General features: G+C 35.7%; 2 protein-coding genes, 1 non-coding gene and 1 pseudogene across 3 annotated transcripts; all 4 read left to right on the plus strand.

Moving 5' to 3' along the window:
• Positions 1 to 12,366: 12,366 nt before the first annotated feature.
• Positions 12,367 to 13,265, plus strand: LOC145119090 (auxin-responsive protein SAUR36 pseudogene; annotated as a pseudogene).
• Positions 13,266 to 38,282: 25,017 nt separating this feature from the next.
• On the plus strand, positions 38,283 to 38,389 carry LOC145123180 (small nucleolar RNA R71). Its single transcript, XR_013715051.1, has one exon. It is a non-coding gene; the product is annotated as a small nucleolar RNA R71 (small nucleolar RNA).
• A 10,287-nt stretch (positions 38,390 to 48,676) lies between these two features.
• On the plus strand, positions 48,677 to 50,516 carry LOC145122612 (non-specific lipid transfer protein GPI-anchored 3-like). The gene is made up of 3 exons (XM_079058180.1): positions 48,677 to 49,061; positions 49,322 to 49,360; positions 50,275 to 50,516. The coding sequence occupies exons 1-3, from the start codon at positions 48,749 to 48,751 to the stop codon at positions 50,373 to 50,375; spliced, it is 453 nt and encodes a 150-aa protein (XP_078914306.1). The 5' UTR covers positions 48,677 to 48,748; the 3' UTR covers positions 50,376 to 50,516.
• A 2,851-nt stretch (positions 50,517 to 53,367) lies between these two features.
• Positions 53,368 to 56,774, plus strand: LOC145120565 (FAM10 family protein At4g22670-like). Its single transcript, XM_079056372.1, has 11 exons — positions 53,368 to 53,597; positions 53,699 to 53,747; positions 54,039 to 54,167; positions 54,267 to 54,354; positions 54,453 to 54,533; positions 54,632 to 54,696; positions 54,811 to 54,951; positions 55,027 to 55,143; positions 55,902 to 56,210; positions 56,300 to 56,357; positions 56,465 to 56,774. Exons 1-11 carry the CDS (start codon positions 53,488 to 53,490, stop codon positions 56,560 to 56,562), a joined length of 1,245 nt encoding a protein of 414 aa, XP_078912498.1. The 5' UTR covers positions 53,368 to 53,487; the 3' UTR covers positions 56,563 to 56,774.
• The last annotated feature ends 15,315 nt before the right edge of the window (positions 56,775 to 72,089 follow it).

A 72,089-nucleotide genomic window follows, 5' to 3' on the forward strand; every position in this document is an offset into this window, starting at 1 on the left:
TGAAATATTAATTATATATTATGTATATGTGTATAGATATAAAGGCTTTTACTTCAATTCCATGTCTTTGGGGTAGCAAAGGTATGCAAACACGTTAAAACGTACAAACAACATTCCAAGTAAACTATAATAGGTATAGTTTAGGAGATTACTACATACTATTACAAGAACGTAAACATATACAAGTACAGCGGAAAGAACATATACATATACATATACTTTTATAAGTGAACAAAAGGCATATACACGAATATAACATTTAGAGTATGTGATACATCCTCATGACGCGGATTTCACCGTTGTCACGTTGGTAACCAGAGTCTCCTGGAGGGAGAGCGGGCATTGTGTGTATAGATCTATACGGGAGAGACCATCCCACATCCTGACTGCTAGCTACAGTCCCGGCCGACCAAGCCAAGGGGTGACAAATGTCACATTTATTTCGACGCCAGCAGTTCGTCGTGTTTACATACGTCAATCAGTATGGTTACGAGTATCTTCACATTTACCTTATAATTCATGGCCTTAAGGTAATTAATACAACGGTAGTTAATACATACAAAACTACGGTACTATAATATTTTCCCTAATACATTAAACTTGAAACGTTTTTTTTTATATTAAACGATAATGTACAAGCTATATTTTGATAATGATAGTTAAACTTGGGAAAATACTCACTTTTGCGCGGAACAAAAATACAGAACATTGGTGCCTTGGTAGAAGGCCACTTTTAGTAGAAAATATAAGATTTTCTAGGAGATACTATTACTCACTGCAAACATTTACATTGAGAACTTACAAACATTTTCTTCAAACTTACAAGTGTTTCCATATAAACAATGACACTAAACACTTATGAACTCACCAGCATTTTATGCTGATACTCTCTTTCAAAATAACTTGTATTCTCAGGGAACCAGTAAGACAGGTATGCCCATGCAGCTTTTGAAGGACGAAGTGGATCCAAGACTCGTCTTTATTTTGATTGTACATTTTTGGTGTCATTTAAACTTACAAAAGAACACACTTGTACTTAACTATTATATTAATGCAATGGATGTTGTTGCTTGTCCTTACTATTATGCATTGTTATGATACTGTACATGACGTCCTCCACCCCTGAACGTTTCCGCCATTCCGGTTTTGGGGTGTGACAGATTGGTATCAGAGCATTGTTTATAGTGAATCAAGTATATCAACCCATAAAAGATATACAAACTATAAACGCATCGGGATTAAAACACTCTGACCAAGAATTTATACTTTTAAATAATAAAGTATTTAACTAAGTATACATACATCTATTCATGCTAAGATCAGTGTCATACTAGAACGTAACAAAAGTATTACGATTGTTGAACAACACGATTAGGCTTAGAGACATATATTCAAACCTGGGAGGATATAGCCTGATCAACTATATTTTCCGAGGAGTGACTAGCATGTGCCTAAGAATGATTGTGGTGTTGCAACAAGTCTATAAACTTACCAATACCACTACCACGAGAACATTAGAACAGAGCATAAACCTAAAATACTATAGGAGTGTTTTGTGTTACTATAATTACTTATTTGAGAACTAAAAAGGTCTTTACTAGTAGGTCAATAGTCGCTAAGTGGATACACTAAAGTTATATGTGACTAAGGCGTCATAGACTTAGAATATGTGACCTTTGTTGTACTTCTTGTTCCTTGTTTGGTTGTGGACTTAGAGTTAGGTTCACTTATTTGAAGGTCTATCATGCCTTGGTTACATATAACCGGTATGCACTACGCGAATGTTGAAATAACTAGTAAGGACCATCTTATAATTATCTTAGATTAGTACGCCTATTATTATTATAAGATTCTTATACCCCCTTTCTCATGTAGATAGCATGGATGGCTTCCATCTCCCCGGCGATCCGTATTTCCCCAACCAAGGCAATGGTGGGTGGCTCGATGATGAGCCAGAAGAGAATCATCCAATCCCTTTGGACGACCACCTCGCAGAAGGTTTTTCGGATGGATCTGACTCTGAGCCAGAAGTCAACAACTTACCCCAAGAGGTTCCAATCCCAACCCTCAACCCCCGTCCAGCTTTTCAAGGTCTCACACCTATGTGGGCAGTGAGCTTGAACAGATGGAGCCACGAACAGGGTCAGCCCTTACCCTTCAACGGAGACCGAAGCTTTTACAACATAAGCGAGGGAGGCTCAGCTGACCGAGTCCTGCCCATTATGGTCCACAGGATTGCTCGGAATGTAGAGCAAGGTCGAGCAGCTATCGACCGAGTGATGGAAGTAGATGTCAACTCTAGAATTAACACGGTCCGCATTCGCCAACTCGAAGAGGCTATGGAAAGGGCTAGGAGAACCAATGAGGCTCTGCAGCAACAGCTAACTGCATCTCAGGCTGAAGTCATAGAACTCCGAGTACGTCAGAGGGCGCATGAGAGACAGCTTCAAGAAGTTGTACGACAGCTGGCAGGGCTGAGGGTTCGCCCGAGGGATACCCGTCGCCGGTAGAAGATGTCGACTCGTCTTTTCTTTTGGGTTAAGGAATAACCTTTCTTTTCTATGCCCATGTAGCACTAGTCTGTAAAATATTCCTATCTTTCAAGTACTTTAACTAGGATTTCTAAGCTGTCAACATTTTCCCTTATGGTTTGATGTAAGACCTACTGATAGGTCATTTTTCCCGAACTCATTTACATCATTAATACCAGTAATATTGACAGTTATCTAATCTATTGGAAGGTCTTTACCTTTGTGTTCTCCCTACCCTATTGTTATGTCTCTATCTGGTGGTCGGACTATGGCGGTTTAGTCCATGAAACACTCTCATCATACTTGCAATCGATTCTTACTATTATCATTATTTCTGTAAATTTCCAGTAAAAGATGCCGCCTCGCAAGCGTCCGACCAGAGGCAGACCTGTAAATCAAACTCCACCACCACCACCCCCTCCGCAGTTCGTTGCGGTTATGTTTCAGGAAGCTGTGACCGCAGCCATGGCTCAAGTAAATTCTGGTGGTGTTGGTGAAGCTGGAACTGGCACCAACTCTAGCCATGGTGAAATCCAACCACGTACACGGGAGTGTACCTATAAAGACTTCATCAGTTGCAAACCAACGTACTTCAACGGAACCGGAGGGATAATTGCGTTGTCCCAATGGATCGAAAGAACAGAAGCAATCTTTGAGATGTGCTCTTGCCCTGAAGGAAGCAAGATTAAGTTCGTTGCTTGCACCTTCACCGAAAGGGCCCTGACATGGTGGAATGGCCATGTCAAATCACTCTTACTAGTAGCAGCTAACGCTATGGGCTGGGAGACACTGAAGGACCTGATGACAAACGAATACTGCCCGAGGGGCGAAGTTCAGAAACTCGAAGAAGAACTGTGGAACCTCAAAATGAAGGGTTCTGACATAGTGGCTTATACGGCCAGATTCAGCAACCTGGTGACTTTATATCCTAATATGGTCCCCACCGAAAGCAAGAAAGTCGAGAGATACATATGGGGTTTGGTGCCCCCGTATTGAGGGAACGTTCTAGCATCGAACCCTACGACCTTTGATAGTGCCAAGGAATTGGCCCAAAGGCTCATCGATCACGAGGTTCCTTCTACTCCAACAACAACTACAAAGGCTGCCTCCGCGCCAACCAAAGCGGCCGACAACAAGAGAAAGCGTTGGGACCGAAAGAAAGGCAAATCAGCTCAACCCTCTTCTAAGAACCAACAGACCATGGTTGTCCATGCTGCCACAACTCCTGTTGCCCCTGTACCAGCCAAGCCATATGCAGGGACCCTACCCAAGTGCACCAAGTGCAATTTCCATCATAACGGCCCCTGCCGGGAAATGCACTGCACCAACTGTAATCTGAAGGGCCATACTGTCCAGTTTTGCAGAACACCGCCCAAACCCATCACCCAGGTCCCCGGTATAGGAGTAAGCCAGGCCTGCTACGGGTGTGGCGAGACAGGGCACTTCAAAAGAAACTGTCCGAAAGTTGGGAATGAGGGAGGAGCAGGAAGACTACTTGCTATTGGCCACAATGAAGCCGTGGCAGACCCCACAGTAGTCACGGGTACGTTTCTCCTCGACAACTCTTATGCATGTGTCTTATTTGATTGTGGGGCAGAGAGGAGCTTCGTAAACCAAAAATTTAAACACTTACTTAATCAAGCACCGCAAGCGCTAAAAGAAACCTTCGTCGTAGAAATGGCTAACGGAAAGACAGAGAATTCTAACGAAATTTACATAGGTTGTACCCTCACACTAGATAATCACTCATTCCCAATCGACCTCATACCCGTGGCTATCAAGAGTTTCGACGTCATTGTAGGCATGGACTGGTTGAGTCTTTATCGCGCTGACATCCTGTGTTTCGAGAAAGCAGTCCGCCTAAACCTACCGAATAACAAAACCTTGTTGATCTACGGAGACAAACCCAACACGAGCCTTCGTATCATCTCAAGTATTCAAGCCCAGAAGTACTTGCGTAAGGAATATCGCGCATTCCTTGCACACGTGGTCGATGTGAACCAGAAAACAAAAGACCTAAAAGACCTCCCCGTAGTACGCGACTTCCCCGACGTCTTTCCAGAAGAACTACCGGGTTTACCTCCCCAACGTCAAGTCGAATTGAGGATCGACTTAGTTCCAGGGGCTACCCCCGTAGCCAAATCGCCCTATCGTCTAGCACCTGCAGAGATGCAAGAATTGTCCGGTCAACTTAACGAACTGCTCAGCAAGAGCTTTATAATACCAAGCTTCTCACCCTGGGGAGCTCCGGTCTTGTTCGTCAAGAAGAAAGATGGATCGTTCCGTATGTGCATCGACTATAGGGAACTCAACAAGCTTACAGTCAAAAATCGTTACCCTCTACCTCGCGTAGACGATCTATTCGACTAGCTGCAAGGGGCGAGTTACTTTTCCAAGATTGATCTGAGATCCGGGTATCACCAGTTACGAGTTCTTGAGGAGGATGTTCCAAAGACAGCTTTCCGAACTCGTTACGGACACTACGAGTTCGTGGTGATGCCATTCGGATTGACTAATGCGCCCGCAGTTTTCATGGACTTAATGAATAGGGTATGTCGTCCTTACTTGGATCAGTTCGTCATCGTTTTCATCGATGACATACTTATCTACTCTCGAAGTAAGGAGGAACATAGCGATCATCTACGACAAGTCCTAGGAACCTTACGATCGGAGAAGCTCTATGCGAAGTTCTCTAAATGCGAATTTTGGATCTGCATAGTCGAATTCTTAGGTCACGTGGTTAGTGAAGAAGGAATCCACGTGGACCCTTCCAAAATTAAAGCCATAGAGAACTGGTCAGCACCGAAGACGCCTACAGAAATTCGTAAATTTCTAGGCCTCGCTGGCTACTACCGCAGATTCATACAAAACTTCTCGCGAATTGCAAAACCCCTTACGACACTGACCCAGAAAGGTGTGGCCTTTGACTGGGAGGAGAAACGGGAGAAGGCATTTCAAATGCTGAAGCGAGCCTTATGCACCGCACCGATACTATCCCTCCCCGAAGGGATAGAAGACTTCGTAGTATACTGCGATGCATCCAACCAAGGGCTCAGCTGTGTTCTGATGCAACGAGGTAAAGTCATCGCCTATGCCTCAAGGTAGCTGAAGACACACGAGGTCAACTACACCACACACGATCTCGAATTAGGAGCAGTTGTGTTTGCCCTGAAGATCTGGAGACACTACCTGTACGGTACGAAAAGCATTGTCTTTACAGACCACAAGAGCCTACAACACATAGTCAACCAGAAGGAGCTCAATATGAGACAACAACGGTGGATCGAACTACTCAATGACTACGAATGCGAAATTCGTTATCATCCGGGTAAAGCCAACGTAGTAGCAGATGCCCTAAGTCGGAAAGAATATTCTGGTCGAAGAGTCAAGTCGTTAACCGTGACTATCCAATCGCATCTGTCCACACAAATTAAGGAAGCTCAGCTTGAAGCCTTAAAACCTGAAAATGTGGCAGGTGAATCTTTGCGAGGAATGGATAAGAACTCGGAAGTCAAGGGTGGCGGAGCTTTGTATCTCATGGACCGGATCTGGACACCGAAGCACGGTGGCTTCATAGACTTAGTCATGAAAGAAGCGCACAACACTCGATATTCCGTCCACCCGGGTTCAGATAAGATGTATCTGGATCTTAAGAAGTTATACCGGTGGCCTAACATGAAAGCAGAAATTGCTACCTTCGTGAGTAAATGCCTTACTTGCGCCAAGGTCAAGGTCGAATACCAGAAACCCTCTGGTCTACTACAGCAACCAGAGATACCAGAATGGAAGTGGGAGCGGATTACAATGGACTTCATAACCAAGTTACCCAAGACAACGGGTGGACTAGATACCATTTGGGTCATCGTCGACAGATTGACCAAGTCCGCGCACTTCCTACCCATCAAAGAGACGGACAAGATGGAGAAGCTCACAAAGACGTACATTCGGGAGATAGTACGACTGCATGGTGTTCCTATATCAATTATCTCCGATAGAGATAGTAGATTCACCTCGAGGTTCTGGCAGTCGCTACAAAACTTCTTAGGAACGAGACTGGATATGAGTACAGCCTACCATCCACAGACCGACGGACAAAGTGAGAAAACTATCCAAACATTGGAGGATATGTTACGAGCCTATGTGATAGATTTTGGGAAGGCATGGGATACTCATTTACCCCTTGTCGAGTTTTCCTACAACAACAGTTATCACACAAGCATAAAGGCTGCTCCATTTGAAGCCCTCTATGGATGGAAGTGCAGATCCCCTCTGTGTTGGGCTGAGGTGGGTGACACCCAGTTAGCTAAAGGACGAGTTCCTGACAGCACTCTCACGGGTCCGGAGATCATTCGAGAAACGACAGAAAAGATCGTTCAGATTTGGGAACGACTGAAAGCCTCCAGAGACCGACAGAAAAGCTACGCAGACAAACGAAGGAAACCTTTGGAATTCCAGGTGGGAGACCGAGTCCTTTTGAAAGTCTCACCCTGGAAGGGCTTGATACGCTTCGGAAAGCATGGAAAGCTAAATCCAAGATACATAGGGCCTTTCGAGATTCTCGCTAGAATCGGCCCTGTAGCTTACAAACTCAACCTACCCCACGAGCTTAGTAATGTACATCCTATTTTCCACGTCTCGAACTTGAAAAAGTGCCTATCCGATGAGACTCTTGTAATTCCACTCGACGAAATCGAGATCAACGAGAGCCTCAACTTCGTGGAAGAACCTGTAGAGTCATGGACCGAGAGGTCAAGCGAACTAAGCAAAGCCGTATCCCGATCGTGAAGGTTCGCTGGAACGCCAAGCGAGGACCCGAATTCACTTGGGAGCGCGAGGATAAAATGAAACTTAAATATCCTCATCTTTTTACTTAGTTATTCGTATTAACTTAGCTGCTTGAACTCTAATTTCGGGACGAAATTCCCTCTAACGGGGGGATGATGTGACAACTCGAAATTTCTAACTTATGCATTTTTCATTTTATTAAAGTTAGCCTCATTTTTGCTATTTTGTAATGAAGTTTTGGGTCTATATAAGTGCATTAGGCTTAGTATAATCAAGATATGAGTCTTAGGAAGGGTTAGAATGTGTGTAGCATCACAAAATTGGGCCAAACACACCAAGCAAGGTGTGTGCGGCCGCACACCCGAGTGTGCGGCCAGCCAGCCGCACATAGCCGACCGCACACCCTCCTAGCCTCACACTCCAGCCTATATAAAGGACCCTAAGTCAACCTTACACCCTTTTCCCACTCCTTCAAAGCTGGAACATTTTCTCTCAAGAGTCCTTCAAGTTTTCTTCTCCAATCGACAATACAAGTAAGTAAACATCCTTAGATCGTTACTACAACACATTAGAAAGCATTTTCCTCGAGTTTGATCCATGAAATCATCATTCTAGATGATCTTCATGTGTGTACGGCCGCACACACATCATGTGTGACCGCACACACATCTTTTGGTCCTAAAATGGACTTAAACACTCATCCAAGCATAGCATCGGCCAAAACACCTTCTTAGGATCATCACAAAGCCTTGGAAAATCGATTTGGACACATTTGTATGGGAGTGTACGGCCGCACACAGGCCTGGCCGCACACACCTGGCCGCACACGCCATGTGCAACCGCACACAGCCTTTTAAGGGTCCAAAATAACAACAAACTCTCATTCCAGCTAAGAAATGGTCAAAACACCTTCACTAGAACATTCCTAAGGCTTAGAAACACGTTTTTGACACACTTCATAGTGAGTTTACGGCCGCACACAGGCTTGGCCGCACACTCTGGCCGCACACACACAAAACCCATGCTTTTGTGGCCTTGCACTCCAAATATAGGGCCATACACCCCTTATGTGCAACCATATGAGTTGGTAACACTTAATTCTAAGTGTTTTTATGTCCTTAAGTCATGTCCCTATCACCATTAGTGGTTATATACATTAATGTATTCATATATGTGTAAGTATATGTTAAATAGGATTCGTTTGTGATCGAGACTCCATTTGACACCCAACAATCCTATATCGATCTTCCATTGGAGTTGCTCACTACAGGTGAGTTCATACCCCTTAATCAACCTTTTAAATGATTTTAAATGCTTTTTATAGGGGGGGGGAATACAAGTTGAATTATTAAGTTATTATATCAATCACATGTGATTAATAACTGTCAAGTTAACAGACTTTATACTTTTCAAACAGTTTTATCAAACAAATGTTTTCTAAATTCTTTTCAAACTCTTTTAAGTTACTAAACCTTTACAAAAACTCATTTAAACTTATATTATTATTAAAATCATGTCTGTGCGGATATAGTTATATAAGTAGGGTTTGAAGGACTCAGGACTGATAGCCCACTTTATTTCCTGTTCCTTGTTTGGTTGTGGATTTAGAGTATCCAGTTATTTGTCCGAAGGTCGTTGAAATATTAATTATATATTATGTATATGTGTATAGATATAAAGGCTTTTACTTCAATTCCATGTCTTTGGGGTAGCAAAGGTATGCAAACACGTTAAAACGTACAAACAACATTCCAAGTAAACTATAATAGGTATAGTTTAGGAGATTACTACATACTATTACAAGAACGTAAACATATACAAGTACAGCGGAAAGAACATATACATATACATATACTTTTATAAGTGAACAAAAGGAATATACACGAATATAACATTTAGAGTATGCGATACATCCTCATGACGCGGATTTCACCGTTGTCACGTTGGTAACCAGAGTCTCCTGGAGGGAGAGCGGGCATTGTGTGTATAGATCTATACGGGAGAGACCATCCCACATCCTGACTGCTAGCTACAGTCCCGGCCGACCAAGCCAAGGGGTGACAAATGTCACATTTATTTCGACGCCAACAGTTCGTCGTGTTTACATACGTCAATCAGTATGGTTACGAGTATCTTCACATTTACCTTATAATTCATGGCCTTAAGGTAATTAATACAACGGTAGTTAATACATACAAAACTGCGGTACTATAATATTTTCCCTAATACATTAAACTTGAAACGTTTTTTTTTTTTTGGATATTAAACGATGATGTACAAGCTATATTTTGATAATGATAGTTAAACTTGGGAAAATACTCACTTTTGCGCGGAACAAAAATACAGAACATTGGTGCCTTGGTAGAAGGCCACTTTTAGTAGAAAATATAGGATTTTCTAGGAGATACTATTACTCACTGCAAACATTTACATTGAGAACTTACAAACATTTTCTTCAAACTTACAAGTGTTTCCATATAAACAATGACACTAAACACTTATGAACTCACCAGCATTTTATGCTGATACTCTCTTTCAAAATAACTTGTATTCTCAGGGAACCAGTAAGACAGGTATGCCCATGCAGCTTTTGAAGGACGAAGTGGATCCAAGACTCGTCTTTATTTTGATTGTACATTTTTGGTGTCATTTAAACTTACAAAAGAACACACTTGTACTTAACTATTATATTAATGCAATGGATGTTGTTGCTTGTCCTTACTATTATGCATTGTTATGATACTGTACATGACGTCCTCCACTCCAGAACGTTTCCGCCGTTCCGGTTTTGGGGTGTGACAAATACCCCAAATATGTTTACCCTTTAGGAATTTTTTCATAACATAACTCTAATAGACATAATTTTTGCATATAGTTTGGTGCTAATGGACTGTAAAGAGTCATCGTTGGGTGTCATATCGACATTAATCAATCCAAACGAATTCCAATATCAAATACAAAAGCGGAAGAGAACGAACAAACAACAATCAACAAACTTTAATAATAATGAAAACGAACCAACACTAATTTGTCCGTGCAACTGATGACCGTTACACTCTTCTTCACTATTGACATTTCAAAAGGCAAGGATCGAATAGCTCTCTGATACTATGTTGAATGATAATAGAGATAAAAAAATGACTAGGATTTTATTACCAAAGAAAAGATAATTAAAATACAAAAGAAATAACAACTATATATAAGAAAGTTGTACATAGATTAACCAAGCTAAAAAGTTAAATAAAGACCAACATAAAATTAGCTAAATATTTTATTATGCTAAAATAAACAACTTGCAATGAGTGGATAAAATAAGCTTAATATTTTATTATGCTAAAATAAACAACCTGATATGAGTAGGGGTGTTCATGGGACGATTCGGATCGGATATTAATAAAATTGTTAACCGTGACAGTGGGGCGGGTACCTTGCATGCACTAACCGAACTCAAACTGAATTGCTAAAAAAACCCGAACCGTATGAAGGGGGTAACTACGGTTGGGTTCACAAGTATCCATTAAATATAAAAAAATAAGAATCAATCAAAACTACAAACTCCGGTTCAACCATTTTTTTTTTCAAAAAATCAACAACTCACAAAAGTCAAGAAAAAAAATCAATTCTTGTTGATAAAAACATACATTTTATTTATTTGATAGAACATACATTCTATGAACAAATTCAATTACCTAAAACATACAAAGACATAAAATATACTCATAAGTTGATAAACATACATCATTACATTGCGATCCTATTTAGCATAATTGTTTAATTGTTTATTTAACATTTCATTTTAAAACTGGACAAAATTCACACACACACACACACATATATATATATATATATATATATATATATATATATATATATATATATATATATATATAGTTCAACAAATGACCATTTTAAATCTTAGAACCAAGGAACCAATCTTTTCTCAACTTTTAGAGTAAATTTTTCATCAAAAAAACTAATAATATAGATATTCATAACGTTTTATCCTCCATCCATTGATATCAAATTTGATAAAAAAAAATTGATCTGTTCAGATTCACACTCTGAATTTGTTCAGATTCACATTGTGAATCTGTGCAGATTTACACTATAAATTTGTGCAGATTCATATAATGAATTTATACAAAATTAATGATTTATAGTGCAGATTCACAGTGTGATTCTGAACAGATAAAAAAAGTAAAAAAAAATTATCAAATTTGATATAAATGGAAAGAAGATAAAAAGTTATGAATTTCTATATTTTTAGAATTTTTTTTGATAAATAATAAGATCTCAAACTTGAAAAAATAATGGTTCCTTGATTCTATGGTTTAAAATAGTTCCTTGTTGAATTTTTGCATATATATATATATATATATATATATATATATATATATATATATATATATATATATATATATATATATATATATATATATATATATATGACAGTTCAGTTCGGATATCCGCGAATATCTAAATATCTAAACCGAAACCGACTCGTAGGTATCCGGTTTTTGGGTTTCGGTTTCAGGTTAACTGAATCGGCTCGCTTTTCGATTTTGCGGTTTTTTCTCATTTCTTCTTTCATGTACGTTGCCATCATAAAATAGAAATAATGAAACGTCATTGATCATTGTTTCCATCATTTTGTTAATTCTCACACGATTACGTTCCTGATACACTTCCGAACAACAAATACAGATAAAGATACAAGTGGCAGTTCGTGTCGAGTTTAGGTTGGAGGCTCGAGGTGATTGTTCAAAACACGGAAGAATATGAGACGAACGTGTCAAAAACATATACCGATATCACCGAAACCGATTAAAATCCAATCTAAAATCGTTTATGTTGTGTTTGTTTAGTTTTATAAGGAATAACACTCCTAAGATAACGAGTAAAGAGCAAAGGGCCACATTATCTATTTGGTAACCTTTTTATTAAATAAATTGCATGCCACATGACCCATCGGAACCGTGTACCGACAACCACCTTCTTCAAACGTACACTTCCCACCTTTATATAAATCCGTCATCATCACTGACCTGTAAGTTCATCTTTCTGACTCACACTCAAACCTTTTTCAACTCACTTTCAAGTTTCAAATTCTAAAGGCAAGTAGGCAACCCTTTTAATCTCATCTAACTTCCAAGTTATTCCTCAACCAACAACATTATCGATTCCCAAATTCTAAACACTCCCACAAACTCTTTATAAGTCTTTCGATCTTATCAAGTTTCAAGGCGATGAAACAGATTCAAGGGTTCAGAATTCGACTGAAGCTCGTTAAAGCCTTCAAATGGGTAACTCACGAAAGAAAAACGCATTCTAGATACAGTAAACTAAAACCAACAAACTGTAGAGATAAAGCAATAGCAAGGCTCTGCAAATTAGGCCGGAGTTTGAAGAGGAGTCTGAAGGAGCTTTGCTGTTCGAAACCCGGTTCATATTATGCTCGGATCGGAGTGGGAATCTCCGGTGAGAAAAAACCGGTGCCGAGAGGGCATTTGGCGGTGTACTTTGGTGAAGAAGAAGACGATGCGCATAGGGTTTTGGTGCCGGTGATATATTTTAATCACCCGTTTTTTGGCGAACTGTTGAGAGAAACTGAGAAGGTTTACGGGTTTGATCATCGTGGTGGCATTCATGTACCCTGCCGGATATCGGAGTTCGAGAATGTACAAATGAGGATTTGTTCCGCCGGTGGTTGTGGTGGAAGAAGCGGCCGTTCATGGCGGAGGTGGTTGTAGCTCATGGGCTACTACTACCTTTACCTTTTTTTCTTTGCTGCCAACTTTTTACGGCAATCTTGTATCCTCTTAAACTTATCTAAAAAAGAAAAGAATAAGTTTTTGGGATTTTGTTGATCTTTTTTTTCTTCCTTCTTTTTATGATTTTATCCTTGGTTCTCACTTTGTAAATAGAATTTCAATTTTATACTTTCTTTAAGTAATTGTGTTTTTAATTCCGCATGAAATATATAGTTATAATTATTAAAAAATGTCCGCTAAAATCTAAATCATGGTAAGTATAATTTTAATTCAAAAGATCATTAAAAGTTACCCAAACTCATTCCTTCTAAAATGAGATTTCGTATAATTGTTTCTAAAATGTTTAACAAAGGTTTGAATTATAATAATGATGTAGAAAATGAATACAATATTTTGAATACCATATAAGTTGAATCTGAGTTTATAGATAATTTTTCTTGTCATCTTGTGGTTTTAATTTGATATTGCAGAGGTAATTAGACAACTAAACTATTAATTTATAAATTAAAATGTTAAAAGTAACATCAAAACAATATTAGTAATCTTGTGATGCGGAGTGAGATGGACTCATTCACACATGGATGGTAATGAGAGTTATAAACAATTGATTACTCATATATCCTCTAATAAATCAAAATCTTTTTGCCACACGTTTTTTTCTCTTTCATTTAAACACATGATATTTTCTAAAATTTTTGAATTTTCTATTTTCCACTTGTCATTTTATTGTATTTTTTATTTTATTAAATTAAAATTCCACATTAAATATGCTAGGTAATATATATGTAATGTATTTATTAGAAAGGGTTTATATATGTAATGTATTCAATATATTAAAACATCATTAATTTTAATAATTCAAAATTTTTCTCATTTTTCTTATAAATTTAAACCCCTCAAATTGTTAAAATTTCATATTTAATTTTTTTTTAATAAACTCATTTAATACATGGGTCTCACACCTAATAGATACCATTAAATTGTATTAGGATGGATTCGAGGTTATGAGGCCCTTGACGGGTTTTCATGGGCTAATATCTTTTGGTCAAAACTTTATATTTTTATGAGTAGGCCTTGAATGGCCGAAATCCATTGGACAACAAAAAAAAAGAGTAAATTACATGAATGGTCCTTATGGTTTGGGATAATTTTTACGTTTGGTCCCTAACTTATTTTTTTTAACTCGGAAGGTCACTGCAGTTTGTTTTTGTTGCGCGCTTGGTCCCTGTCTTATCTAAAAAGACTATTTTGTCCTTAATTTTTTAATTTATTTAAATAAAGTGGGATAGGTAAGGTAAGGTAAGGTGGGGTGGAAGTGGAGTTGGGATGTGTTTATTTAAATAAATTAAAAAAATCAAGGGATAAATAGTCTTTTTAGGTAAGCCAATGACTAAACGCGTAACAAAAACAAACAATATGGAACTTCCGAGTTAAAAAAAAAATAAGTTACGGACCAAACGTGCAAATTTCCCCAAACCATAGGGACCATTCGTGTATTTTACTCTTTTTTTAAATATATTTAATCTTTAGAATTCCACCAAGTATTGTACTTTCGATTTTTTTTTCTTATTTAAAACGTTACATTTTGAAAACATCTACACAGTTATTTCAGTTAAAACTGCTTCCTATTGGGATGATATTGGTGTACCCACTTTCCTGTGTAACCATTTATTCCAGAAAGATCTTGATAAAAAAATCTTTTAATTTTTTTTAAACAAATAAATAACGTGAATAAGCAGCTAATACATACTAATTTTTTTATATTGTGTTCAATACGATACAATGATACATGCATCTTAATTCCATAAATACTTATATTTTTTGGTTTGTGTGCCACAGCCACTAGATCCTGATGATAGTTGGTACAAATGTCGACTCAACATTCAAAATTCTGCTCTCGAACATATTCAAATACTATAAGGTATTAGTGATATTTTAGAAAAAAAAAATATTGTCACCTAAAATACATACTTCCTCTTCCTCTGTCCTATATTTATTGTTCACTTTTGACTTTTGAAATCTTTATTATTTAACTTTGACCTTAAATATTTTTGTTTTTGATATATAATACTTGATGCAAAGTATATGAATGAATGTATTTTAATTTTTTTATATTGTTATAAGTTTCATCAAGTAATTTATAACATAAATAAAAATATTTACCAACTCACCAAACAAAATGTTGAAACAACGAAACAACATAAACAAAATCTGACACGTGCTTTTTTTACTTGTTATTATTCATTTGACGATATTAATAATTAGGACCTTTTAATTGTATAACATATATATATATATATATATATATATATATATATATATATATATATATATATATATATATAACTCTTTAGCTATGCATAAAACTTAAACAAATATATAAAATATAAATCGATTATAAAAATATACAAAAATAACTTTTTATGTTAAAAGGCTATAAATGAAATAGTATTACGTTTGATTGTATATAACTATAAATAGTTTGAACGTATGGTGGAATTGTGGGGCCACCACCTTATTTTTTACATATTCAATGTTAAAACTGCAATAGCCTTTTTATTAAGGATGATTAGATGAAGCACAAGAAAGAAGAAGAAACAGGTGGCTGTCTTCAATTTTAATTTAGAAATGAATAAAATAAATAAAATATTTAAAAATGTAATAGTCTTTTTATTATGGATTTTTGTCACGCGTCAAAACGTTATCGAGAAGCTTTTGGATAGATACTTCAAGACTCAAGAGGAAGACCGGTTCAAGTGAATGAGACCGCGTTTCCATTGACTTCGGCCGGTGTGAGCATTAACTTATACACTTAAACCAACCTACCCTACTCCGGTTTCATACTTATTGTCGACCGGCCCAATAGATGTTTTTCTTCTTTCTATGTTCATTGTACTCCATTTGGTTTTTACTACTTTAAACTAAATAAATTATTTCAGTTTTTTGTTTAGTTACTACACTTGCACTTGAGTAATTTTTATTTAATATTAGATTTTTTTATTTTTTAAATATTTTTTATTTTGTCAATGATTATCGACATTTAAATGTTTGAATAACTAACCAAATATTTTATTAGATTAATACGAAACTAGAGTGATGTTACTGAGGGTGTAATTCGATGCGGAGCTAATACTCACACAACATGTAAAACATACGTGCCTTTACAAAATATCAATATAAAATGACACACATACCAATCGACAATAATATTTATAAAAAAAAAAAAAAAAAAAAAACAGTACCATTATGCAGAGGAACCAAACATATTAATACACAAAAGTCTTGGTCAAAATCTTAAACCCAAAAAAAATACCTCTATGTACAGAGAGCAAACCTGCCAACATAAAAAATATTGTAGCCAAACTATAAAATTCAAAAACTATTGTGGCAAAAATCTCAGATCTAAAACTATAATTTTGCTAAAGTCATTTGATTTTTATTTAATATAATAACATGGATAACGAATTTTAAAAACAAACTCAAAAGGTTACATAAGAATATAAAAGTTTAGCAAACGTGATGTATTTTTAAAAAATTATATAAATAAAATATGTGAAATATATTTTGGCAACCTAAAATATTTTTATAATACATGATTTTAAATAAATGTGTAATCATAAACCAAAGAATTGACGGATATGTGTCTTCAGGCAAATATTCAGATTTCAAGTTAGGTTGTAGAAGAAATATGTAGATTTATTAATATAATAGTTTTTGTATATATAAACCGTTCTAAAAATATATAATCAATTTCAGTTATCCGTTAGCAGTGGCGGATGCAGCCCCGTTAAGTGGGTGCATGGACCCCACTTAGAAGTGGGTCCCACCATTTTTGTTACTAATAAGCCCTTTAAAAATCATATTTTTACTAAAAACACACTCCTTAACACCCCCTTGTACATAAAATTGTCCCGATTGATATTTCTTTTTACCGAAAAACTCAATAAAAAAATTGAATTTTATGCTTTTATATATTTTTATGAAAATGGACCCCACTTATATTTAGTTTTGGATCCACCACTGTCTGTTAGGGAGGTTGGAGTAGGGATCAAAGTAGGTCCAAACCCGGACCGGATGGACCCGGACGTAGAAAACCCGGAACCAGTTAACGAAATTTTGTAGAACCGGAAACCAGACTGGTATATAGGAACCCGTTCCGGTTCGGTTCTGGCTACGGTACAGGGTAAAGTGGGTCTAGAACCGGAAAACCCGGAAACATCAAAGTGGGTAAGTTGGAAACGGCTAAAGTGGGTTTAGAACCACAAAACCCGAAAAAACCGAATTTTTTTGCATTTACTTACTACTTAGTGAGTTGAACTTTGAAAATTTTCATATTGATATCCCGACTTCGGGGGACTGTAAGTCCAAATTGAATATGAAACCAAAATTGATAAAATTATCGTCTAAGATAATGTAAAAACTCTAAACTACACTCCGAAAAAAAACCGCATGTCAATCCAACTTTAAACGAATGAGATATGCATGTGTTAACGTTTTCACAAAATACAAAGTACAAAAACAAATAGCTGAAAAGTTGAAAATTTTCAGCTTTGATATCCCGACTTCAGGGGCCTGTAAGTCATTGAATATTAAACAAAAAATGAAAAAATTATAGTTTAAAATCATGTAAAAACTCTAAACTATAAGTTGGAAAATACCGAATGTCAATCCGACTTCAAACGAATTCGATATGCATGTTTTAAAACTTTCAAAAAATACAAAAAAACTGAAAAACTTAAAACTTATAGCTTTGATATCTTAACTTTAGAGGACTGTAAATCAATGAATATAAAACTAAAAATGACAAATACACGTTGGAAAAAACCGTATGTCAATCCGACTTAAAACGAATGAGATTTGCATGTTTTAAACGTTTCACAGCAAAACCGGTTCCAGCCCCTAAAAGTGGTTATGGTTCTTAGACCCGGTTTACCCGGACCCGATGGACCCAAACCTGGATTAGCCGGAACCCGAATAAAGCCAATTTTTAAACCTGGAATCGGGACCGGTTCTATATATTTCGGTTCTAACGGTTCCAGTTCCGCTCCGATTCCGGTTCCGGTCTGGTTTTCCGGTTTTATATCTCATCCTTAGGTTGGAGTGGATCGGACAATAAGAGTTTGGGATGGCGGTACTATTGAGTCTTCCATAATTTGGAGCTTTTTTCATGATATTTCTTGATATTCATAGTTTTGTAGACTCTTATTCAATCAAACTGAAACGTCCCAAAAATACAACCCAAAAATTTTTGTTTGAAAACATTACTAAAACCATAATATCAAATATCATATAATAAAACCATGAGTCGTGTATCTCAAATGACATAATAAATGTATCAAATCAAAACCGATGTCAATATCATGTCAAAAATATCAGAGTCTAACTCCCAGGCTAAAACTGTGGTGTGTGTCATGCCATCATTCCGAGCCCTTCCCCTTGCTAGCTGAAGTACCTGAAACCAAAACTGAAACTATAAGCACGAAGCTTAGTGAGCTCCCCCAACTACCACATACCATACAATAACATATAAAGCAACTACTGGGCCTTGCCCACTGCATCGGACCGAAGTCCGGAAACTGCATCGGACCGAAGTCTGGAACTAACCAGGGTCTTGCCCTCTACATCGGACCAAATTCCGGAAACTACATCGGACCGAAGTCCGGAACTAACCAGGGCCTTGCCCTCTGCATCGGACCGAAGTCCGGAAACTGCATCGGACCGAAGTCCGGAACTAACTAGGGCCTTGCCCTCCGCATCGGACCGAAGTCCGGAAACTGCATCGGACCGAAGTCCGGAACTAACTGAACATAGCATAGCATAATCATAACTACTAGCATAAACACATATACCGCATATTGCATCGGACAGAAGTCCGGAACACATAACACACGTACATGCTTGAGTCACGAAGACATCAAGCACACCGAACTACTGCATCGGACCGAAATCCGGAACTACTGCTAACTAAACGGGCCAGCATTGTGGCCGTAGACCCGTTCCTACTGGAAGGAAAACTCACCTCGTAACGATGGCTGCTGAGATGCTAAATCTGAAACTAGCTGACTGCTGCTCCGGAACTCCCCGGCTACAAATTCCATAGACACTAAATCACATACTGATAACTGTTCTCAGGGTAAAATGACTAATTTACCCCTGGTCAAAGTCAACTTTCAGTTGACCGGACTCGCCGAGTTGGGCCGCCAACTCGCCGAGTCCCTAACACCTTTTCTAATCCTCTACTCGCTTCAACTCGTCGAGTTTGGCAACAACTCGACGAGTTCTTCTTCCGTACTAACGTCGAATCTAACTTCATCCGACTCGCCGAGTTGTATGAACAACTCGTCGAGTTCTCCTTCATCATATGAACACGTCCAGACTGTGACTCGCCGAGTTGTATGAACAACTCGTTGAGTCTGTTCTTGAGGCAAGAAGATTGCCTTGGACTCGCCGAGTTGGGCCGCCAACTCGCCGAGTCTCCTGCATGCCATTACTATACAGTCGATTCTTGCCGATTTCAGTGCATCCAATTCTTAGATCTGGGATTCTAGGGCTGGTTTTGCACGTAAAGTTTCCAACTTTACGTCCATGCACACGACAATGGGCCTAAAATACCAAAATCATCCAACACTAAGCACTTAGGGTTTGGAACAAGGCTATATTTGCATAAAGGTAGCTATATTGGGTTCCTAGAGCTCAATAACATCCAGATCTATGGTCTCCATCCCAAGGAGAGCTCAAATCTCGAGTTTGAATCAAATAAAGCTCCAAAAGAGACATAAACAAGCATAAAAGAGGGTTTAATGGAAGAATAAGCAAGGTAATAACTTTATTACCAGAATATGAGACAGATGGAAGCTAGCTCTTGGATCTCCTTTCTCTTCTATTGATCTTCTTTCCTTCCTTCTCTTCTACGACTCCCAAGCTATCACAACACACTCAAGCTCAACAATGGGCACTAGGGTTTTACAGAGAAATGCTCTAAAGGTGCTGGAGGCTGGGGTGGGAGGCTATAATGACGTTTAAATAGGGTACAAACCCTGGGATTTAGGGTTTCATCCAGACTAGCAGACTCACCGAGTTCGGGATACAGACTCGTCGAGTCGCCTGCTAAAGACGCGTGCAAAAACCCGTCTCTACTCGACGAGTCGGGCTACTGACTCGTCGAGTTTCTCTTAAGGAAGGAAAATACTATATTTAAATTACATACCAGAAATGGGGCGTTACAATTCTCCCCCACTTATCTTAGACTTCGTCCTCGAAGTCTGCTGCTACTGGTCCTGAAAATAACTCTGGATAGTGCTCCCTCATCTCTTCCTCAGTCTCCCACGTCCACTCTGAACCCTTCCGGTGTTGCCACTGCACCTTCACTAACTGAACCACCTTGTTCCTCAAGGTCTTCGTCTTCCGATCTAAGATCGCAACTGGCCTCTCAATATAATTCAGGCTGCTATCAACCTGAATATCCTCCAATGGTACTACTGCTGACTCATCCACCAAACACTTCCGTAACTAAGAAACGTGGAAAGTGTTGTGGATCTGGCTAAGCTCTACTGGAAGATCCAAACGGTAAGCAACCCGACCCACCCGGGCCAAAACCCTAAAGGGACCAATGAACCTGGGGCCCAACTTTCCCCTCTTCCAGAACCTGATGACACCCTTCCAAGGTGACACTTTCAGGAGGACCATGTCGCCCCACCTGAAACTCCAAGTCCGAACGCCTCCTGTCGGCGTAACTCTTATGCCGACTCTGCGCAGTCTGCAGTCTGCTACGGACCTGCTGGATCAACTCTGTGGTCTTGAGCACCACCTCAGTGCTCCCTCTGACCCTCTGACCGACCTCGCCCCAACAAATCGGGGTCCTACACTTCCTCCCGTAAAGCATCTCGAAAGGAGGGTGGTCAATATTGGCGTGGTAACTGTTGTTATATGAAAATTCCGCTAATGGAAGATACGTATCCCAACTGCCACCAAAATCTAGAACACATGCCCGCAGCATGTCCTCGAGAGTCTGAATCGTCCTCTCGCTCTGCCCGTCCGTCTGAGGGTGGAAAGCGGTGATGAAGTGAATACGAGTCCCCATCTCGTCATGAAACCGCTTCCAAAACTTGGAAGTGAACCGGACGTCTCGATCTGATACTACTGATACAGGCACTCCATGTCGTGCCACTACCTCGCGCACATAAATATCGGCTAACTTTTCGCCCGATATGCTCTCCTGAATCGGTATGAAATGCGCGCTTTTGGTCAGCCGATCCACTATGACCCAAATCGAATCAACTCCACGTGCGGTCCTGGGAAGCTTAGTGATGAAATCCATAGTGATATCCTCCCATTTCCACATGGGAATGTCTAACGGCTGCATCTTGCCGTGGGGCCTCTGATGTTCCGTCTTGACCTTTCTGCAGGTCAGGCATCTCTCCACATACCATGCTACGTCCCGCTTCATGCAGGGCCACCAATAATCGGGTCGAAGATCTCTGTACATCTTTGTCGCCCCTGGGTGGATGGAGAACCGAGACTTGTGAGCCTCGTCCATCAATACCTGTCGTACTCCACCCCAGTACGGTACCCAAACTATCCCATGAAGGGTCAACAATCCTCGACTATCATAGTCAAAGGAAGCTACTCGGCCCACAATCCTCTCACATTTCTGCCTCTCCTCCTTCATGCCCTCAACCTGTGCCTCCCTAATCTGCTCCAACAATGGAGTAATCACTTTCATCCTCAGACAAATATCCCTGATCGGGGCAGCTACCGCCTTGCGGCTCAGGGCGTCGGCCACTACGTTGGCCTTGCCCGGATGATAAAGGATCTCACAGTCATAATCCTTTACCACGTCTAACCATCGGCGCTGCCTCATGTTCAGATTCGGCTGATCCATGAGGTACCTCAAACTCTTGTGATCCGTGTAAATGGTACAACGGACCCCATAGAGGTAATGTCGCCAAATCTTGAGGGCAAACACTACTGCCCCCAACTCTAAGTCATGTGTCGGATAGTTAGCCTCGTGAGGCTTCAACTGTCTAGAGGCGTAAGCTATCACATGGCCTCGCTGCATCAAAACCGCTCCCATACCTGTGATCGAAGCGTCACAGTAGACTACAAAATCCTCTACTCCCTCTGGCAGGGTAAGAATCGGCGCCTCGCACAATCTCTGTCTGAGGGTCTCAAATGCTGCTTGCTGCTCAGGCCCCCAGCGAAACACCACCGACTTCTTGGTCAGTCGGGTGAGCGGAACTGCTATCTTGGAGAAATCCTGGATGAATCTCCTGTAGTACCCTGCCAGTCCTAGGAAGCTCCGAATCTCAGTTGGAGACCTCGGGACCTCCCACTGCATCACGACCTCTATCTTGGCCGGATCTACTAGTATACCCTTCTGGTTGATGAAGTGTCCAAGGAACTGCACCTCGCGCAACCAGAACTCGCACTTGGAGAACTTCGCGAAAAGTCTCTCCCTCCTCAGCGTCTCTAGCACCTCTCTCAGGTGCTCCTCGTGCTGCTCCTGAGTCTTGGAATAAACCAAGATGTCATCAATGAACACTATCACAGACCGATCCAACATCGGTCTGCATACGCGGTTCATGAGATCCATGAACGCGGATGGAGTGTTGGTGAGCCCGAACGACATCACCACAAACTCATAATGACCATAGCAGGTCCTAAAAGCGGTCTTCTGCACATCCTCATTCTGACCCGCATCTGGTGATATCCTGACCGTAGATCAATCTTGGAGAACCAAGATGCTCCCTGAAGCTGGTCAAACAAGTCGTTTATCCTCGGGAGTGGGTAACGGTTCTTCACCGTTACCTTGTTCAGCTCCCAGTAATCTATGCATATACGGTGCGACCCATCCTTCTTCCTCACGAACAGGATCGGGGCTCCCCATGGTGAACTACTCGGTCTGATGAAACCCTTGTCTAGCAGCTCCTGCAGCTGCGTAGACAACTCCTGCATCTCTGGAGGAGCCAGCCGATATGGTGCCTTGGCTATCGGAGCCGCACCCGGAACCACGTCAATCCGAAACTCGACCTGTCTTTCCGGAGGTATCCCAGGTAAGTCCTCCGAGAATACGTCCGGATACTCTCGCACTACTGGTACATCGTCAACTGTCGCCTTACCCTTCTCCCGGGCATCTATAACATAGGCGACGTACCCTGCGCAACCCCGCTGAACGTAGCGTCTCGCTCTCGCTGCTGAACAAAGGACTGGTCCGCGCTGTGGCCTCTCACCCTGAATCACTAACTCTCCCCCACTGGGAGTGCGAACCCTCACTAACTGCAGCTCACAATCAATCACTGCCCCATTGGGGCTCAGCCAATCCATACCCACTATAACCTTATTCCCTCGCAGGGGAATAAGAACCAAGTCCACTGAAAACTGCTCATCAAATAACTGCAGCGAACACCCCCTATGTACTCTCGCGACCCTGACGGTCTTGTCATCCGCTATCTCAACCTCAAGTGGACAATCCAGCTTCCCCGGAGCTCTGCTAAATCTCTTGCTAAGCGCAAGTGAAACAAATGATCGGGTAGCCCCCGAATCAAACAATAATGTAGCTGAAATGTCGTTCACTATGAACGACCCTATACGAAAACATATAACTATGAGAAACAATCAATATCAAATACAGAGATAAGAGGAAAATACATACCCGTCACCACATCAGGAGTCGCCCGCGCCTCCTCTGATGTCATCTGGAAAGCTCTACTCTTCGCCACTAGCGCCTCAGCCTGACCCTGATGGACGTCTGTAATCCTCAAAGTAGCAGGGGCAGGTGCTGCCACCTTCCCTGCTGCTGCTAAACTCGGGCACTGGGACTTTTTATGTCCCCTCTGATTGCAATGGAAGCAAATTAGATCAGCTGCTGTGGTGGTGGTGGTGGTTGTACAATCTCTACTCATATGCCCGGTCTGACCGCACTTGTAGCAGCCGGAGATCCCTGCCTTGCACGCCCCATCGTGCAATCTCCCATACTTGCCACACCTACTGTGGCTCTGCTGTCCTCTGGATCTGTGATCCGATACCTTGGGCTTTTTGCCCGAACTCCCTATGCCAGATGTCGCCTCTGGCTTCCTCTTCTTCTCCATCTCCAAATCTATCTATCTCTCTCTCGATCCCTCGCAATCATATCATCCAGCGTTTTACAGCTGGACCGGCTCACAAACTGGCGGATATCACTCCGCAACATCTCATGATAACGGGCCTTCTTCATTTCCTCATCAGCTGCGTACTGAGGAACGAGAAGAGCCCTCTCCCTAAACTTGGCGGTAATCTCCGCCACTGTCTCTGTAGTCTGGGTGAGATCCAGAAACTCCCTAGCTAACTGTTGCACCTCAATAACCGGTGCAAACTCGGCTCTGAACCTGGTAGTAAAATCAGCCCAGGTCATCGAATCAAGAGCTGCGTCATCTCCGATAACATGCCCGATCTCCTCACACCAATCTCGTGCCCTGTCCTTCAGAAGACATGATGCTAGTCTGACCTTGTCCCCCTCGGGACATCTGCTGGTGTGGAACGCATTGGCGACATCCGCCAACCACCGGGTACTCGCAATGGGATCCCGTGCCCCATGGTAGTCTGGAGCTCCACAAGCCCGTAACTCCCTGAAGGTGAGTGTGCGCGACCCCATCATGGCCGCCACCTCAGCACGGAATGTGCTCAACCTCTCGTCCATCAGCTCTAAAATACCCTCCTTGATCGAACCGAAGATCACAGGAGTCTGCTCAAGTATGGTGCGAGTAACCTCTGAGGAGAGGAACTCCCTAGTCTGCTCATCCAAATGCTCGGCCCCCGAGCCTGATCCCGATCCCTCACCGGCACCTGAACTGCCGACTGCTGGTCTAGGGCGCAAAACCACCATTCTGAAAACATACAATGACAAACGTCAGGAATACTGATATATCTCGAGGGATCGCTACTACTACAAGTTTCCTGGTCTCGTCTCAGTCTTCCTTGGTTCAAGTACGGATCCTCTGCTTTCAGTGGTACGGGCCCATACTACCTTCCACATCTATCCGTACTTTCCTCAAGAACTGCCTTGACTCCACCAAGTCCCTCCTACTGCTACTGATCTCTTCTTCTCTTATCCTAGGCTTGCCCTAGGGAGATCTCTGACTCCACCCAACTCAGTCCTCAGCCGCTGAAGGCCTCCTTGTAATGCCAATTAGCCACCATATGGATACCATCACATGCAACGAGGCTCAGATAATCCTTAGAGTAAGGGACTCATCCCTACAATGGTTAGGACTCAGACAAGATCTACGCAATAGGGTCAAATCCAACACTATGAGATTATTCAACCCTGATTGCATGTGACTTAACATATCTACCTAATAGCTAACTCCCATCACTCCGAGTCCCACAAAGCACAAAGCAAGCAACATTCAGACAAAGGGAACTAACTCAAGCAATCATATCCACATAACAAGAATCTGTACTAGCATACGATTCTAAGCTCGTACTATCAGGCATAACCTAATCAGGCTATCCTACTACTGTCTACTCGATACTGGCATGCAATTCTCATAAAGTTGAAACACATATAGCAGGCACATAAGGCATCCTTCCTAGATCCTTAGTCCTAATCTAGCATGCTGTTCTACTGAAACTGATAATCATAACATAAACTTGTATGGGTAATTTGGGAGTACTTACTTGAGTTCGGCTGATCGCATGCACCACACCCCTTTCTCTTTTTCAAAACTCTTTTTCTTTTTAAGTTCCTTTTTCAAAAATTCTCTCGAAAATGTTTTTCTTTTGAAAACCTTATACCATTTCCTTAGTTTGAGTTCAGACACACCCGAAAGTGCGTCTGAATCCCTCAAACCAAGGCTCTGATACCAACTCGAAACGTCCCAAAAATACAACCCAAAAATTTTTGTTTGAAAACATTACTAAAACCATAATATCAAATTGTTGGGTTTTGAGCATTCTAACACTCCTAAGTGTACATGCAACCCTAAATACCGTGGATCTATGTTTTCTCTATTATACATGCAAATATGAACTTTCCAAGGTATTCATCCTAACTAGCATAATAACATTGATTCATATGAATATATCAAGTTAGAATTACATACCTCTTTGATGTAGAATGATTTCATGAAGCTTGAGTGTCTAGTGCCCCATGTGTGACACCCCAAATGGTTCACACAACACCAAATACACTTGGAATAACTTGAGAGAACATACACACTTCATGAAAATCGGCTAGCCCTCATGTTCATACTCTAGTGTCCGATTTTGTCAACAATAAGATGCTTATATAGTTAGTGACAATTAGGGTAAACCCTAATTGTCATGGCTTTCCGTTTCCTTGGATCCATGGGTTCAAACATACCATGGAGCATCCATGGAGCATCTTATGGGTTTTAGCCAAACTTGATAATCCATGGAGTCTTAGCCCACTATACAAGTATGGATGATTTACACAATCAACCCATATATTTAATTAGTCTTCTTTTGATCACTTAATTAATTATAGATTAATTCTTGATCAATACTAATTAAATAATCTTATTAATATATTATAACTTATAATATATTAACAAACCTTAAGTGTTATTTCTCTCATTATAGTCTATCCAAATGCATGATGCCATGCAACCCAAATGGACCATGTCGGATCGGGTCAAGTCTTACCAATTATAGTTATGGACTTAGACATTAATCCAACAGTCTCCCACTTGGATAAGTCTAAAACTATTATTGCGTATGACTTCAAGAACCGACTGTCAATCGTAGCTCTCAAAAGCTTCCGTCGAACTCTGACCTTGCCGATGATCTCTGACCTTTGTCAATGACTTGTCCATTAGATAAGGGATCATATATTTTCCTCCATTCTAGATATCATATGGACTGAGACATGGATTGTAAATCATTCTCTCTGTCCATTTGTTGTTTCCCGATTTCTGATTTATGATGACTGACTGATTGAACAAATCAAATCAGTCCTGGCTTGGCCAAGCACTCACATGTGTCATCGCTAAATCATCGAGGGGCCCACAGATATCGCTTTTATCCCGAAGGTAAAAGGAATGGATAAACTTCGACTCATATGGCTTGTTCTACTACTTGTTGAATCATACACAAAGGCACGTTTTATAACATCGAGTTACCAATGCGTTTTCGTGCAATCAATGTATAACCAACTCATAGTAACAACTCATATCTCTAGGTTTTAAGAATATAAGATATTATCGTCTCATGATCACTCGTGATAAAATCCATGAAGTGATTCAAATGAGCGTGGGTTGAATCCAATACTCAGAACTTATGAGCACTCATGAGTGTTGTAGCACCACTTTGTCCAACATCTTAGACCTCTACAAGCCAACCCATGACAGTCTTGATTCATATCTACTTCCAACATATGACCGACTGTGGATAGTTTGAATAACTTAGTCATTCAGGAAGAATGACCTATTTTATTCTGGAAGTCAAAACATGCAAGGTGAAACACAAGAATAATTGAATCTAATATGGTATCAAAACCTATGAATATAAATAAGACACTTTTATTTATCACTATACTGATTACTCATTATTCATTGTTTCGGTTTTATCAACTTTATACTTGAATTAAAAACATTAGTTGTCCCATGCTCCAAGCAAGTACACTATGTTTTTCAAAACAATAGCTTTGCCATACACCAAGTATGCACTCTATGTTTGTCTATGATCCTTACTTTGTGAAATAAACCAATTGAACATAATTTCAATGATTCTAATTTCACACTCCCAAATCCTTATCGAAAAATGTGAGAATTTCAAATTCCTATCATTTATCGAAATCTGTTTAGATTTTAAACTTATATGCACTGACCCTCCTGTAATGAATATGTACAAAGTCACAAAGACTTGTCAACAGTCATTATAAGGTATTCCAATGGAGTTCAACTCCATGGAAACTAAGTCTCATATTCAAAGTACATTGCTTTGAACATGCTTCTTGCATTAAGTTTTCTAATCTTACACAGATAACTTCCACCTATGGAGACAACTCCAGATTCTCATTTTGACTATCACTTTTGAACAAGAAATGCCTATTTTTAGAATATGTCAATATGGTCCTTCCAAAATTAGCACTATACTTCCGACTATCCCTGAGCAACCAATCTTTGGTAAACCTTAGATTGTCCTCGACAATTGCTTAATCCTTTTAGTCATATCCAATTCTAGACCTTTTCCCTTCTTAATGCCTCTGGGCATTTGGATAAATTTAGAAATGACAAATATTATAGCACATGCAATCGATCCTGTACCCAAAGCAAATGGTACACGATTCATGATGTCTCACATAAAGACATGATTCTAGACCAATCTTTTGCTACAATATTTTTATTTGCCATGTTTTCAAAATTTGACTATGAAGAGGGATGCCGTAATCATAATCGAATTTTGAGAACGCAATATATAGAATTTCCTTAAGTTGAACCAATCCAACATGAAATTCATATATATATTCTTGACTAAAGATGATTAAGGTCTCAATCTAAGCCTTTAGAACTGAAATGAAGTATATCCTCTCCCTTAATTATAGCAAAACAACTTTTTCAACCCCTGCAACTTCACGAATTGAAACTTTTGTTTTCTATAATTAACATTGCTAACTTGCAATACTTATCATAATTATCATGCTCCCACTAACATGATGATTATTAGCATAACACTTATGCTCCCACTAGCTTTGACATGTACTCAGAAATCAGCTGGACTTCTAGAAGTCAATACTTCATTGACTTTCTTACCAAAGTTCAAATTTCTGAGACGAGATTGCCTTGATAAGACTTTATCAAAATCATACACCTTTCCTTAGATAGCATTCATGTGTGTCTAAACAATTTCAGAACTATGAAAAGGGATGCCGTAATCATAGTCTCAATTGTTTAGACCTTTTGCCATCTGCTTCAAATCTACTTGGTGGAAGTGTTTCCTCACCATCATTTTCATGAATCCGAGAGAAACCTTATGACCCTTAGATTTTATGGTGTATGTGTTCCTATCCATGTGAATTTGTCAAAACCATAATCACAAGACAAATGACAAATCCAAACTCATATGGACTGAACTCAATCTTAATTTCTTGCCACCTGGCAGCACAAGGGCCTGCCATTGCTTCCAAGTTGTTATGCAACCAATTGAGAACTCTCAGAACTCATATGCAAAGCCAACTTTAACTGGAATGGGCACAGAATATGTCAACACGATAGGTTATAAACCTCAAGTCGTGTGCTAGTGAAGAACCTCAGGTTTTATTCTTGATTAGTTCTTGAGACTTTCAAGAATCTCTAAGACTCCCACTGTCCTCTTGACATATAAGACTATCTTGCCAAATATTCAAGAGATAGTTTGGATTCTTTATCAAGACATACACTTCACACAATTGGCCTTAGTTGGTCTTTGTTTAATCCAAAACATCACAACTTACCAACTTCAAATGTACAAGAGTAGGACACTTTTACTCTTACATTTGACAAGTGTTATAAAACTTTCTTTAAGATATGTCACTCAACTTATAGTCTTGGAGTATGACTCTAAGACTTGTTTTGGAACGAGGTATGACTCATCTTCTTGATTTAACCATTTCAGCAATTCATGACTCCTCTTCTTAGCCATAAATATGCACTAAGATGTCCTTAGAAGACCAATTGTGATATGGTTCTTTAATCATTAAGATGATCACAAAACATGATACTAAAATACTCTCCCATCTTTTCAGATTTGAGAAACTTTTATCTTTCTGCCTAATTTGATTCTTCTCATTCGTTCTGCCATGCATCGAGTCTTTTCCAATGCTTCAGAATTATACTTAAACTTATAAGTATAACCATATTTACTAAAGTTTAGTAAATCATGACGAATAGTCTTATCGATCTTTGTGGTGGACATGACCAGTGCACAAGAATGTGTACTCGATCCCTTTAGTCCTTCACTTGATTCACACATCCATGTGAACAAGTCTTAATTTTCCAATGCTTGAAAGTTCTCATTCATCATACTATTCAACTTGCATGATTCCAAGTTTCTATCCAACTGAAGCCTTGGGAATGAGAATCTTTCCTTATTTGGTAAATTATGACACTACCATAAACGAAAGAATCAAGTCCATTTTTTTCCAAATATTGCTATCAATGGAATCATATAAACAACCATTTTTCACAAATGCCACTTTTAAGGATATTTAAAATAAATATAAAATTAAAACCTTTTATTTTATTTCAAAACTTTGCGGAAAAAACTTATCCTTACAGTGCAAATGCATATGAAAAACTTGTTGTTATTTATTCCTAAGCAATATAACATAACTCCTAAGTAACTGCTTCAAAAATTCTGATCACCAAACCATGCGATCGAAATCTATCTTCGCGATCAGAATCAGCATATACTTCCTTTAAGTTTCTTCACATTTCTTTGATTCTTAAAACATCAACATGTGACCCAGTCACATCATGTAACAAGAATCTCAGAATAGAAACTTAACAGAGTTAGATAGTGGACTTTACCTAAAGTAGAGTCAAACTTCTTGACTTGATCAACCTTATGATCTTTCAGGTAAATAGGCAGCTTCGCAATCAATGCCCCTTCCTTTGGCAAGAGAAACATATGGACTTTTTGGGAATGGTGTACTGGACTATCACAGACTTGCCTTTCTCTTTACCATTTGGTCAACCGAGTTGACTATGGCCAATCCCTTTCCATTGGGAAGCGAAAGCTTTTCTGGATATCCAATGTTACCATTTTCAAAGTCCATGGAAGTTTGGGAAGTTGATATTCTAATCAAATTTGCTTTACTAGTCCTCCAAATCATTGTTGATTCAGTAGCACCAAGCAAATAGATATGATCATTAAGGTTCATGGCATATTCTGTTTCATAGTAGTCCCAAAGGAGCTCACTATGTGACTTAGAAAGTGATTGAACATCCAACTTTCTTAAGACTTTGACACCCAACTCTCCCGGCTTGTTAATATGTGACTTCATCTCCAAGATTTGATCACACATAGACCTTGCTTGCCATTAGTTCTGTTTCATAGTAGTCCCAAAGGAACTCACTATGTGACTTAGAAAGTGATTGAACATCCAACTTTCTTAAGACTTTGACACCCAACTCTCCCGGCTTGCCAATATGTGACTTCATCTCCAAGATTTGATCACACATAGACCTTGCTTGCCATTAGGGTTTGAGTGACCTTGAACTTGTGGGTTAGGGAGAATAATTGGAGGAGGTGGAGGAAGTAAAGTTCCAAGAGATTTGGGAAGATCATAGATGTCTGAGCTAGACATCTTTTGGGAGATATTCAAGATAGTTGATTCAAAGTCCTTAATATAACACCCAATATGAAATATTAAGGCTAGGATCCAACAACCTATTTATAACTGGAAGAGGGATGCCGTAATCCGAGTTATAAAATAGTTGAAGGTAGGTAAATGACGATTTACCAATTTCCACCATGAAAAACGAAATATAATTAAGTTTTACTTGGATTTGAAACTCCTAGATCTTTTGAGATTCATTGAACTTTTCAATGGCATGTTTCAATCTCGAGTGTGCCCTTCAGGTTTTGTGACTGGGATGCCGAGGATCACAAAACAAGGTGTTAAGTAACCATGCAAATTACTTGGTACCCTTAATATTTACCCCTCAATCGATGTGCCGGTTAACCACACGAGCTCCACCGATACTATGATAAATATTAAGTTACCCTTTGCCTACCTTGTTAAATCCTAGTTAGTGTGCCGGTTAACCACACACGCTCCACTAATGGTTTAAACAAAGTGCAAAGTGTAATTTCATGGATTAGCACCTTATTCACATTTTCCTAAGTAACTAAGATTGGGAATTTATAAGTGTTTAGTTACTTAGTATTTATCATTAATACTTTTAATGAAGGGAGAATTATAGTCCTTGTCCTACCTGTTCGGCTAACGACCCTCCACCAGTCAAGGAAGCGGTGGGTGAGAGTGGACACCCATTAAGCTGCCATTTTATAGGCAACAACCTTATACCCCCCTTATAGACCGGCTTCGTGAATGAGGCCTACTAATGGTAAGACTGACTTGCTCTTATACATATATATATATATATATATATATATATATATATATATATATATTATTAACTTATAATATTATAAAGTATAAGGGTTGAATTTTAACTTTTAAAATTCTAAGGGCTTAACTTGGAATTAAAGTATTCATGAGAGAAACTTTACAAATTCCAAAACTTGAGGGCAAGTTTTGAAACTATTCAAAACTAATTAATTCCATAACTTATGAGTTTAAAGTAGTTTTAAATAAGAAAACTCTTCAAGTTCCATAACTTGAGGACAAGTTATGGAAGACTTTAAACTATTAAAGAATGTAACTCTTCTTCTTTTGTAACTTATGGAACTAATTAAGGTTACACATTTTTATTATTTAATGAAGTGACTCTTGAACCTCCATAACTTGAGGACAAGTTATGGAGTCATAAAACCATTTAATGAGGACAAGACTCTTCATTTTGTAACCTTTGCCAACTTTTATGAGTTTTAAGAAACTTAAATGTGACCTTTCATGTAACTTGAGGACAAGTTACACAGACACATTTTAGAATCAACTCTTAGATTAAAATAGATTGAAAACACATAATCAATTAACTTTTCTATTAATCTAAGCAACTCATATGAACAAGGATCAAACTTTTTCATGTAATTAGCATAACTTTTAAACTAATACAAAACATGAATCTATTGACAATTATCTTTGAAATTGGATTAGCATGAACATTACCACATCAAAAACAGGTTTATAGGTTCAAAAACAGCTTATGGTAATGTTCCTAGTACATTTCTAGCCAAAAAACTCGAAGATATGTTGTCAGGGGGTCCAACTCGTCGAGTGCATGAACCAACTCGACGAGTTGGATCGTTTTGAACACTTTTAAGGCATGGACTCGTCGAGTCCCTTTATGGACTCGGCGAGTCTGCTGTTCAGACAGCAAAAAACTTCGATTTTTAAGTAGATTTTGCAAGTATAACAAGAAAACAAGCCTAGACTCTAATACCACTGTTGGGTTTTGAGCATTCTAACACTCCTAAGTGTACATGCAACCCTAAATACCTTGTATCTATGTTTTCTCTATTATACATGCAAATATGAACTTTCCAAGGTATTCATCCTAACTAGCATAATAACATTGATTCATATGAATATATCAAGTTAGAATTACATACCTCTTTGATGTAGAATGACTTCATGAAGCTTGAGTGCCTAGTGCCCCAAGTGTGACACCTCAAATGGTTCACACAACACCAAATACACTTGGAATAACTTGAGAGAACATACACACTTCATGAAAATCGGCTAGCCCTCATGTTCATACTCTAGTGTCCGATTTTGTCAACAATAAGATGCTTATATAGTTAGTGACAATTAGGGTAAACCCTAATTGTAATGACTTTCCATTTCCTTGGATCCATGGGTTCAAACATACCATGGAGCATCTTATGGGTTTTAGCCAAACTTGATAATCCATGGAGTCTTAGCCCACTATACAAGTATGGATGATTTACACAATCAACCCATATATTTAATTAGTCTTCTTTTGATCACTTAATTAATTCATTCTTGATCAATACTAATTAAATAATCTTATTAATATATTATAACTTATAATATATTAACAAACCTTAAGTGTTATTTCTCTCATTATAGTCTATCCGAATGCATGACGCCATGCAACCCAAATGGACCATGACAGGTCGGGTCAAGTCTTACCAATTATAGTTATGGACTTAGACATTAATCCAACACAAATATCATATAATAAAACCATGAGTCGTGTATCTCAAATGACATAATAAATGTATCAAATCAAAACCGATGTCAATATCATGTCAAAAATATCAGAGTCTAACTCCCAGGCTAAAACTGTGGTGTATGTCATGCCATCATCCCGAGCCCTTCGCCTTGCTAGCTAAAGTACCTGAAACCAAAACTGAAACCCAACTACCACATATCATACAAAACATATAAAGCAACTACTGGGCCTTGCCCACTGCATCGGACCGAAGTCCGGAAACTGCATCGGACCGAAGTCCGGAACTAACCAGGGCCTTGCCCTCTGCATCAGACCGAAGTCCGGAAACTACATCGGACCGAAGTCCGGAACTAACAAAGGCCTTGCCCTCTGCATCAGACCGAAGTTCGGAAACTGCATCGGACCGAAGTCCGGAACTAACCAGGGCCTTGCCCTCTGCATCGGACCGAAGTCCGGAACTAACTGAACATAGCATAGCATAATCATAACTACTAGCATAAACACATATACCGCATACGGCATCGGATCGAAGTCTGGAACACATAACACGCGTACATGCTTGAGTCACGAAGACATCAAGCACACCGAACTACTGCATCGGACCGAAATCCGGAACTACTGCTAACTAAACGGGCTGGCATTGTGGCCGTAGACCCGTTCCTACTGGAAGGAAAACTCACCTCGTAACGCTGGCAGCTGAGATGCTAAATCTGAAACTGGCTGACTGCTGCTCCGGAACTCCCTGGCTACAAATTCCATAGACACTAAATGAGATACTGATAACTGTTCTCAGGGTAAAATGACTAATTTACCCCTGGTCAAAGTCAACATCCTGGTCAAAGTCAACTTTCAGTTGACCGGACTCGCCGAGTTGGGCCGCCAACTCGCCGAGTCCCTAACACCTTTTCTAAGCCTCTACTCGCTTCAACTCGTCGAGTTTGGCAACAACTCGATGAGTTCTTCTTCCGTACTAACGTCGAATCTAACTTCATCCGACTCGCCGAGTTGTATGAACAACTCGTCGAGTCTGTTCTTGAGGCAAGAAGATTGCCTTGGACTCGCCGAGTTGGGCCGCCAACTCGCCGAGTCTCCTGCATGCCATTACTATACAGTCGATTCTAGCCGATTTCAGTGCATCAAATTCTTAGATCTGGGCTTCTAGGGCTGGTTTTGCACGTAAAGTTTCCAACTTTACGTGCATGCACACGAGAATGGGGCTAAAATACCAAAATCATCCAACACTAAGCACTTAGGGTTTGGAACAAGGCTATATTTGCATAAAAGGTAGCTATATTGGGTTCCTAGAGCTCAATAACATCCAGATCTATGGTCTCCATCCCAAGGAGAGCTCAAATCTCGAGTTTGAATCATATAAAGCTCCAAAAGAGACATAAACAAGCATAAAAGAGGGTTTAATGGAAGAATAAGCAAGGTAATAACTTTATTACCAGAATATGAGACAGATGGAAGCTAGCTCTTGGATCTCCTTTCTCTTCTATTGATCTTCTTTCCTTCCTTCTCTTCTACAACTCCCAAGCTATCACAAAACACTCAAGCTCAACAATGGGCACTAGGGTTTTACAGAGAAATGCTCTAAAGGTGCTGGAGGCTGGGGTGGAGGCTATAATGACGTTTAAATTGGGTACAAACCCTGGGATTTAGGGTTTCATCCAGACTAGCGGACTCGCCGAGTTCGGGATACAGACTCGTCGAGTCGCCTGCTAAAGACGCGTGCAAAAACTCGTCTCTACTCGACGATTCGGGCTACTGACTCTTCGAGTTTCTCTTAAGGAAGGAAAATACTATATTTAAATTACATAACAGAAATGGGGCATTACACAAACTTTGCAACTATTTTTTTTTCTTTCTAACTTTTTTCACTCAAAACTAAAAATCCTAAAAAACATATGCTTAAGCAAGGAAACTTAACTTCAACCCATATTGGTTAGAGATATTAGTCTAAGTGCAATGACTATATAAGCTCTCATGGATACATTTCTAGTACACGATACTAAACTTATTGTGTCCCTCAAATTAAGTAAGGTCGTGTTTTTCCTCCATGATTTCACTAGGATAGGGAAGCGAAAAATACACTATAACATATATAGGCTCAAATAAACATCGAAATTCGCATCAGATCGTCACACACAACACTAGCAACCTAGATCTCAACATAATACTACAAGAATTTTTTAAGTAGATTCAATTTTAGATTATTATTTCAAATCTTTGTAATAATTTTTTAAATCCTAGTCATTTTTCAATTTTTATCAGTAAGCTTGTATTCCTATATCCTACTACCTACCCCACACTTAAATGATTCAATGTCCCCATTGCATATTTAAACAATTAAAGAACATAAAATTGAAAAGAAAGAATTGGAACAGACTCCCCTTCGGTAGTAGCGGCAATATCGAATTCTCAAACTTGTGTGGTAAAGCTTGGACTTCTTGTATAATGGCTGAAAACAGTACTTATGGACTCTTCTATTGTGAATGCAAATGTGTCGTATTGAAATAAACCAAAGAACCATCTTCAAAAAGTGTGTTGAACCTCTGCCCCAACGTGGTATAGGAACGCCACGTCGTGGTGTCGAGCAAATGGTCGTAATGATCACAAATTTTAAAATCGCCAAGGCATGGTCTAGTTATGTCACCTCGTGGTGTCAGGTCGGATGCAGTCGTGATAAAATCGAATGCCACGACGTGGTGATGATGACCACGTCGTGGTGTCTTCTCAAAATGCCTTAAAAAGCCCAAATAATGCATCGTTATTTCTTAATGGTTTTAGATCATTCCCAACCTTTTCTTTCTGTAAAATTTCTTCAAAACTCTTCTCTTCATCAAGTGGGAACCCCACACTTATTCAAAAACATGGTCTTCAGTTATAATCTTCTAAAAATCTCACGACTTTTTCATCAAATAAGCTCCTCCTTCAATGCTGCACTTTCGGTAAATACTACAAAATAAGATCAAAGACTAGAGAAACACATCATCATTCGGTTAAACTAAATTTAAAATAAAAATAAAAACTAAAACTAAAAAGAAATCAAAAGGAAAAGATAATGCAAGCCCTCAAAAATCGGGTTGCCTCCCGAAAAGCACTTCTTTTTGAGGAGTCGTTAGCTGGACTCCTTCCCACTCTACGTTGCGTCAGGTGGAAGTGTAACCTACATGTTCTCCATCATCTTGAACCTTTCTCATTTGTAGGCAACACGTCTGTTGAATGTCTTTTTTCGAACTTTTTGGCATTTTCGAGTTGACATATTCATTATGCTTCCTCTTGGGTTCTTTCTTCATTCCAGTGTCTTTAGCTTTTGTCTTGTTTCTTTCCGGTCTTTTCTTGTTAAAATGAGACTCATCACTCTTTTTTTTTTCTTCAATTGGCTCCGAGGTTTGATCTGGAGGTCTTGTAAAAGCAAACACCTCAAAAATCATGGGCGTTGAAAGTGGAGGTTTCGAATGATTCACTTTTTCTTCTAATTTCTCTTCAGATTCTTTATGCTCCATGATCTTTGTGTTTCCTTACTTCACCAGATTTTCCTTGGCACGATATGGGTAAGGAAGAGGTGATTGATATGACTCGAAGGATGAAAAATCATAATTTTCTTTTATTGCCCACGACGTGACACTATTGCCTCCATGTCGTGTCAACTAGGCAGCTTCACGATACTCTTCTTCTTCCTTCACTTTTACTTCGAGTGACTGATTAGATTGCTCTTCTATTGAATCAAGGACCACATATGCATCAATTTTGCATCTTCTTTTGTATAAACCGCCATGACTTGATAGATTGGGATTGACTCGGTTTTTCTTGAAGGTGAATCTAGTAGCTTTTCTTGCACGAGCTTCGTTAATTGCCTGACTTGTGTATGGATGCTCATGATAGATGCTTATTGTTCTCTAAGTGTTGCATCTGTAGCATCATGTCGTTTTTCGCTAGCTTCCATAAATCTAAATAGCATTGACTCGAGAGCAGATATTTTCTCGGATTGGACTTGTTCTATTTGGTAGAGATCATGCTTTTGTTGTTGAATTTCTTTTGTATCTCGATCTCTTTTGTACTCCAATTCACAATCCCTTTTAGAATTGGGTCCCCCACAAGCTCCACATCTATCTTGAATTGATCCACCCATTTTTGTGATCCTTTCTTCCATTACGTCGAGCTTTGAAATTACTGAACTGATAGCATCTTGACCTCCATCTTTACTTGATTTTCCTCTAGTGAAATCCTCCTTTGGGTTGTGATACTCTCTTGAATGCTTACCAAATTCGTCAATCAAAGCTTTACTTGTTGTCAGATCCTTCTTTGTCATGGGCCCTTAAGAGTCTAGAAGTTGGCGAGTGCACGCATTGACTCCATCATAAAATATCGAGATTTCTTATTGCACATTGAATTCATGTTGAGGGCAATGTCGTAACAATCTCTTGTAACAGTCCCACACTTCGTATAACGACTCCCCTTCTAATTGTTGAAAATTATGTATGTTTCTTTTAAGCTTCACCACTTTTGAAGGAGGGGTAAATTGGTTTATGAACTCGGTCTTAAAATCAGCCCATGTCGTGATTACTCCAAAGGGAGGTGATTTTAACCATTCCCTAGCTTCACCCTTCAATGTGACCGGTAAAAGTCGAAACATCACCGCATCTTTACTCACATTTGGAGCATTAGAATAATGTGAAATCTGCCATCCAAAGGTTCTTGGAAGGGTTTTTCTTCTTTATTTATCATAGCCCTAAGGCCCCCACCCCTAGAAACGACCTAATGTCCGAAATATATATACTTGCCAAATTCTGGCCACCACGTTGTGGTCTTCATAGATATCCCGTATTCTCCAAGTCAGCGTCAAGAATCGCGAAGATTCCATTCACCATGCCGTGATCATTGGGAATCTGAATTTTCTCAAAACACGAAATTTGTACAAAATTTTGTCTAGGTTTCAGATCATTTTGAATCATGTCAATCGGAGTTACGAGTCATGAGATATGGTCAAAATATTGACGAGGGGTCAAGCTGTCCAACAACATCCTTTTTGTGTCTTCTTTTTGCCTAAGCTCACATTTTCCTGCTTCCTGCTCCTCGTTTGCTTTCTTTTCATCCTGATCATGTCTTTGCTACTACAAAATATACTTCAAACATAATAAGTACATTTTTCTCAAAATAAACATAATTATAGCTAAAAGTATTAAAAATATGGATTAAATATGTAGTTAATTATGCACATATCAGTACATATGGTACCGCTGGGATCATTATCGTGAGCAAAATAACGGGTTACTCAACCCATTAATGTCTCTCTCTCTATACATTCTCTCTGTACTCTCTCATGTTTTAGTTGTTTGTTCTTCATGTATAAATATTTGTCCCATAGTTGTTTTGTATATTTTTAATTGAATGAGTTGATAAAGATGTTATATCCATATGTTGTGTGTTGAGAAATAAATACATGAGAAAAAAGTTGATGTGAGGTTGGAAGGGATCCTCCTCCCTTACAAATAAAAAAAAATACAAATTGTGAGATTGATGATAATTATGATAACTTTTGTGTATCTATTAAAATAAAAATTCAAACACTATAGTTAATAACTTTTTTTGTACAACTAACAAAAGACTTTACTTATCCTTTTTGTAAAAAATGGTAAATGAATTGTGTTTTTGTGTAAAGAGAAATTAATTTTTTTATACCTGCTTCTATTTATCCTCTTATACATATTAAATGATAACAAATGTATTAAAATATTATTAGTTTTATTTAATATGATACGTGTCAACATTTAATATATGTATGAAGATGAGTATGAATAAAATGTAAGAGGATAAAAGTGGAGATAAATAAATAAGACCCAAATTTTATATATATATATATATATATATATATATATATATATATATATATATATATATATATATATATATATAAATTCGTTAAAAGAATTGTAAAAAAGAAGTTTGTAACCAAGTACTATTTTCGTATGAAGATTAAAACTTAAGAGAGGAAAAAACGTTTGAAGTTAAAGTCAACTGGTCCTTTTTTTTAATTTATTTAAGAAAGTTCCTAGAACATGTAAAGAAGTAAATCATGAATTAACCACTATTATTATATTAAGAGCATTAATATAATTTTTTTTGGGAGATCTTTCGCATCTAGTTTAATTTTCAAGTTCTTTTTCTTTTGTAGAAGAATAACTTAAAAATCACCATTTCAAAGAAAAACTATTAAAAACATTTATAATAGGAGTTTTTTAGGATATTTTTCAAACTAAAAAGCACTTAAAATAAAGAATATTATTAGAGTAACTTTTTCAAACCTTTTTATTTATTTTTATTTGTTTATTTTTATTTTTATTTTAAGTTTATTAATTAACAAGTTCTTATCATGATTTATTCAACGAACAACTTTTTCAACCGTCCATCACTTTGGATTTTTTTTCTTAAACCAACGAATTCATTTTTATCTTAGTAAACTAGGTTATAATCCGTGAAAATCACGGTGAGTATGTTTAAAAATAATTTTCAGAAGGATATTTAAAAAGAAGAAGGTATTTAGCTTCCCTAAATTCAAGACAACTCATGATAAATCAAAAAATAGATAGTTATAAACAAAATAAGATGACAAATGTCCCTAAAATTATTTAGTATATAATAAAAACGGTAGATAGGTTTCATATAATTTATAAGCTCGGCTTCTAGCTATCCTAAATTCTTTTGTTGTATTAGTCAATTGTAACAAAATAAATCATTTGAAAAAGAAATAAGTCTACATGATCAAATTCAATATTACAAAATTATAAATTCTTTTGTTTTCAATTTTAATACTACTAAATTTATATTAATCAATATTACTTATTATATATACATTATTTTTATAAATATTTAAAAAATAAATATAATAAATACGACTAACCTTATTTATTAACATTTTTTAAGCCTAGTAATATTATTTTTCAAATACAATCTTATTCTATAATAATTCTTTATACCTATATTTTTGAGGAAACTTCAACATTTTTTGTTAATAGCAATGGATAAGATGCTATTTTTTATAATTAAATCAAAATATTCATATTTGATTTATTTGAAAATTTATGCATTATTAATTTGTATGTTGTACATTGTTTTTTTGTTATTTATTAAAAAAAACTTAAAAAGTACTTATACATCAAAACAATAGCCACTTTAATCGATATGAGTATCTGTCAATTGGAACCATACTTTGAGATTTGCAAACTGAACTAAGAGAATCAACTCTAAAACAAAATATCATTTCAGTAACATGTAAGTTGATGGGTAAAATAGAATCATTTGTTTACCACAAGAAGCTTGGATCATTTTCTCTTCAATACCAAGGGGCTTTTTTTTTTTTTTTTTTTTTTTTTTTTTTTTTTTTTTTTTTTTTGTGAAGATCTGCGCAACCACTTTTATCTGCGCCGCGCAGACAACGCGCAGACATATGTCATCGCAGAGTGTTTGTTTTTTGGAAGTGTGCAGATCAAAAAACGTCTGCGCGAGGTCTTCCTGGCGCTGACATGGGCTACTGTTTTCAAAAGTCTTCAGACCTCATTTTAACCTAAACAAAAAAAAAACATAGGCCACCAATTTTTTTTTTCTTTTTTTTTTTTTTGCTGAAAATGCATTTTTAATGTTTATGACATGAAATTAAGTTTGAAAAATCAATTTATTTCAACAGCTGCAGACGTTAAAAACAAACAGTTTTCTTATTGCAGACTGCAGATATTTGGTCCACCTCTTCTGCCGCAGAGGCTTGCAAATGTGGTCCGCAGACTGCATACATTTTAGCTTCAAAAAAACAAACAACACCCAAATAACTCACTCGTGTCATCTGATGTGATGTTCATAAATTTAGTCACAACTCCAAAACATGAAATGGTATATATGAAAATGTGATGTTCATAAACTTAATCACATTTTCAGAACATGAAATGATATATATCAAAATGTAATCAGATCAGTATCCAAAGAAGGAAATTAAAGTTATATTCAAAACTCAAAATAAAATCATCAACTTCTAAAACATTAATTTTTTTGGTTAATAGTCATACATGTAACAAAATACTTTCAAACTTGAACAGTTTATCATATTTACATAATTACGTTACTATATGTTTAACGTTTCAACGCATCTACGATTACTCCATTTATGGCCAACACATTTACTTTATTTGTCCTATTTTTGCATTCTATCTTATTAATCACACAGTCAAATTAAAAATTTCTTAAACAAAAATTGAGAAATGATTGTATCATAGAGGAAAAGACAAATCTTTAATGAATAACCATTAAAGAAAGAACAATTCCAATGATAAATTCTAAGTAACCTATATTTTAGGTCCACCATCTTGTGAGCCAAACTGTCCATAAAGAGGTAAAATTATCCATAAAGAGGTAAGTGATCCTTCGAGCTCATTCCTTGGATGATAAAGCCGTCAAGAAATAATTATGGTAATAATGAATCACTACATATTTTTAGAATTTGATGAAAGTTTACAGATTTGATGGATATTAGAAATCATGACAAAAAATAATATTAGTACATAAATGGTAATATATATTGACCGTAAAATTAACATCACAAAGTATGTATAAACAGTAATACAATAACTATTTTTTACAGACTTTGATGATCCAAGTTTCAGATTGTCGAAGTTTTCCAGAAACTCTCAATGATCACACAGAAAATATACAAATCGATAAATGGAGAAAAAAAATGAAGTAATGAAAGTCATAATGCTAAAAAAAATAAGTTCTTATAAATGAGTTGCTTTTACTTGCAAGAAAAACCATGATCTTCTTTAACCATATTGTAAAATCAAATTTATATCACTATCCATATGAAGAACCAAAGAAAAATATATATGAAAATGTAAGTTTGTGCTACCTTGATAACAATATAAAGATCCTCGGATGCCATCTTGATTCGTTCCACCACTTCTAGAGATAGCAAACAATTACAACATAACCATCTTTAAAAAAATAGAAAAAAGATTATATATTAGATTTGACTTGAATATAATTTATAAGAAAAATGTTTCACCAGACACATTCACATACATATAAAACATACACAAGTTTTTACTGTATATTTTATGTAAATATACATAACAATCGAACAAAAGTTTTACGGATCTCAAACCTTTATACTAGATTAATCTATGAAGGAGTAAAGCAAGTAACACAAACATACATAATGTACTGTGTAATAGTCTTTGATATGAAAAAAAAATCGCATAGACATTTTATCAAACATATAGAATGCAACATCATATTCAAGTTTTCCATCGCCAAATCATGTATAAGATGTCTCTGAATATCATTTAATTCAGTCGAGTACCACATACATACATACTGATGATAATAAACGAATCGAATACAGTAAATATTATATAAGAAGAACATAGTAAAAAGGAACGTGGATGAACAACAAATTGAAGAAGAGATCAATAGTAGACGGATAGAAACACTGAAATCGTGACAATTGGGGGTATTAGAGCAATCTTGTTTTATAGGTAAATTTAAATATAGCTGGAAGAAAACAAATCAACAAAATTATAGGGATGATATTCATTTCAATTAGTTAACATAAATAAAGTTGTTTTTTATCGCAAATACTTTGTTAAAAGATAATATATTCAAAACTGAAGTGTGGATTTAAAGGATATGATTGTCGATTTAAAGAGAGTGGTTTAAAATGTATATTTGGAGTATTTAAAAAGATTTATTGATTAGTATGAGGTGATATATCGACTTTTGAGTTCAATGAATGGGCGGGGAAAAGCAAGAAAAACATAGTTGTGATAGCGACACGTGACAAGAAGGTGGATTAAAAAGGGTGACACGTGACGTTTAAGGGAGTCTTTTTTATTAAGAATAGAGATAGAGATGTTTTATAAACATTTGTTACTCATTTTTTTATTTATAAAATCAAAAATTATTCAATAATAGTAAATAAAATTAATACATTACAATACATAAAATTAACATAAATAGTACCAAATCTAGAGTATATATTTCATATCTCGTCTTACAATATTAATTTAATTAATAACTAGTATTAAAAAATATATATGTTTTTAATATATTTTTGAATTAAATTTAATTAAAAAAGTGAAATGGTGTGTTTAATGGTATGTATCACATGGTTAGTGATAGAGAGTGTGATGATGATGTAACACCCACCACTATAATGGTTATTTATAAGGCTATATTGGTGGGTGTTACATCATCACCACACTCTCTATCATTAAGACACCTATCACTAAACAAACCACTCCGCCTCATTTTTTAATAAATTTAATTTAAAAGTACATTAAAAACATATAAGTTTTTTTAATACTAGTTTTTCATTAAATTAAAATACCACATTACATTAAAAATACATTAATTAAAATTAAAAAATAACAATAAATATAAAAATGTAACACCCTAAAAATCACAGTAAATTTTAACTTTTCAAAACAACCCAATATCCATAATTGTTTACAAAACCATTGTTTCAAAAGTGTATTTCAATAATCAGAGTATCCTAAAATTCAAATAACATAAATATGAAGGATTTGCACGATCACGCCTTCGTCTTGCCATGATCATCTGAAGTACCTGGTACAATAAACTGAAACTGTAAGCCAAAGCTTAGTAATTCCCCCAAAGTACAACCACACAAACATATAATCAAACAGATAACGAGTCCACAACCTTCTAGTTTGATTACCCCTAGCCCACAACCTTACGGTTGGAATGCATCGGCCCACAAACTCTCGGTTGGCTTGCCCAATACATAACTTGTCTACAACCTCCTGGTTGGATTACCCCTGGCCCACAACCTTACGGTTGGAATGCCCTGGCTCACAACCTCTCGGTTGGAATGACTCGGTCTGTTAGCAGTATAATCTCAACCCCACCATACCATATCGACATATACATAACAAATAACATATATCCACCAACAAATAATCATATAACCAGTCAACAGACAAACATGCAGATCTATAGATCACTATCGCATAGCAACATCCTATAAACTAGAACATAGATATAACATATTAATACTGCGTAGCCACGTCCTCTATACCAGGATACATAAACTAAATGGGTCAGCATTGGTGCCTCGACCCACAAGAACAGTGATGAAAACTCACATCTCAGTCTGAACAAATAGTTGAATAGGTCTCTGCTCCGAATCTCAACTCCCCATCACTTATTCATCAAATAGGGACCAATATCAAATACAACTCAAAATACCCTTAGGTCAACTTGGTGAAAACAGGTCAAAGTCAACAAGTCAAACTTTGTCAACACAGCTGAGTACGCTGTACACGAGTATTGACCAAATCGTGATGGGTTGACCTGGTACGCCCAACGTACCTGGGTTACGCCCAACGTACGCGGCTGAGTCCTTTTCTTGTTGTTAAGAACTTAATCATTAAGCTCTTTTGCCCATAATCCAGATCTAGACCTAAACTAACGTTCTTAACCATAAAGTTTCCAACTTTATGGTCTTGCATGGCCAATAGGTGCCCAATAACAAAAACCCTAGCTACTTAACCCATTAAGACATTCTAACTCGTGAATAGAAGGAAACTAACAATCAAGATTACATTTTTATGACCTTAGACACTCCAAAATATCTGAAAGGACATCTTGTATGGATCTAGAGCCATACTAAAGAACAACATTGATTGGGGACAAAAGTACATAACAACATCATATAAGCTAGATCTAACCAAATAAGCATCAAAGTATGAACTTTATACCTTCCAGAGATGTAGGCGAGTGAAAAACTTTCAGATCCAAGGTTGTTTCAAGCTTCTAAGTTGATTTCTATTCCTTCTTCTTCCTCTATGAACACAAAACAACCACAGATGGCTCAAGAATGCTCAAAACAAATTTAGTGTTTGCAAGGGGGTCGAAATGGGGTTGGAGACTGATGATAGGAAGAAGACTTGGGGGTTTGAGGATCTTTAAATAGGGTCCAAACCCTAAAAATTAGGGTTTACACCCTGCCCACGTACGCCCAACATACGCCACAAAACCCATGTACGCCCAATGTACACACCCCACTTCCAAAAATTATGAAAATGCCACTAAGGGCCCAAAATGCAATTAATTCTCATATTTAGGGGTAAAAATGGATATATCTCAATATCAAGATGTTACAAAAAATAAAACACCTAAAATTACCAAACATAATTAAAAAACTACCCCCTATGCTTATATTTGGCTCGAACGAACTCTTTCATTGCGAGAAAAATCTCCAAATCTTCGCTTTCGAGGTCGCCCGCTTTCATCTTCAAAATCTCCATATCGGTTTTTGTTTGAAACGTCGTTTGCACCTCTTGGAATGATGTTTGCGTTTCTACCATTTTTTGCTCCATCCGACTCAACATCTCCGCCTTGGTTTCTTGAATGTGGACATATCGATCAAATTTCTATACAAAATGATCAATAACACTAGAACCGAAGCCGACAATGAGGGTGATCGTCTTCAAGATCGAGCAGATCATCGTTGATATTGATGTGTGTTTTCCCGTCCGATTGTTGGAAAGTTGTATCCGGGTTTCTTGAACACTTTGGACCGGAAGAGGTTTGTGAAGTTCCTTCCGTTTGCTCTTTCCATTTTGGAGCGACTTTCAATTTTAGCCACGATTTCAGATACAGAAAAGCTTTGCGGGCTGGAGTTGTTTTTTCAAACCGATTTGCCGCCTTGAAGGCATCAAAATCGTTTGACCCGCTTTTGCGTATGTTTTGAAGGTTGTTGTAAATTTCTTCAAATTCAATACATTTTAGTCGAGTATCGCGCCACTTCGAGCTAATTTGATCGGAATTTCGACTTTCACTTCCCGTTAACGTATAAAACACGCTTCGAACTTTCACCCAAAAACAATTGGAGGTTTGATTATCTTCTTCAATTAGGTCTTAAGAAGCCGAAACCCATGCCTCCGCTAGCTTTTATTCTTCTTCTTTTGTCCATGGTACCCTTTCTTGGGTAGTGGGGTGGGCTGATTTTTTTTCCTTTTTTCTTTTTTGGTTGATGTGGTGGGTGGTGAATGTTGTGTTTCCGAAACAAAATATGGCGAATCAGGTGGTTGTGACGATTGTGGATGGAATTGTTGTTGAAATTGTTGAAATTTGTGGAATTGTTGTTGGGATTATTGGAATTGTTGAAATTTATGGAATTGTTGTTGAAAAGCCGGGAAAGATTGGAATTATTGGATAGGGGAACCAGTTTGTAGCAAATTCATAAAACCACCTTGAGGTGATTCCATGGTCGGCCGCTGAACCACGACCGACCGACATGGTGTGTACGGACCACGATCGTAGTCAGCTAGACCACAGACCCGACCGTTGTGAGTATACTCGATGGCCGAGTGAGCACATAACATACGTATTACATAAGTCCCAACATCACAAAACTGTTGCTAGACCATATATGGTTGATGGGGGAGAATATAAACATGTTGTATATTCCCCTATGAAAATATGATGTTTATTTTCAAGAAAATATGTTGTTTATGTAGAAAAATACGTATTATTATTATTATTATCTTTTTGAAATTGTTGTGCAACTCTTAGATCTTTGCGAAACAATAAACAAACTTACCTCCATTTTTTCATAATATTCTTGGCCAAAAAAATTTAAAAAATGAGACAGATTCAAAATTTTATTTTGCAGCCTTTTGGTCCATTGGATAGGAAAGACTATGAAGATTATGGGCGTGTTTGGTATGAAGCTTTTGGAAGCGTTTGGGAGCTTCTAGCTTTTAGCTTTTGACAAAACGCTATAGTTTAAACAAAAAGCTTCGTTTGGCAGTACGAGCGTTTAGCTTTTAGTTTAAACAAAACGCTCAAAATCTAAAAGCTACTTCATGTAGGGCGTGTTTGGCACGGAGCTTTTGGAAGCGTTTGGGAGCTTCTAGCTTTTAGCTTTTAACGCTCTAGTTTAAACAAAAAGCTTCGTTTGGCAGTACGAGCGTTTAACTTTTAGTTTAAACAAAACGCTCCAATTCTAAAAGCTACTTCATGTAGCGTTTAACAAAACGCTATTGAGCTTTTGAAATCAATTTCCGTAATTACCCTTAAAAATATATTTATATATTTATTTATTTTTAATCAGTTGTCCTTTTATGTAATTTTATATATTTCAAAAGCTTCCAGCTACTTTTGCCAAACATTCATATAACAAATAAAAGCTACAGCTTTCCGCTACCAGCTATCCGCTTCACGCTACCAGCTACCCGCTACCAGCTAACCGCTATCCGCTTCCAGCTAACAACTACTTTTGCCAAACACGCCCGTAGCGTTTAAAAAAATGTTACTGAGCTTTTGAAATCAATTTTCATAATTACTGTTAAAAATATATTTATATATTTATTTATTTTTAATCAATTGTCTTTTTATGTAATTTTATATATTTCAAAAGCTTCCAGCTACTTTTACCAAACACTTATATAACAAATAAAAGCTACAGCTTTCCGCTACCAGCTACCCGCTAACATTCCAGCTAACAACTACTTTTGTCAAACACGCCCATACGATATTTTGGTTCATTATTGGTTAAATGAGACACAAGTTTATTAATTTGCGTTTTCTTTTAAAATATTGATATTATTATTGACGCAAAAAATAACTCAAACAATAAAAACATTATATTAAACTCTAAAAGAACTTGTAATAATAATAGTCTAATTGTATTTTTATATCTTTTTTTTTCTTTTACAAAATAAAACTCAAGCTATTCAACATGAGTACATGACCCTTTATAAATTAAACCATTTGCCTATTTCAATCGTCAACCAATCGCCATCCTTTTAACTTTTAGAGAGAGAAAAAAAAATCATCTACAGAGATGGCTTCTTCTTTCTTACTCACGGTGGTGGTTGCGCTCATGGTGATGTCTATATCCGTGTCGACGGCACAGGCGCAGGCAGAGTGTGCGTCGAAGCTAGTCCCGTGCGCTCAGTACCTCAACGCCACCACAAAGCCGCCCAACACCTGTTGCGATCCGATCAAGGAGGCGGTGGCCACCGATCTACAATGTCTGTGTAACCTCTATGAGAATCCTGCCTTCTTGTCTGGAATCGGAATCAATGTTGCTCAGGCACTTCGTCTTCCTCAATTGTGTGGAATCTCCTCTGACACAAGCGCCTGTAACACTACTGGTTAGCAATCGTTTTCCTTAATCACTATTTCGCTTTAGCTTTTTAGATCTCACGATACCAAATCAGTATTCAGTACGATGTTTTTCGATCCACCTCTTAAGCCGATAATTCAGTAAAATCAATATCACCATTTGATTATTTCAAGCAGATTGTTGATAAAATTATACTACAGAAGAACTCGAATTGATCATCATAAGGCATCGATCGATTGATGATATACTGCTATGTATGCTAATTTTTTATATGATTAAATGTTGCAGCTCAATCTCCAACTGGATCCACAACTCAAACTCCACCAGGTACTACTTCATGATCTCCTGACTATGTTTTACCTAATTTTGTTATTATTTCTGATTAATTACTTGGGTAAAATTAGATTTATATCAAGAGAAACAACGATCCTGTTTAATCTACATGAACATAAATATTAATCATAATTAGTGCAATTAAACTATAACATTTGATACCTTATTCGTCAATTATCGCTCTTCAATTTTGATTGGGCCCGTTTTCTTTGGAAACCAATTCACGTCAAATATTGTTTTTTTTTACTACAAAAAAAAAAAAAAAAAACCCTTCAAAACAAATCGTTTTAGCTGAAAAGAAATTCAATTTCCCACCAGATAATGAATTTACAACGAATTCACAAGTGTCATTGCGAAATTGTTATTTATTTTGAAACATAAAAATAAATTTGTGTTATTTTATGACAAATTTTAAATTAAATCAGCATTTTTTTATAACTAAATTATTTATTTATTTATACATTTATAAGAATATTGGTGGGAATTTAAATGTACAAAATAATTGCTTGATCGTGGAACCAAGTTAATTATGTTGGAATTGACTCGGTCAATTGACTAAGCGGTGGCCTTCAATTTTGACCAGGAATTGTTTACCATTGAAATATCTAAACCAAAAACATTTTAATAACTTGTGTTTTATAATTATGAGATACATATTTATTTAATATGATCATTGGGCAAAAAGAATTATGGAAAGTTGTATCTTTGATTCTTTACACTATCAATATATGCAAGTTTAAAACACTATTTTTTATATTTATAAAATTCATATTTGGTTATTTATTCAGGTCCTTAATTGTACAAAGAAAAAAATTAATGACTAAAATTAAAAAAAAAATCGACTTTAATAATAAAACCTTATTTACCACCATACAAACCTAATCCTTAAAGTTACGTGTATTTTACAGGTAGGACCCCTGGGGGTGGGGGTGGAAACGGTGTGGGTAAAATTGCTTCAAGTGGGGTCATTGGTTTACTATTGATTTCGGCTTGCATGATGTTATTTTAAGTTGGGAGTTGTAGAAATGTCTTTATATATGATTTATTGTTGTGACATCATATGTTATATAATTCTTGGTGTAAAAACCATATATATTTATTTATGGTTCTTATGAGTGTAATTTAATAAATCAAGGCTATTAGTTTTCCATGTGTTTATTTAATTACTTTTTCTTTTCATTCAAAATAAATGGGTTTTTATGTCTTAAATGCATATTTTAGTTAACATCCAACAAAATTTATTTGTAATCATATAATCTTGGGTAGGGGTCAGATCAAATCCATTGGATTTCGATAGATCCTATCTAATCCAATCATCTATTGGATGTTGGATTTTATCAACGGATCCAATTTAATATAGTAAACAAAACCCGAACGAACCGAACCAATCCAGTTGGATGTTGGACCGGATTGGTTTTATCCATTGGATATTTTTTATTGGCTTAATCCATTAGTTATTCATTATTCAACCAATTATAACTATGATAACTAAAAATAAACCGTACACAATTACATAAAATAAGACTAACAAAGTAACATTAACTTCAAGTCTCCGACTTATTTTTTTATTGAATAATTAATAATTTTATTTGGATTTGGATTGTTCAAATAATGGATAGTTATTGGATTAAAATTAGATATCCAACTGGATCGATATGTTTAGTTATCTATTGGATTTTCAGACTAATTCAAGAATCGATCCAATCCAATTGGATTTTAAAATTTCGCATCCAATACAATCTAATTGTAATTGGATATCCAATCCAATTGGTCGGCTCGTAATTGGATTGGTTAATTTTTGCACACTCCTAATCTTGGGTAGATTTAGTTTGGATCTTTATATTTTTATAATTGATAGTTTCTAACATTGTAAAGAGGTTTATGTTATAGAAAATATATGTTTTGATATAATCAATTTCAACTCTGTTGTTCTGGAATCTCATATGTAACCTTAAAGTTATTTGTTTGTTTTTCGGAAGTGTTTGGTGTGTGGCGTTGGTAATCTAATAGTAACATGAGTCCAAAGAGTATGAAGATCATTATTGGTTGGGACCTAGAGACATTTGACGCCATGCTTATGGATAGCTTAGATCAAGTTATTCACTGTCTTATTTGTAAACTCGTCTTCAATTTGACATTAATCGTGAAATCATGCAAAACATGTCCAATTTGAATATTATATTATATTATATGATTAAACATATTAATCATGAAAACCATGAAAACCACATTCAACATATTAATCATAATCACGAAACCATGAACTCCTGCAAAATATGTCTAATTTGAAAATAACATTATATTATGATCAAACATATTAATCATGAAAATCACATTCAAAAATCATAAAGTTTAAACATTCCAATAAAAATTAAGAATGTCTAAACTCTAAACAAAAGCCATAAGGGATGTACAATCAAGCATCATACACAATGAAAAAGTATAAGTACTAAATCCAAGGCTAAATAAATAAACTAAAACATGTCTCTAATCTAGACTTGTCAACGGAGCGGATTTTGACCCTGATCCGAGATGGGTTTGGAGTATAGTTTTTTGTTTCGTTTACCCGTTAACAACCCATACCCGCTAACTCTTTTATTAAAAAGGTTGGGTATGGATATCATCACTGATTCGTTCCGTTTATAATCCGTCCCGTATACATTTTAGAATTATACACTTATATTTTATATTGTTTAACGTTTAATTTTAATTCCATTCACAAATCCAATGGACAAAAGCCAAAGACCAAACTATTTTTAGATAGGACTCTAGAGTCGACTTATAGACTTATAATATTTACCAAAAATCATGATGTCATTTCATTTATATTTCATCAAGCGATCGTCAGTTTCGTTTATAAATCAATAAATTCATTTATCAACCGGAAGAAAGTTTGCAACTGGTATTCTCTATCACTACAATTGACAGTTAGAAATAAATCAGAATTTACTCCAATAGTGATTTTTAATTCCAATCGAAAGTCTTCGAGTATGTAATATATTTTCTAAATCAACATTTCTTTTATTTAAGAAATGTTCTTTTAAGCAGTAAGCTAAGTAGTAAGCTATAGTATACATTTTTAAGAATTCTTATTTTGAGAATTAAGTAAAATGTGTTGATTATTCGAAAAACTTACGGGTTACACGGTGAGTTTGTATATGCGTTTAATTATTTGAAAACCTACAGATTACAGAGCGGGTTTAGATTGGATTATCAAATTTGTTAAAAGGGTTTGGATCAAGGTCGATTCGCTCCAAAACCGTCCAATTGTCAGGTCTACTCTAATCACAAACCAATCATACATCACTAATCACAAATAATACTAACACATCTAGTTGAGACACACGTTAAATTAATATGCTATGTTGGAAAGTCTCATAAGACAAATATGACAGACTCATATAAAACAACATATATACTCGACTTAGTCCAAACCACATATATACCCGACTTAGTCCAACTACGGAACCCAACCAAATGCCTCCTACACCTTGTACATACTCATTCTCACCTTTGTCAATGCAATTGTGAAGACCTTTAGTTCATTGGGTCAATCTCTCGTTCGAAACATAATAAATATTATAGACATGTCTATACACACATGATCCATTACAATCCTCTACACTCGCAAGATTTGGGGCATGCTTTCTAGTCCATGGCCACACGTGATCCTTCGCCAATGAATGGATGGGACGTGGAATCCTAAAAACAAGGTCTTAGGTTCAAAACTCTACATACCCCCTAGTCATACCCCCTTGACTATTAATACTCTACGATTTGCCTCTCACTTGATAACCTTAACATCGATGTTATGTGAATCTCTTAGGGTAAGGTTTACCTTTTTTACCTTCTCGATAAACCTTCTACAAGATTTAGATTTTTGAACAAAAACATTAAAAGCCAGAAATCAAAAGCAAATAATGAATATTGCGAAATAGTCGAAGGACCATTTTTACAATATACTTTAAAATAGTGTAAATGGAAGCTCCTAGAATCATCTTTGTGACTCAAGTGTGAAGTCACCTCCAGTCCATCGCCCAGCTAACCAAAACCGCCCCCAAAACTCTACACAAATTGTAAAACCCTTAGTTTCCATTTTTTCCGGCAAATCTACAACGGCGATGGACGCTGCTAGACTAGAGCAGCTAAAGATATTTATCAGTCGGTGCAAGTCCGATCCCTCCATTCTCAGCGATCCTTCACTCTCCTTCTTCCGCGACTATCTTGAAAGGTAAGTGCATTCATACAATATGCGGTTTTGTCGCACGTCCTTTTTGATTGATTATAGATTTATACTAATTCGTATGAAACATGTTTGGTTTTTGATTTCAGCCTCGGAGCTAAACTTCCGTCATCTGCTTACAAGAGTGAATCGCAATCGGTACCTCTTTTTCCTGATTTATTTACTGTTTACAGTTGTTGATGATGAATATGAATGATCGGAGCATTTTTTGGGGTAAAAGCTGTATAATGGTGTAAACGCCGTTGTTAACAAAACTAATCCAAATTAGATGTATGCGTGACCTAATTATTTGTATGCAAATGTATTGATACGCATGAGTCAACTAACTTTCAAGTTCAAAATTGATGTAAATCCATTTGAATCACCAGTTTGACAATGAGAATTTGTATTGATTGGTTATTAAATGATTGAACAACTCTGACTTTGCAGAAGCCTTATGTGGTGGAAGAGGAAGAAGATGATTTTGAAGAACCTGAAGAAGAAGACGATGAGATAATAGAATCCGATATTGAATTTGAAGGTGAGACTGTGGAGCCTGATAATGATCCACCACAAAAGGTATGCCCATACTTCTGTCATCCATCTTTCTGGTTTGTAATTAGTGATTTTGTATTTTCCTCATAGCTTCTTTTTGTGTCTCTTTGTTTTCAATTTTAGATGGGAGATTCTTCAGTGGAGGTCTCTGAAGAAAATCGTGATGCTTCTCAAGATGCCAAAGCAAAGGGCATGGAAGCAATTTCTGATGGTTTGTTTCCCTTTTTCATGCGAAGTTGTACTTTCAGTGGTATAAATTGGTGTATGCTTGTTACTTTTTAATTAGTGCTAATTGATTGTTGTTAACAGGTAAGCTAGAGGAAGCAATTGAGCACCTCACTGAGGCAATACTGCTCAACCCCACTTCTGCTATTATGTATGCAACAAGAGGTACAACTGAATTCGAGTTTCAACTAAATTTTTACATTTTTGATCATAGTTTCTTGTCTGTGATATCTTTTAACTTTTTTTTCTTTTTTTCAATAAAGCTTCTGTTTATATCAAAATGAAGAAACCAAATGCTGCGATTCGAGATGCTGATGCTGCTCTACAGGTAGTTCCTTTTTTCCATATATGTCAACAAGTCAAATGGTGTCTATTGTTGGTTTATCAGTTTCTTTCATATCTCATCTCATTGTATATATATATTTTTGTTGAATAATTCCAGATAAATCCAGATTCTGCTAAAGGCTATAAATCACGTGGAATTGCACTATCAATGCTCGGTCAGTGGGAAAAGGCTGCAAAAGATCTTCATGTAGCTTCTAATATTGATTTTGATGAAGAAATAAGTACCATTCTCAAGAAGGTTAATTGTCAAACCACATTATCATTTTTTAAAACTGGTTTATGAATCCTGATTCTTATTTTATGGTGCATTTAGGTTGAACCAAATGCACACAAGATTGTGGAACACCGTAGGAAATATGATAAGCTAAGAAAAGAAAGGGAGGACAGGAAAATAGAACGTGAGAGGCAACGTCGCAGGGCTGAAGCCAAGGTAAATTCTTTCTTTTAATATGATGGAATGGAATCACAAAGGAATGGAATGAACAACATAATGGAATGGAATGAATCATTACATTCCATTGTCGCGTTTGGTTGAAGGAATGGAATGAGTCGTATAAACATGTTGTTTGTTATGTATAAATAGAAAAAACTATGTGAAACTAAATTGATAAATAAACAAAAAAAAAACGATATTTTGTAAATATGAACTTTAATTAAATAAAAGTGTACTGTTAAATAAATTATATATAAGCATATTTTGTTTCGTTTGATATGTTGTATGTATTTCAAATGGTTAAAAACAGCCATTTATCATCTAAAAATGTGTACAGAATAAGTAAATACCATGAAATCTTGAAATAAAATTATATAATAAGAAATATATTTAGTCATCCGTGTAAAATAAAAACAATAAAATTAAAGTTTTTATTATTTTTAATATTAGTATTATTGAAGATTGTATGATTAAAAGTAATTTATAATTTTTATATATCATTCTATTATGTGGAGGAATTAAAAAAACAGCCCTTCTCCATGGAATGAAAATCAGTCCAAGAGAAGGAATCACATTTCATGAAAAATGCTTCATTCCATTCCTTTCTTGCAACTAAATAGATTTTATTATGCCATAATGCTCCATTCCATTCCTTTGTTGCAAACAAACAGGATTTTTTTTTTTTTTTCATTCATACATTCCATTCCCTCTTCTATAGTTCTATTACTGATGTCATCACATGTTATGATGCATAGGCTGCATATGAAAAGGCTAAAAAAGAAGAAAAAGCATCTTCAAGTGAAAGAACCGGAGGAATGCCAGGTGGCTTCCCAGGTGGAATGCCATTCCCAGGTGGCATGCCAGGTGGGTTCCCAGGTGGCATGCCAGGTGGATTCCCTGGTGGCATGCCAGGTGGATTCCCAGGTGGAATGCCAGGTGGATTCCCTGGTGGTGGTATGCCAGGTGGGTTCCCTGGTGGCGGTGCAGCAGGAGGTGGAATGCCAGGTGGCGGTGCAGCTGGAGGTGGTATGCCAGGTGGCATTGACTACAGCAAGATCTTAAATGTGAGTCACTTTTAGTTTTACATTTGATGATTACATTTTTTAAATATATATATTAAGTAAATATTTGATGTATTGAAATGGGTACACAGGATCCTGAGTTGATGGCAGCATTCAAAGACCCTGAAGTAATGGCTGCTCTGCAAGATGGTATGTAATTTAATTTCAGTTTTGGAAATTTTTGTAAACATTATTGTTATGGAAAGATATAGAAATAAAAGTAATTTATAATTCACAATATATTTAATTGTTTGCAGTGATGAAGAATCCAGCGAATCTTGCAAAGCACCAAGCAAACCCAAAGGTGGCTCCACTCATTGCTAAAATGATGAGCAAATTTGGTGGGGCCAATTAAAAACATAGTACCATTTATTTACATTAAAACGAGTGAGGTTTTTAACTAGAAAGAAAAATGTGCAATTTTTGAGAAGGATGTAAGGTGAGGTACTTTCAAGACATTCTTGTTTTCATTTTTACTTAAACAGCAACTGGAATTGGAAATCTTAAACAAAGTATTTGTAATTTGAAGGATTTGGAAGTTGTCATGTGTTTGATTTGGAATCTTAATTACTACTATTATTTAGTAATAGTGTTGTGTAAAACCTTGCTAGGTTTGAGAGAGATGAAGATGCCAAATGAGTTGGAATGTATAGTGGTTAGGGTTTGGCTGTTATACATGTTGATATTTGTGTGGAATTCATTTATCATGGGAAGAATTTTTAGGTCGTATTTTTTTATACACAATACTATTACTAAATAATAGTAATTAAGTTTTTGTTTTGTTAATTTGAAACAAAGTAATACAAGAGAGTGTGTTTAAGAAGGATATGCTGGAAGGTTAAGACATGAATGATTTGATTTGATTTAGGACATGATTTTAGATGCAAGGACGACGAAGCTTAAAATCAGGGTAGTGAAATAGCATATTGCATATTGGTAGTTTCCTTGAACATGATTTTAGATGCGAGGATGAAGAAGCTTAAAACGAGGGTAGTGAAATAGTATAATACTTATTGTCCTTCTAACTGTTTTAGTACACTTTTATCATATTCCTGTCGACAATTCCTTACTTTAACCTTTTTTTTTTTAATATAATTATTGGAGATAATGACTTAAAAGGGTAATATATTTTTTGATTTGTACACACTGATTTTTTTTTCGTCCACATTTACCCTTTCAACTTAAACTGTACACATTCAGTCTTTATGACCGGTTACTCCAGGTTAGCCGGGAAAATGACTTAATAGGGTAATATATTTATCATTTTGTACACATTTAGTCATTAATATTTTTGTATACATTTAGTCCTTAATATTTTTTTGTTTCAAAATAAGTCATTTTTGTTTTTGTACTCATTCAAATCTTATGAATGATTTCTTTAAATTTTTCTCACGACATCTTACGTGGGACAATCATTGATGAAGTGTGTGTGACTGTTGATGTTTATGTGTAACGTCTCATTTGCGACTATAATAATGTTTTTAAAAACTAAAATAAATATTACAAAGGTTTCCCGTTAAAGGTTAGTATTTGTAATATTCTAGGTTATCCTTGAACACAAACTCAAAAACGTTAAGAGTAGGTGAGAAAAAGCAAAAAAGTTTTTGTTGAGTACCAAACAAGATTTAGATACATTTTAGGAGCCCCACATTTGCAATTCTTGAAATATGGGTGGCCATTAGCTTCAAAAGTACTTGCACTTATTTTCTCTTCACCAAACTCCCCATTTTCGAAAGTTTTGCGATTAAAGTACAAATGTCCAACTTCTATTGACAGCTTTTAAATCTTCATATGACCATTCGTCACATAGTTCATCAACCGACTGACTTTTACTCTTTCTAAGCATACTCGAACACTAATTTGAACACAACAACCATGTCAAGATTAAAAATTTGAACTGACGAACTATTGAAAATGTAAGCACAAAGAAAACGTAAATAGAGAATATGCATATCATATCTTTAGATAATAAAGAATATGATGATGACGTGAACTTTAACTTTTGATATATATATATATATATATATATATATATATATATATATATATATATATATATATATATATATATATAGAGAGAGAGAGAGAGAGAGAGAGAGAGAGAGAGAGAGGATCTGATGATAACTCATTTTAAAATGAGTACTCGTGAGGACACCATAAAAAAGATAAAAAAAAATACAATTCATAAAATCGAGTATAGACATCCATATTGATATACTTTTAAGATAAAATATAAAAATTATTATTTTTTTATATTTTCAGTTATCGTTATTCATAAGTGAATAAAAATACATCAGATTTTAATGTTTTTTACAGTTTAAATATCATTTATACTACTTATTCATATATGAATAACAAATTAACTGTAACAAAAATCTGATAAATGTTTTATTCATATATGAATATAAAATATAACGACAACTAATACACATTTTATTCATATATAAGTATAATATATGACGAAAGATGATGTAAAAAATATATTTTAAGTAACAAAACTTTATTACGTGTCATATTCATATATGAACGACACTTAAACTATAAAAAAAGTTAATCATACGTTTTATTCATAATTGAATAACAAATGTACTTTAATAAAAATCTGATAGATTTTTATTCACTTATGAATAACGAGAGCTGAAACTCTAAGAAAAATAAATTTTTTATTTTATTTCAAAACTATATCAATATGGATGTCTATTTATAGAGAATAAAAAATTATGAATTTTGATATATTTAAAATAATTTTTCAATAAAAATGACTTTCTAAAAATCAAAAAAACAAAAAAAAGTATGTTTTTGTGTATATTAAGGTAATGATTAACATAGTTTAAGGAAACATGTTTGGATGGAAAACACATGTTTATTCGTTATCCATTTCCGCCGGTACGCCTAAGTGTTTTGCGGCAAAATAAATGTGTGGCTGAGAATGATTCCACCATTCTCAACATTTTTTTTCTCAATTAAACCCTCATCATATATATATATATATATATATATATATATATATATGTTCAAGTATTCTAACTAATTATTGTGTGGATGTAAGAATCAATATAGGCCAATCATTTCAAAAACCTAAATAAGGATAAAATGGTAATCTTACCTATTAATTAATTTTAGTAATTAAATAATATTTAATTAATCCCTAAAATATTGGATTACTTTCCCTTAAAATACTACCTGCTTCTCTATAACCTTACAATCACCGATTTCGTCTTCTCAACCTAACCCTAAACCACAAAAGTCATTGGACACCACGACCACCACTGCCACAATAACCCCTAAAATCACCATCACATTCTGAAGATTCTAAGTTCAAACGATTCTGAAGATTGGCTGCTAATGAGAATCATGCATCTCCATCAATGCCAAAATCGCCATCAGCAGACCATGATGCATTGAAATTCTTGAGTTTTGATCTCGTATCCATAATCGGACGGAAAACCGCCACCTTCTGCCATCCCTTTCCTTGTAGCTGCTGAAAATTGGAAGTTCAATGAAAGGAAGTCGACCTAGGGATACTCTTCAGAAACATTAACCGATCTCACACCCAAACTTAAATTGGCTTTTTCGCATCCAGTGTACGGTATTTGCTCTATACAACCAACCTATTCATCACGCTCCTTCATATGTTGCTTCCATATGCATTCAATTTTGTTTGTATCTAGATAAAATTAAGTACTGATTTTTTTTTCTATTAGGTTACATATCACTTCTTTCACTGGAAGAAGGGAACACCTTTTGCTGATGACCAAGGTATCTACAACAGGTTGACATGGTGGGAGAAAATTAATAGTGGCAAGCAACTCACTCACAACAGGAAGTTTCTTACTGTTGTGCCTGTAGTGCAGTAAGTCCTCGCAGTTTCCTTTATGCCTATAATCAGGGCCTTAAAGCTCATTAGTCATATCATATCACAATAATTATGTTTTGGTATTATTGAATATTGAATTTTGTTAAATTGCAGACTTTGCTCTATGTGTAATTGTAACTTGTAAGGTTGTCCTGGAAAAGAAACGATCTAAATGAATCTGGATCAAGCTTTTGACAATTAAATTAAACAAATGTCCCATAATCCTTGATTTATTGCTGATAAATGATGTCTGTCACTTTGTCTGGAGTAGTTTGTATGGAGAAAGATTGTTTATTTTCTAAGACAGAATGAAACAACCTATACAAAATTTATCACTTAATGGGGAAAAAGGAAACAACCCGGAGTGTCTATTTCTTTATAACTTAATACACACAGAAGGTCTTAATGGGTTTAGTCACATCCATTCAGATTTCAGACCTCCTTGTTATTCCTTTACCCTTCACCCTCACTTCTTCTAATTCGATCCTAAACAGAAGGGTGAAATGGTCTGATGGTGGGTGCTTGGTTATCGGTTTATTTCTTGTTTATGGTGCCAACTTAAGAAAAAAAATGTTTTTATAATATTCTAATAGAATGTTTGTGATATATTTTGTCAAGGTGCTCATGAAGGACAAGGGCTTGTAAATGATGTATGCATTCTGCCAAAATTTAAAATGTCATATACAATCTGTTAGAATTAAATTGTAATTGCACTTTAGATTAAGACTAAACTACACGAATGGTCCCTATAGTTTGGGGTAATTTGCACGCTTGGTCCCTAACTTATTTTTTTAACTCGGAAAGTCCCCACTGTTTGTTTTTGTTACGCGCTTGGTCCCTACTCTTTGTTTTTGTTACGTGCTTGGTCCATATCTTACCTAAAAATACTATTATTTAAATAGGGAAAAATGATGAGGTAGGTAAGATAAGGTGAGGGGATGGGGTTGGGGGTGTGTTTATTTAAATAAATTAAAAAATTAAGGGAAAAATAGCTTTTTTAGGTAAGACAGTGACCAAACACGTAACAAAAACAAACGATAGGGACTTTACGAGTTAAAAAAATAAGTTAGGGACCAAACACGCAAATTACCCTAAACCATAGGGACCATTCGTGTAATTTACTCTTAGATTAAATGTTTCGATTAGAATTGTTTTTTTTTTGCTTATTTTTTAATAAGATGTTTCTCTCTAAATGTCACTCATTCTGACAGAATATAATTTCATGACAGTTATTCTCATAAAATGTTTTGATCAAGGACACGAATGAATGACTTGAAGAATGACTTAAAGACCTGATAGGAATGATTTGAAGAATGAATCAAAGATTTATCACATTCACAGTTTAAGAATGTTGTTATTTTTTTTAAGAATTACATTTTGTTATTCTTTTAGAATATCATTGTTCAAGAATGTTTTTTTTTGTATCACGATCATACAACGTAATTATTTGATATATTATTAGTTCAAGAATCGATTTTGTGTATTTTTTCATAATGTACTTATTCATGTTTTCTTGTTATTTATGTCTTCTTAAAGAATGTCATTCTGCCAGAATAAAATCTGGTATATGTAACATCCCAAATTTCAAGACTAAAAATTTCATTTTTAATTAACTAGCTTATAAAATTGTTTACTGAAAAACATCATCGAATAGTATCTTTTCATAAAATCATAGTCACATGTCTCAAAACATAACATAAAGCAGTAATAATGTCAGAGTACAATCCCATGAATCTCATAGTGCGGAAATCCTGTGTGTGTGATGCGCTGCTACTGTGCCGACTCCTTCCCCTTCGAAGAAGAGGTACCTGAAAACAAAACTGAAACTGTAAGCACAAAGCTTAGTGAGTTCCCCCATCATCCCACATACCATACAATAAAATATCTAGCCAGAGAAATATCTAGGTTCCGGCCTCCCCTTCGGTCTATTTCAACCGGATAGTTGCCTAGCATATCTGGGTGCTGGCCTCCCCTTCGATCTATTTCAACCGGATAATTGTCTAGCATATCTGGGTGTTGGCCTCTCCTTTGGTCTATTTCAACCGGATATCGGGGACTATTTCACCCACTACCACTACCACATAGAATCATAGCATATTGGCACATAGAACATAACAGATAGTGGCATACCAGACAATTATCACACAGACAATCATCTAACTACAAACTCCTACTAGTGGGCCGTCATTGTGGCATTAGACCCACTTCTACTGGAAGGTAACTCACCTCGTAAAGCTGAGTGTCGAATCTCACGGGAAGTAACCTCTAACAGCTGCTCCGATGACTCCTGGCTATCATAATCATAATAATACTCAATCAGAATCTATAACACTACTTAGGGTAAAATGACCATTTTACCCCCTTGGCCTAACTTGAACCATTCCTAAGGCCCAATTCTAACTTATTAAACCCAGTACACCTATGGCCCATCAAAGGCTCCCTAAGGGTCCACTAATGGCCCAATTTTCTAAATTGGGCCCAAAACTTCAAATGGGCCTTTCCACAAGTCCAATAAAGCCTTAGCCCATAATGAATAATCTCGAGTGGCCCAATATGGCCCAAAAGGCCCAAAAGGCCCAATACTTCTAATTCCAAATTTCTAGGCCCATAACTATGCTCCACAGTGGGCCACAGGGCCCAATAGTCTAGGCCCAACCTTCTAAGGCCCAAAAAGCCCAAGGTAGCCACTCTGCATACGTATGCATAGCGTACCTGGCACGTACGCTGGCCTTGACCGCAAACGGGAAGTTGACCCAGTACGCGCAGCGTACCAGGGTGTACACTTAGCGTACTGGCCAACTTCCTTGGGACTTCATTTGTGACTTAATCCATTAAGTCTTCACGTCCAAAATGTAGATCCAGGTCATTTAAGACCTCCTAAACCATAAAGTCACAAACTTTATGTGCTTGCACACATGGGTGAGGGTCAAAACATGATGTTGGTCATTTAACAAGCTTTAAGACCATCAAACACTTGCATGGTTGTGGCTTAACCATCAAGGTCTGATTTTTATGACTCTAAATGCCTCGAAGAGCTCAAAAGGACAGCTCTTTTGGTCTGAAACTAACAAGATGCAAGCAACCTCAACAATGGAGTCCAAAAGTGACATAAAACATCCCAAAATCAAATCTAAGCATGCAATGGTCAAGTTTGGAACTTGATACCTCAAAAGAGTCAGAAATGATGCCAAACTCATGGATCTACAAGCTCCTATTGATTCCTTGTCTCTTCCTCAACCTCCTTTTCTTCTAAGAACACCAAAATCACACAAAGAAGCTCTCAAATGGCAAAAATACACAAAAGTGGGTTAGGGTTTTCGAAGTGGCTGCTTAAGGGTGATAGGGAGGCTGGTCCAAAGGCATAATGTTCTTTATATAGGGATCAAACCCTAAAAGTTAGGTTTTTAGTATCTGCGCGCGTACGCTGCACGTACCCTTTGGTACGCTGGGCGTACGTGCATGGCTTCCGCGTTTCAGTTCCTTGAGTACGTTGAGCGTACATGGCAAGGTACGCCCTGCGTACGTGCCTCCTCAGCCCAAACACAAGGGCCCAAAAGGTCCAAGCCCACACCTTATAAAACTAATAACCTTATACAAATAAAAGATTAGTACCTTATAAATCCCGGATGTTACAGTATAATTAAAAAATATGTAAGAATTAAAATTGAATTAATTAAAAAAATCAGAATTTTTAAAATCAAGAGAATTAGTTATCCCTAAAAATTTGTAATTTTCCTTTTTTAAATTTAGCTCAATTGACTAAAATACCCTTATAGTGAAATTAGATGGTATTTTTCAATTATTTTTAATTAAATAATATTTATTAATCACTTTCTTAAAATAACTAAAATGATTGGTACTCAATCAATCCTACATCCATACAATAATTAGTTAGAATACAATAACATAAGCCTATATATATATATATATATATATATATATATATATATATATATATATATATATATATATATATATATATATATATATATATAACATAATTTAATACAGTCAATTTACAATTTAATATACATAATTCACAACTTAATACAATTAAATTTACAATAATTAAAAAATCCAAAGATGTCAAACTCAAACTCTACCATCACCACCCACAACAACACGCTGTCACCAACCACATGTGTCATTGTTGCAACTATCATTCCTTCCAAATTATATCTGTATGTATATAAAATCATGTATTGATAGATTAAATATTAAATTCACAGTTTAATAAATATATTGATTCACTTGTTTATACTTTAATGCAAATCAATTATAAACTATTACATTCTTACATATTTATAAACACCAAAAACAAATATATTTAAAAGAAAATTAATACAAAATTCATACATACATAATTCATATTTGAACACAAAATTTATAAAAAAATCACAACTTAATATAATTCACAGTTTCATACAGTTAATTCACAATTTAATACAATCAATTTACAACTTAATACAGTGTATTTACAATTTAATATACAAAATTCACCGTTTAATATAATAAATTCACAGTTTAATACATAAATTTCAGAGTTTAAAGTGTGTATTATACATAATTTAATATAGTAAGTTTACAGTTTAATTCAATCTATTCACAGTTTAATTAAGTCTATTTACAATTTCTTTTATAACAAACAACATCCTAGAAGATAGAAGGAAAACTATACAATATTATTTGGACAATTAATTCATTCGTTCACAATTTAACATAAAAATTATATAAAAACACAATTTAATATAGCAAATTGACAGTTTAATTTAGTCTATTTACAATTTAATTTGGTATATTCACAGTTTAATTTAGAAAATTCACAAGTTAATACAATATATTCATATCTAATTCACTATATTCACAACTTAATACAATATTTCACAGTTTTTCTTCCTCCTAACATCATAAAATATGGAGCTCTTACTATGCTATAATAATCATACCTGGATTAAATAAAAAAATCACAATTTAATATACTAGTTTTTTATAATTCACAGTTTAAAATATTAGTTCACACACCCATTCACAACATAAAAGATTAGTTTCGACATCCACTCAGAACTTAATAGACTAGTTCAAATAGCTATTCACATCATTTACAACTTAAAACATAAATCCTTTTCATTGAGGCATTTCATCAAACACCTTATGTGCATGTTATTTTCAGAAATCAAAAAGATAGGAAGCAAATAAGGGAGGTGGCAATGGTAGAACCACCACCAACCACCGACAGAAGGTGAGTTCTTATTAAAAAAAAACAACCAGATCTTACCATAAAACATCAGAAGGCGGTGGAACCGCCATCGGCCACTAGAGAAGGTGAGTTTTTGTCATTTCTCGTTAGATCTGACCACAATAACACTTTTTTGGCTTCAGATTTTCTCCGGTGTAGTCGGTTGTCGGAAAAACTTGACGAAGCATAAACCACATGTCTGGAAGAAGGTGGAGACGAAGCAGATCTGAAGGGAGATATGGATCCTCACTAGAACATCATAGATCTATAGTAGGAAATCGTAGATCTAGAGGCGAATTTCATAGATCTGAAGCAGAAATTAAAGATCTCAACATATGATGATGGTGGTTCACCGATGGTAGGAGACGTCGGAGGCGGTGGTGGATGATAGATCTGAAGTTGAAACACCTTCATGAGGTCCTTTTTAGTGGTGGTTCCAGATCTAAAGCGAACAACGTTTCTGACTCGACATTCCCAGGGTAGTTATACGGCCGGCGACGACATCCGTCGACGTGTAGCCGTCGTCAACGGTGATGGTGATGATGAAGGTATCATATCCAAAGAAATCACAACAAAAATAGCATATCTGATCAGATTCGGGTGACGTTAGAAAATCTTAGATCTGAAAGTGTTGGCTGCAGATCTAATGGCGGTGGTTCTAGATCTGAAGATGTTGGTTCTAGATCTGAAAGCTGCGGTCTAGTAGTGGTGGTGGTGTCGACCGTGATAATGGAGGCCAAAGGCGGTAGGAGGCAAGAAAGAGAGTGAAAGAGAGATAAAGAGAGACGATAGTGTTTGAGTTTGAATAATTGGTGATTAAAATGAATCTGGTCTTTTAGTTTGTAGTGCTTAGTGTAATTGTAATGTAAATAATTGAATTGCCATAAATACCCTTAATGAAAAAGGTTCTTAGATGGTTCTTAACCTTTAGGGGTTTTCATTATATATATATATATATATATATATATATATATATATATATATATATATATATATATATATATATATATATATATATATGAGGGTTCAATTGATAAAAAAAATTACGAATGAGAGAATGATTTTGGGCCACTCATCTCAAATCTGCCGCTTAAGCGCTCCAGCGTACCGGGCCGACGGAACATGTCATATTCATATATGAATACGTATATGTAACACCCTGTTCAGAATTATTCTGTGATTCAGGGCCGTGGGCCGGAAGTCGATTGTTTAAAGGCTTTGGGTCTTAAGGATGCGATTTTTAAACCTTTTGGAAGGAGGTAATGATGGTTATGAGATCTAAACCTTTGAATTATGTTTTGGAGTCAAAGGGTAAAACGAGAAAAGTCATACGCCAGGTTCTTGTATGAAATATGGATTTTTGTTCGAGAAGTTTTTAGTCCAAGATATTTAGATGATATTGTAGAGCTCTTCAATACCTTTTCGTGGATATAAAAATCGTCGAAAACGGAGTTGGAACGAAGAAGTTATGACCGTTTGAAGTTAGGCGGTTTTGGGGTTTTGTCGCGTATGCTGGGCGTACTCAAAAGTGTACGTTGGGCGTACTAGGGCATCCCTAGTACGCTGGGCGTACGCGATCAGTGCCCAAGCCCTATTTTTGTGGTTTGAGACTTATTTAAGCTCCTTAACTTTCCCAAACTCATTTCATTCTCAACCCCCACCTCTCCAACACCCTCTCTTGTAACCCTAGATTGAGCCTTGTGAGCAAAAAAAATTTGTTTTTAAGTGTTTTGGAGTGTTCTTGGTGCACCTTGAAGAAGAAAAAACTCATTGAATAAGGGTTGATTGCATTGGAGCTTGTAGATTTGGGAACTTCAAACATTTACAATTTTTACATATATATATATATATATATATATATGAGCTTTAAATGAACTAATTCTTTTTGGTGAGCTTTTTATTTTATTTTATTGGTATACTTTGGAATCAATAATCCATTGATTTGATTCACTATTGCCTAATTTTCGAAGTTATTTCCAAGGATAGTTTCACTCGTTCATATTTCACACCTTATTCACTTGTTCATATTTCACAATATAAGAGTAAATTAACTAATACTCTTATCTTTGTAGACCAATATATGTCCCATTATATATAGTCTTTATACCATCTTTCCAACTAGTTATAAATATCAACACCTGTCTTTAGGAGTCGTTCACTATTTTTTAACTTTTGTCTCACTTTTGCACTAAATAAGAACCTACTTTACGTTTATGGACATAACTTTTTATACCATTTTGCTATTGATAATTATTATAACATGTTTAAATACATTTTCTACAATAAAATAGCATATACAACATGTTTAACATAATTTTTCATATTTGGCCTCATTTCGTAACATATTCCAAGATTTTGGCATGTATCCATTTTAACTTCGTACTTTAAATGGAATTCTGGAATAAACTTTGTTATTGATAACTGGATGTAATGCACTGTTTTTATGCCTCACTAGCATCTCGTTAGTGTTGGGTTTTTTTGGAATAATATTTCTGTGTTTTTCGGAAAAAAAAAACTTCGTACTTTAAAGATATTAAGCTTATAATGCACTTATTATAATTGCAAAAAGGTTACTTGAATCTTCCTTTACTTCCTTTCTATTTTATACTGCCATTATGTGATTTTTTTTTTCACTTTTGAGCATAAATGAAGTATACTTGGCCATCTTTATAATTACTTACATAAGCATACCTTTAAGCATAATTTGAAATTTCTTATATAATCATATTTCTAAAATCTAAGGTGTGTATATAGATAGATAGCCTATATTACAGAAATAGATAATCTATATTGTAAACATGCACATATTACATACATAGGTTGTCTATACTGCAGACATACCCATATTGCATAAATATAACGCATATTGAAGACGTACCTATATTACAAACATAGATACTCCATATTGCATTCAAACCCATATTGTAGACATGTAGCCTATATTGTATTATTTACAAGTTGTCTCTATTTCATGTGTTTCAAGAACCTGGAAATCCACTCATGTTTCATAAGCTTCAACCAATATATTTCATACCTTAACATCATGAAGTGGAAATTTTTAGAATGTTACATTTTCATAGTACAATTTTTTTCTTTAAGAAGTTCAATCTCTTGGGACATATTACCAACCCTTATGGGTGAAACTTAATCCAATGATGTCATAATTTAAGGAGCCTCCACGAAACTTAACTAATATTAGAAGTTTACTTAAGTTAGTGCTATACTACCAAAGTATATGTTTGGTTAAAAATAATTTAATGACAATGGAGGTGGACGAAGTTTAAATATTATTATTGTGAAATCTTTTATCAATCCGGAAAGGAACGTGGTGTTGTCGATGCTTTGAGTCGCAAGGGACAAAATTGATATATTTGAATTCATTCCATCAGATTCGGCTCTTCCTTTATTGGTCAAGTGAAGTTGGTACACAGTGTAGGGTTTGGGTAAGAATAAAGGCAAATTTTGAAAAGTTTCCAAAGATATGCTATAATGAAATGGAGGTTTGAAATTGTTATAGGGTTGATTTGGGTGACTAAATTTGAAGATAATATAAAGGTACTTCTTGATCATTCTAATTTAATTGATGTATTCCATATATCCTAGAAGCAGCAAAATATATTGCAACTTGAAACATTATATTGGTGACTGACTATAGAGGTCGATATAGCAAGTTATGTAATGTGCCATGTGTTTGATTGATAAGGTTGAACTTCAAAAGACTTGGGGGAAGTATAAATCTTAGGACGCTCGAACGTAGACCTGACAATTTGATACACGACACGATTAACACAATACGAGTTTTCCGTGTATGTGTTTTAGAAATTCATGTTTTGTGTTTATTCGTGTCTGACACATATTTGAAATTCATGCTTCGTGTCTTACACGAATTTACCTGTTTAAACACGTATAAGACACGATACAAATTCATGTTGACACATGACATGTATAAACACATATATACACATATATATACTTTAGGGTTAAATTTTATATTTATAAAATATTAGGGACCAATTTCGTATTTTAAATTTGAACTTTGCACTTTGGATTAACATTATTTGCATGTTATTGTTATCATAGTTTAAAAAAAGTATTAAAAACGTGTCTATTCGTGTTTGTGTGTAACACGGTTAAAAACCGTGTCTATTCGTGTCGTGTCACGCGATTTTTTTTATGTGTCGTGTTTGTATTTGATACCCCAAACACGTTTTATAATTCATGTCGTGTTTAATAAATTTGTATTGTGTAAATTCGTGTCTGACATGAATACACGACACGCAGACACAAATTGTGAGTTCTACTCAAACGCAAAAGTGGGATGACATTACCCTAACTTTGTGACAAAGTTTCCAAATTCCAAAAGGTAAAGATACGATATAGGCCGTCAATGACCAAGTGAAAAACACCATGTCTTGCCTTGAACTTAATTAGTTTTTTTTTTTTTTTTTTTTTTTTTGAAAACATATTGTATTGTAATGTTTAATACTTATAATTTGCCATATATCTAGATTTGCATGATCCTCTTTAGATTTGCGTTTAATTCTTTATCCATTGGGTTGGCTGGGTTGGCTGAAGTTGCCGAATTGAGTTATTCAATTCGGATAAAGCCTGCGCCCTTTAACAATATTACTAATTAAAATTTAAATATGGAGTTCTATTCGTTTTAATTAATCATACTCATGTTAAATATAAATACATAAGTTTCAAGAATTACAATTAGAAAACAACTTGTTCCTATAAAAATCATATAAATTGCAAACAAGTTGAGTTATAAAATAGCATATGGTGTGATAGGTTAGACTTGAACATGATAATTATGAAAATAAGTGGTTTGGTAATTTGACTTATGAGCTATATCAAATCCTAAGGGGCTTTTAGTCCAAAGCAGGACCCTTGTTTTCAACTACAATGTCATTTACTTTGACTTTGATGACTCATACAAGAAACCGATCGAAACAAAAACTACTAAATTATATCTGCATGACAAAACTTGTAATATATATATATATATATATATATATATATATATATATATATATATATATATATATATATGAAGGCTCATGCGAAAATGTAAATAATTTGCGAAAACGCGAAAACAAGGAAAACCTATAAGATTGTGCCACCTCAACCGTATATTTTGGACAAGAATCCATCCAAAATTTGAACTACATGATGATAATCGATGATACATAAGAAATTGTTTCATATTAGCAAAAAACATATTTTTTGACTTTTTTATTATGAAAACTTGAATTTAAATGTTGTTAAGGACGTGAAAAAAAATGGTTGTTAAAACCACATTTAAATTTATATTACCATAACATCATTCCATGTAAACTTATTATCTTTAACTTATTGCTAATAAATTTTATTTCTAAAGTTATGTTTTGATTTTTATAAAATAAAATCTGTTTTCTCATTTGACGCAAAGTATTTATATTTTCGCATCGACCTACTTTTATATATATATATATATATATATATATATATATATATATATATATATATATATATATATATATATATATATATATATTCCAAATGCACATCAATCTATTTATTCAATATTTTTATTTTTAGTTTGATATTAGTGAAGAAAGTAGTGTGCCAAATGGCAATCGTACATGGTTTCATAGATTTCTTGTTACAACTTGTCGTTCAATAATCTACACATACATTCCCCCTCTCTCATATACATATAAATAATATTAAGAACTATACATGTATACTTTCCCCATAAGGAGAGTTTAGTGACTAGGATGTGCGTATATGATTGTTTTAGTATTTTTCTATGTTCCTAAACAGTTTCATAAATAACACATGTCATGTGCTTATAATCTCCCACCGATCGAGCCAAATGATTCTTTATCGACAACCAAGAATATTTGGTAGCCTACAAAGTGGAAACTTGGAACTTCATACTTCAAAACGGCGCACGTACACATGCAAACCTATATTTTGTTTTAAACGATTTATAAATTTACGAGAAAATTTCATAATTGATCTCTGTAGTTTGCAAAATATCTTATTTTGAAGATTTAAAAGAAAACGTCACGTCACTGGTCCTTGTGGTTTGCAAAATTACATGAAAGATCCTCATGCCGTTAAATTTAACTTTTCAGCTGTTAGATTTTAATAAAAAAGACAATTTTACCCATGTACCAAATTTGCAATAAACTACAAACCTCAAGGACTATTTGTGTAATTTTATAAATTTGAAATTTTAAATATATAAAAATTATAAATATAAATTTGATATATATATATATATATATATATATATATATATATATATATATATATATATATATATATATATATATATATATATATATATATATATATATATATATATATATATATAGGGAAGGGTTATTTGGAGAACAAAAAAACCCTAAAAATCATAAAAATGCATAAAAAAAATACCTAGACATTACAAAACTTTTTTTTGAATTTTTTTATCAAAAAATTGTAGCATTTTTGACAATTTCGCTGAAAAAAAAATAAAAAATCAATTTTTTTTTTGTAAATTTTTTTTCAGCGATTTTATGTTAAAAGCTGCGATTTTTTGATAAAAAAATTCAAAAAAAAAAGTTTTGTGATATCTAAGTATTTTTTATGTATTTTTATGATTTTTAGAGGTTTTTTTAGGGTTTTTTTGTTTTCCATAAAACCTAAACCTATATATATATATATATATATATATATATATATATATATATATATATATGAAATTTTAGTTATTTATAGTTTTTCTAATATATTTATTTATTTTGATTCGAGTAAA

Source organism: Lactuca virosa, chromosome 6, assembly GCF_052849685.1.
Source record: "Lactuca virosa cultivar CGN04683 chromosome 6, Lactuca_virosa_CGN04683_v6, whole genome shotgun sequence".
In the NCBI taxonomy this organism is placed as follows: Eukaryota; Viridiplantae; Streptophyta; class Magnoliopsida; order Asterales; family Asteraceae; genus Lactuca; species Lactuca virosa.

What these genes read in the sequence shown, in the direction of transcription:
- LOC145122612 (XM_079058180.1), top strand. Translation starts at nt 48,749, where the DNA reads ATGGCTTCTTCTTTCTTACTCACGGTGGTGGTTGCGCTCATGGTGATG. An exon ending in AAGCGCCTGTAACACTACTG is followed by an intron (nt 49,062 to 49,321) that starts GTTAGCAATCGT and finishes TAAATGTTGCAG; the next exon opens with CTCAATCTCCAACTGGATCC. An exon ending in CACAACTCAAACTCCACCAG is followed by an intron (nt 49,361 to 50,274) that starts GTACTACTTCAT and finishes TGTATTTTACAG; the next exon opens with GTAGGACCCCTGGGGGTGGG.
- LOC145120565 (XM_079056372.1), top strand. Translation starts at nt 53,488, where the DNA reads ATGGACGCTGCTAGACTAGAGCAGCTAAAGATATTTATCAGTCGGTGC. An exon ending in ATAATGATCCACCACAAAAG is followed by an intron (nt 54,168 to 54,266) that starts GTATGCCCATAC and finishes TTTCAATTTTAG; the next exon opens with ATGGGAGATTCTTCAGTGGA. An exon ending in ATGCTGATGCTGCTCTACAG is followed by an intron (nt 54,697 to 54,810) that starts GTAGTTCCTTTT and finishes GAATAATTCCAG; the next exon opens with ATAAATCCAGATTCTGCTAA.